Source organism: Panicum virgatum, chromosome 4N (genome assembly GCF_016808335.1).
Source record: "Panicum virgatum strain AP13 chromosome 4N, P.virgatum_v5, whole genome shotgun sequence".
Classification (NCBI taxonomy): Eukaryota; Viridiplantae; Streptophyta; class Magnoliopsida; order Poales; family Poaceae; genus Panicum; species Panicum virgatum.
This window is the reverse complement of record NC_053148.1, coordinates 29,883,997-29,956,085: the sequence shown is the minus strand read 5'-3', so window position 1 is coordinate 29,956,085 and position 72,089 is coordinate 29,883,997. Positions and strand designations below refer to the sequence as shown.

General features: G+C 44.9%; 1 protein-coding gene, 1 long non-coding RNA gene and 1 pseudogene across 11 annotated transcripts; 1 reads left to right on the top strand and 2 right to left on the bottom strand.

The window, feature by feature from the left end:
* Nucleotides 1-23,112: 23,112 nt before the first annotated feature.
* Nucleotides 23,113-25,675, top strand: LOC120669004 (annotated as a pseudogene).
* A 13,599-nt stretch (nt 25,676-39,274) lies between these two features.
* Nucleotides 39,275-42,210, bottom strand: LOC120671139. 3 transcript variants are annotated; one of them, XR_005673517.1, is made up of 4 exons: nt 41,840-42,207; nt 41,558-41,740; nt 41,073-41,314; nt 39,275-39,549 (listed from the first exon to the last, which is right to left on the bottom strand). It is a non-coding gene; the product is annotated as an uncharacterized LOC120671139 (long non-coding RNA). The 3 variants fall into 3 exon arrangements; XR_005673518.1 differs by lacking the exon at nt 39,275-39,549 and having other exon boundaries at nt 40,750-41,314; nt 41,893-42,210; XR_005673516.1 differs by lacking the exon at nt 39,275-39,549 and having other exon boundaries at nt 40,750-41,314; nt 41,840-42,209.
* A 715-nt stretch (nt 42,211-42,925) lies between these two features.
* Nucleotides 42,926-51,299, bottom strand: LOC120670108 (spermine synthase-like). Of its 8 annotated transcripts, none has more exons than XM_039950103.1 (12): nt 47,772-51,299; nt 46,820-47,037; nt 46,670-46,714; nt 46,262-46,338; nt 46,057-46,179; nt 45,780-45,884; nt 45,626-45,698; nt 45,408-45,479; nt 44,833-45,028; nt 44,110-44,239; nt 43,727-43,810; nt 42,926-43,304 (listed from the first exon to the last, which is right to left on the bottom strand). In XM_039950103.1, exons 1-12 carry the CDS (start codon nt 48,044-48,046, stop codon nt 43,227-43,229), a joined length of 1,476 nt encoding a protein of 491 aa, XP_039806037.1. In that variant the 5' UTR covers nt 48,047-51,299; the 3' UTR covers nt 42,926-43,226. The 8 variants fall into 8 exon arrangements, with proteins under 8 accessions (XP_039806037.1, XP_039806043.1, XP_039806038.1 ...); XM_039950109.1 differs by having other exon boundaries at nt 46,262-46,354; nt 50,488-50,628; XM_039950104.1 differs by having other exon boundaries at nt 50,488-50,628.
* Between the last annotated feature and the right edge of the window lie 20,790 nt (nt 51,300-72,089).

Below are 72,089 nucleotides of genomic sequence, written 5' to 3'. Positions count from 1 at the left end.
TGCACAAAATTTAGGGTTTGGGGGCCGGGGCGGCAATCGCCCACGGTCGGTGCCGTTTCACCTAATGCAGCTCGGGGCGAGGTCGGGACGGTGAGCTCGGGGCGGCGCACGGGCGAGGCGGAGGTCGAGGATGACGATGGCGCAAGCGGCGCGGCGGTGGACGACAGGCGCGAGCGGGGAGGAGGGACGACGTCGGCGCTCGGGGTGGGGGAGGCGGAGATCGGGGACGACGGCGCGGTGGGGCGGTGGAGCTCTGGGAGGCGCTCGGGGACAGCGGAGCTCAGGGCGGCGCTCGGGGATGGCGGACCTCGGGACTGGCGGGGCAGTACGGTGGCGGAGCTCGGTCGGCGCGTCCTCTGGTGGCGGGGGACGGCGGCGCTCCGGGACAACGACGGCAACGAGCAGGAGGCTATGGGCGTAGGGGACGGCGGCAGCACGAGCGAGGCGGAGATCAAGAACTGACCAAGTGCTGGAGGAAGGCAGAGGAATGGGAGATATATAGGGTGGGGGCCTTTTGTCCCGGGTGAAGCCACCACCCGGGACAAAAGGGCCTTTTGTCCCGGGTGGTGGCTTCACCCGGGACTAAAGATGATTTTGGGCGGGCCGGGAAAATTCCCAGCCCGCAGCCCACCTTTAGTCCCGGGTGGATCTACCACCCGGGACAAAAGGGGCCCGTTTTCCCTCGTTCCCGCCAAATCTTATGTTCTTTTTTGTTTCTTTTTACTTCTCTTTTAAAATTGTCTTTCATTTGTTAATTCAGTTAATAAAATTATGATTCCAAAAATTATGGAACAAATTTTTTATCTCTATATAAACTTGATACACGCAACAAAAATAATTAATTTTCATTCAAGTGATTGGGTCAACGAAATATCTAATTTTTTTGAAATCATATTTGTTATTTTGACCATGCAAAAATATATTAGGTGAACAAATTTTTTCGAACTGTTGCTTTTCGACAGAAAGTGGATTCTATCACGATATTAACATTTAAAAAGTGAATTTTAGATAAAATTAAGCAATTTCATGATATTAATGAGTAGTGTGTGAGTTTGAGAGATAGTGTGTGTTAGTGAGATTGTGTGTTAGTGAGAGAGTATAGTGTGTTAATGTGAATGTAATTTCATGAAATAAATAAAATTAGTTGAGTAATCCATTATTGAATGAAAATTATAATTGAGTCTGGTAATTAAGTGAAAATATAAAAAATAATATATATAACACATAAAGTATAATTGTACAGTACATATATAATAAAAGTATTCGAATTGCGATTACGTTTTTATACAATAATATAAAATGGTTCAAGTACATGAAGGATTAGCGGTAACAGACTTTCTCTTCACAAATGTCCATTGATTATGATCACGGCGCAAGTATGGAGCATCATCATTGGCTAGCAGCATGCATGGATCAGCATTTACTTCGAAAGGTGGAATGACAACAAAATTATTATATTCTTCTGACAAGTCTGTCTTGTCCTCCACTCCAACGATGTTTCTCTTTCCTGATAGAACTATGTGTCGCTTAGGCTCATCCTTTTGCTTGTTTATCCCCTTCTTTGGCTTGCTGGACATGTCCTTAATGTAGAAAACCTGTGCGACATCCTGGGCTAGGACAAATGGCTCGTCTCTATACCCAAGATTATTGAGATCAACTATTGTTATCTCATACTCATCTTTTGTTACCCCTCCACCAGATAGCTTAACCCATTGGCAACGAAATAGAGGCACCTTGAAATTGGGACCGTAATCCAGCCCCCATATCTCTTCAATGTAGCCGTAATATGTGTCCTTTTTTCCATTATTGTCCGTGGCATCCATACGAACACCGCTGTTTTGGTTGGTACTCTTTTTATCTTGGGCTATCGTATAAAATGTGTTTCCATTTATCTCGTACCCTTGGTATGTTAAAATATTCCAAGATGGTCCCCTAGCCAATAAGAACAGTTGTTCACTTATATCCATGTTATGCATTAGATGCTTCCACAACCAGCTGCAGAAAGGGTTCATGTGCTCACGTGTAATCCATGCCTCAGACTTTTCCGGGAAATTGGAGAGCAGAATTTTCTTATGTTCCTCGATATATGTGTCAACCAAGGATGATTGTTGAAGAACCGTATAATGTGCTTTCTTGAATGAGAAATCATCTGTGCAGACATAAGATTTCTTTCCTAATGTACCCTTTCCAGTTAGTCTCCCCTCATATCGCGATTCAAGGACTCCAATCGGTTTAAGGTCATCAATAAAGTCAACACAAAAGTCAATGACCTCCTCAGTTCCGTAGGCACTGGCGATGCTTCCTTCTGGACGAGCTCGATTACGAACACATTTCTTGAGTACCCCCATGAACCTTTCGAATGGGAACATGTTGACAAGGTGCACTAGAAGATGTGTCATGATGTTGAAGAAAGATGGTAGAAATATCAGCTCAAAGCCAACAAGACATTGCACCACATTGTTTTGCAGCTTTATCAAATTCTCTGGGTCAATTATCTTCTGAGAAACTGCGTTGAGGAAGGCACATATCTTCACGATGGTTAACCGGACATTATCAGGAAGAATCCCCCGCAGCACAACCGGAAGAAGTTTGGTCATAAGCACATGGCAGTCATGGGACTTGAGATTTGTAAATTTCTTCTCTGCCAAATTTAAGATTCCTTTTATATTGTATGAGTATCCAGATGGAACCTTTATACTGCTCAAGCAGTCAAACATGGTTTCTTTCTCTTCCTTGCTAAGAGTATAGCTGGCAGGACTTAAGTATTGTCGTCCATTATCTCGTTGTTGTGGATGTAAGACATCTCGTTCTTCCATACGTTGCAATTCTTGACGTGCTTCTACTGTATCTTTTGTCTTTCCGTACACTCCCAAGAATGCTATCAGGTTGACGCAAAAATTCTTCATGAGGTGCATCACATCAATTGCATGACGAACATCTAAGACTTCCCAATATGGTAGATCCCAAAATATAGATTTCTTCTTCCACATGGGCGCCATTCCGTTTTCGTTCGGAGCAGGTTGGCTACCAGATCCCTTTCCAAAAATAACTTCTAGATCTTTTACCATGTTGAAGACGTCTTTACCACTACGGTGCATCGGTTTTGTTCGATGGTCCGCTTGGCCTTTGAAATGCTTGCCCTTCTTTCGTACCGCATGCCTGATGGGAAGAAACCGACGATGACCCATGTATACAACCTTCTTACAGTGAGTCAACCATATATTATCGGTATCATCTAAATAGTCTGTGCATGCTTTGTATCCCTTGTTCGAATGTCCTGACAAGTTACTAAGAGCAGGCCAGTCATTGATCGTTACGAACAGCAATGCTCGTAGGTTGAAGTTTTCCTGTTTGTATTCATCCCACATCCGTACACCTTCATCGCCCCAGAGCAATAAAAGTTCTTCGACCAATGGTCTTAGGTACACATCAATGTCATTTCCGAGATGCTTTGGACCCAGGATAAGCACTGGCATCATGATGAACTTTCGTTTCATGCAGAGCCATGGTGGAAGATTGTACATACAAAGAGTCACAGGCCAAGTGCTATGACCACTGCTCATCTCACCAAAAGGATTCATGCCATCCGTACTCAAACCGAACCTTATGTTTCTCGCATCCAAATCAAATTCAGGGTACATTCTATCTATTTTTCTCCACTGCGACCCATCAGCGGGGTGTCTCAACATCGAGTCTTTCTTGCGTTCCTCTTTGTGCCATCGCATCAACTTAGCATTATCTTTATTTCTAAACAGACGCTTCAAACGTGGTATTATAGGCGAATACCACATGACCTTCGCAGGAACTCTCTTCCGGGGAGGCTCCCCCTCGACATCTCCAGGATCATCTTTTCTAATCTTGTAACGCAATGCACTGCATACGGGACATGCATCCAAATTCTTGTACTCGCCTCGGTAGAGGATGCAGTCATTGGGGCATGCATGTATCTTTTGCACTTCCAATCCTAAAGGGCAAACAAGTTATTTGGCTTCATACGTTGTGGCAGGCAATTCGTTGTCCTTAGGAAGCATTTTTTTAACAAGTTTGAGTAATTCACCAAATCCCTTGTCGGATACACCATTTGTCTTCTTCCATTGCAGCAAATCCAAGGTGGTGCCAAGTTTCTTCAATCCATTTTGATAATCTGGGTACAACAACTTCTGGAACTTCAACCTCTCCGTTTCATTCTCACAGTCTGCCTGCACATTGTGCAATGCCTGCCCCAGATCATTGCTGGGATCATTTTCTGCTACATCTACTTCGGGCTCTTCCATGGGAATATCGTCATCGAATGCACCGATACCAGCATTCCCGGGAAAGTGGTCGTCAAAATCTTCTTCTTCATTGTCTTCCATGGTAACCCCCTGTTCTCCGTGCTTCGTCCAACAAACATACGTCTCCATGAAACCATTTGCGAAAATGTGGCTGTGTAGGATTGTTGAAGATGAGTAATCCTTGTTATTGTTGCAATGAACACACAGGCAGCACATAAAACCATTCTGCTTGTTTGCCTCAGCCACAGACAAAAAATAATGCCGGTCATCAATGAATTCTTTCGAACGTCGGTCAGCATTGTACATCCATTGCCGGTCCATCTATATTTTAAATAAATCGATTTGAATTCTTTACACGTATCGAATAAATAAAATATATCAAACCTAAATTAAACTAAATGTAACATAACATGAATAATTAAAAGATATGCAATATCCATCATACATCTTGATTAATTAAAAGGAGTACTTAATCCATTACAGAACTTAACAAAGGAGTATTATACATGAAACTTAAAAATTCGGACAACAACACATAGGTTTTCAACTGTCCTTGCGTTGGAACGCAGAATGCTCTAACGGATTTCTTGCTGGCGCAGAAGAAGATGGCGGAGCTGAAACCTCCTAGTTTGGTGGTGACGAACCGTAACGCCGCAATAAATCCTCAAGATCAAACGGAGGTTCCTCGCCCCTTGCCATGCACTCTCTATATTTTTTTTCCAAATAACGGAGCGCTGCCCTATGAAAAGCACTAGGTTTTTTGGACCGACGACCTATTCGAGTTGTGCCCTTCTCTCCAGAAGGACAACGATCACCCCCACCGGCGCCACTCCCTCCAGCTGCTGAAGCCATATTTTACTGAAAAATACCTTTATTTTCCACAAAATTATAAATTCTTACCATTACAATGCAAAAATTATTTACTATTACAATTACAATGATCAGATTAATAGCTCTTGCAAATAACAATGAAATCATATAAAAAGACGAAATGTATCATTAATCCTCAAGAAATCTCTAATTAATTAAAAGAAATCTCTATAACTTCTAATTACTTTGACACCCTTCAGTTCCAGGAGTACACTCTTTTCAATTTCCAGAAACCCTCTAGAAGAAAAATAAACATTTATTTCTGAAAATGTATATGTCAGTAACCTCAACCCTGCGGTGATGACACTGCCTTTCGGGGGGACACGGTGCGGTACAAGGATGTCACCAAACGGCCAGTCGCAGCACCAACATTTACGATTAATAGGCACAACACTTGGCACAGGCAGCGTGCTCGTTGATATGCTCTCAGTACAACAACGGTCATGCTGACTGCGTCAAATGCTGTCTTCTTATCAATCGGAAGTGCTGGTGATGCGACCAACCGATTCGCGACGTCCTTATAGCGCATCATGTATCCCCGAAAGGTAGTGCTATCACCGTTGGATGGAGATTAACGACGTATACTTGTTTCGAAATAAAGATTTTTTTAGCTTCTAGATGATTTCAATGTGACCCTAAATAAATACATCACTAGAGTGTCAAAATAATCCATTCATAATACAAAAAATTCTAATATACTCTTTTCATTAATTCATTCATGAATACAAAAATCAACTATCCACAATATGGTCATATATACAAGTACATCACATGAAGTGTCTACACTCATTCTAAAAAATTCTACTATCCACATACTCATCTAAATCTAAAAGGAAATCACACCTACATATGCAATCTAGCTAAATGTCCAAGAAATGAGGTAGCTACACATTTTCTCTATTTCTAAAGCATGAAATGAGCTATACAAGCCAAGGAAGAAGAGAAAAACAAGCCCCAAACCTTTAGCGCCGATGGATGGACGGGGAATCAAAGATCTTCACAAATGTGGTGAAGAAATGAGCAAGAACTCCTCTCTCCCGAGCCAAGAACAGTAAGAAACAAGTGAGCTGAATGGTTCGGGCGGGGGAGATGGAAGGGGATAAGGGGGCTAAGGCCTTTTGTCTCCAACCGGGACAAAAGGCCCCTGTCCCCCCGCTGGCCCGGCTAGCCGTTGGACCCGGGACAAAAGCCACCTATTGTCCCAGACCCAAAGGCTGCCGGGACAAATGACCTGCAATAAAGGACTATTCTGTAGTAGTGAATGGTGTGACCTGGAGGAGAACAAGACAAGGATTGATCACATCAAAAAGGTGCATGCTTTACTACACTACTATTGACCCTTGTCTGCTCTTATTTGCACTGACTAGCTAGTTCATTTTTCATCTTTAGTGGATTCAATTAATTTCTGTTAATGTCGGTGTGCGTCCACGCATTGCTCACCAGTATACGTACACCATTTGCCAATGAATTAGATACAATATGAAGTATTCTTGATATGAACGGAAAATTATGCCAATTGTCATAGATAAAATTCCTTTGTATACAGAAATGTGGTCATTCATATGAGCTACAGCTTTTTGCTCTCGTAGAAGTTTTCTCTCTTATGAGAAAAAAGCAGCTAATAGAAGTGTTGTCTTTGTTTGTTTTACAGAAGTACGACATAATTGTATCCGACGAACCGGACAGCATGACGCTTTGCTATCGTCGTCGTTTTTTTCTTTGAAACGGACTATCGTCGTCGTTGAATATGCACACGGAGATAGCTAGTTTGATCTTGCCTTGCAGAAGAATGCAAAAGTGAAGGCTGAGTGCATTTTTTAGGTTGTCACACACTTGAGGTTCTTTTGTTAATTAGGATGGCATTGAAATTTTATTTTGCAATGGGTGTTGGTACATTGTGTCCTAGGTGCTCGTTTTTCTCCGCGTTAAGTGCTTTGCTGAAGGCTGACTCGATCAGTTATTAGCTGTTTCTCGTTACGGTAGAGAAGAAGCTGCTGATGTTTCTTTTTGGGAACATCCTCTGTTTCGTCACTGGTTTTATCGTGGCTGTGCTTGTCTACGCGTCGTTTCCCGTTACGCCACCATCAGCTAGCACGAGCAAGACCGTGGCCAGAAACCGAGCCCGCCATCCGCTGCGCGCCAGTCTCATCGACCATGAGCGCTGGGCTGGGCCGCTGGCAAGATGCACAGGACCACTGGTCAAGGCGTTAGCGCGGATTTGCTGTTGAGATCGAGATCACCTGCAGGTGCACGACGACGATGGCGGCGGATCGGAGACGGCCGCCTGCACGAAGAAAACAGCGCCAACTTAATTTTTATCAAGATCTTGCAGAGCAGAGCAGAGCAATTTGCAGGTGCAGACACGACGACTGGAATGGAACGTCGTGAGACGTTCAGTCATCAGTTACGACGAAGGAGATGGCCGCCTGCACGAGGGATTGTGAGCGGTAAGTAACGGATTGTGAGGGAACAGCATTGCTATTTCGTTCCCCGAATTGGGTCCTTTGAGCGGTCTCTCTGGCCTGGGCCAATCTTCTGAGACGGCCTTTTTGTTTGAGAATGGGTTGACGACGTCGGCGAACATGAGTCTTGCGTGGCCCACGCACTTTGGCGCCCGCCGCGCCGGCTGCTCCTGCACCGCCAGCGGCAGCATCTTGACAACCGCGGGACCGACGGCGGTTCCGCGTCCTTCATGAAGGCTGATGAGTAGGATGTATTTTCCGACTGTATTCGAATTCGATCGGTCTGGAAAAGTTTTTATCCGTCCGTATCCGATTTCGAATATTCAATATCTGTGATTTGTATCCGAATACTCAAAAATTATATTTTTATGATGTCGGCATCTATTACAATTTTATCCAGTAAAAACTAGCATTATCCGTATAAGAACAAAAATATGAAAACAATACGATATCAGTAATATCGTCCGTATCCAATCCGTTTATATCCATACTGATAACCAAATCTCATTTTTTTTCATTACATACTTTTAAGCTCTACGCTAGCTGTTTCTTCGATGAAAGCGGTATCAATTTGTTAAATAATATGTGCTCTCCTACATTTGACTTAGTATACCCTAATAGTCAGGTTCTCACCTAATACAGCCGTATGTTATTGGCTAGAGACATACATACTTCATTCCTTTGCGATCAGTCATCAGTGTTTGATTACAAAGTTCCAACCGTACGTGTCTTATTAGCTGGAGGTATGCAGTATATATTTCGAATATATATATATGCTACGCGTGTGAACAGCTGGCATGCAGCAGCATTATTTTGTGCGACTTGGACCATCGATTGCTTGGTCTTTAATCTCATCCTTACTGAAAGACCGCAAACTGATCATAGATCAGTTGGTTAGGTCTCTTGTGGTGGAACATATCCACCCGGGTTCAAGTTCTCGACTTGACACGGGTGATCGCACTTTCTTGAATTTATTCTAGGATTTTCCGGTGTTATGCGTTAAGTGGTCAGCGATGTTCCCGTCGACAACGAGGCGCCAATAGTGACTTCGAGAATCTCCAGATCTGCCGGTCCAGTCATTCGAAAGTACTCATAGAGTAGGGTTTGCATACGTGTATTCATAGAGGTGAGTGTGCGTGCGTGCTGTGAGCATTTGCGTTGTACTGTACTAAAAAAAAACTAAAAGACCGCATTGTTTTTGGTCAAGCTAGCAATTGCTTAGAAGGAAAGTAATACCATGTTGCTTGTCTCGGTTGGTGGAACTTTAGGTACGTGTACAAGACAAAGAGAGAAGCATATTCTCTTGCGTTTGTCAGTACACACCTATACGCTACAGGTTAGATGAAGGCAAACATGGTCATTTCACACGCCCATATTAGTTCTTTTCTTTTTGAATGACCATGTTCATTGTTTCTTGCTCTCACACTGTAAAACGACCTCTTATTTTTTTAAAAAAAATAGATCTAGTAGAACAAGCGTAAAACTTGAAAGAGAAGACAAACTTTCACAACAAATCCTTTTCTTTTTTGAAGATCATGCGTTGCACGATTCGTATTAAGACAGAAGTAGAAGTTGCAACCAGTACAAAAAAAAAAAACTTTGACCTGCGGGGTAAAGACCGCCCGCACGGCATTGTATTAAGAAGACGTTCTCACATAGGTCAAGAAAACCCTCGAACCCATGCCCCCACCCACACATTGCTTTGGACAAAGGGACAGACGATGAGATTTTTTACCCCTACACTAATACCGAAAAGTCCGCCCCCTGCACTACCCACCGGAAAGTCCGCCCCCGAAGGGGATCGAACCCGACCGGCAGGTAGGGGGTGCTACTGAGCCGGCTAGCCAGTCGGGCTTAGCAGCCGTTCGCGAAGTTGCAACCGATAAGCCACCAAAAGAAAGAAAGAGAAGAAAAGAGGAAGGTAAGGAGGAGGGAGGGAATATACACATCTCAAGAAGAAGGAATTCTTTTCAGCAGAATCTAGAAAATTTGGTCGACTCCAAAGGTCAGCAGCTTCCCAGATCGTGAATATACGGTAGAATGAGCGGCAGAAGCTTGGCCTTTGAAAACACGACGATTCCGTTCAAGCCATAAACACCAAGTGACCAGAATGAACAAAGTATCAAAGGCGCGTCTCCGGGCTTTGCAGTGAAGGAGCGAGGTGCTGCCAGCCACATCTTCGAAGGACCTTGAACCACACTTCGCGACAATAAACGCAGGAGATTAACAATAATGCAATGTGTAAAGATAATCAATACCACCGCGGTTTGCATCACGGGGCCCACGAGCAAATGGTTCTGGTCAAAAGTAGGGAGGAGATAGAGCAAAACTGGCGAACGAATTCCCAGGCTGCAGTGATCAGCGACGATGATGCTCGGAAAGAGCCGAAGAGGAGTGTTCCTTGCATATATGCGTCAGGCCCTTGTATTTTACTCTCTTAATAATAATTAATCTGTGTTGTTGGCTTGTTGCAATGACAAGATTAACCTAAAGTGTCCACAAACATAAGCGTTTGTTGCCTTTCAAAAATCATGTTTAAACATTCATCTTATTTAAAATATTTCTGAAACATAAAACAAATTACATATGGTTAAGGTATATGATAAAATAAATTATAACAAAACAAATATTATTTTTACAACTTTTTAATAAAATGAATGAACAAATGTTATGTGTCAAAGGAGGGCTGGTGAGATGACGATGCAAAAAGGGAAAACTGAAAGGGCGGGCGGGCGTCATCGGCTGAAATTTTGTACTAATAATATTGGCCAACTACCGCAATAGCCGAACCGAGACAAAACGGCGGCGGCTAACCTCCAGCAAGCATCGCAAATTCACAATAAATTGCTTCTAACCATGGCCCATATAGGCCATAAGCATTCACACTCTCATCAACAATCACCTTGAAGGCGTGGAGCGCGACCTCGCCCAGCACCCATGGCGGAAATCGTTGGCATGCTTGCCAGCGCGGCCCTCGAACTGGCGGTTGGAGAGGTGGTCAAAGCTGCCGGAGATCGGTTCATGTTGCAGTGGAGGTTCAAAGATGACCTGGATGGCATGAGGGAGACGATGGAATCCATCGGGGCGGTGCTGGAGGACGCGGAGAGGCAGTCGCTGACGGACAAGACATGTACTGTTTGATGAGTTCCAAGTCAGTGCTACGAATTCACGAAAGGTAAGTAAACGCATCATCTTCCTGTTTTTAAGAGCTTTACAATATGCTGAACCGCCACGGTCCTCTTTTTTAAGAGCTTTATAATTATAATATCTTACTTATACCACCAGAAATTATTGGTAGTATTTGATTTGGACTATGTAATCTGAAAAATTAACCGTCTTCTTTTTCTCACCTTCTCAGCCGCCTTCCTCTTTTTCTCTCCATGGGAAGTCCAACCAAGTCCACTGTAATTTCAGTTTTTGAAGAAACTAAGTTTTTTGTTTTTTTGAGAGGGGATTCAGCACCCCAGAAACTAAATGTTTACATAAGAGTTACATATGCCATCAGGCGGAACACAAAACCAGACATGCCGGCCGGTAGAGCTGAGGAGCGTGCATCTTGCCAGAGTGTGGGCGTCAGAATTTGCCTCCCTCCGTTCATGGACGATCTCCATCATCTGAAAGTCCGCAGCACCATCCTTGATTTTCTTGACAATCTGGCCATACACACCGGATGTGCTGCCCGCCATACTCCGAACTGCATTAGCACAGTCGCTTGCCATCCGCACCCGACTAAGTGATAGGTCATTTGCTAGTGCCAGCCCTTCCCTGAGCTCCAGCACCTCCATGGTTTCCGGATCAGAGGTGCCTAGCATAACCACTGCTGATGCCCCAAGGAAAACTCCGCCCCCATCTCTGGCGACGGCCGCTACAGAGGCCATCCTTGAATTCTTGGAGAGAGCCGCATCAACAATAAGCTTTGACATCCCGCTTGGAGGACGAATCCACCTTGGTATCCTAGTTTATGTTGTTTGCCTCGCTGCTTGTTGAGGCTGTGAGAGATCCAGATCGGCAATATATCTTTCCACAAAACTATGTGTCGACAAAGGGCTCTGGAACGTGTTTTCATATACCGCCTTCCTTCTAGCATGCCACAACACTCAGAGTGTCACCATTGTTCTCCTTGACTCCTCACACGGCAGAGAGGAGATGACTGCTGCCAGCCACGCCTTGGGATTCTGCTCTTGGATGTTGCATATATGTGGCCTCGTTTGGTTCGTGCTAGGATTTTAGCGTGCTATGAATAGTGATATTTTGACCGCTAATTACGGTGTCAAACAAAGGCAGTTTACAAAACAAACTCCAGAACCCCCGCGCTAGTGACCTTGAAGAATCTAATAAGGCCTTTGAAAGCGCAATTAGAGGATGGTTACTGTAGTATTACTGTAGCCAATCATCGATTAATTTCCGTCATTAGATTCGTAGCGAAAAATTACACTCATTCCTAAAAAGGTTTTACAAATAGACTTCATTTAGTACTTCATACATGCAAGATTCTCTTTTCGGGAAACGTGCACGCTATTTTTGTAGAATGCCAAACATCTGGCCATATTGCACTCCAACAGAGAGTGTTTCCAAGAGTCTGGTTCACCACATATCAAACAGCTTGCCTGCTCTGCCATATGTCGCCGATGGAGTACATCTGTTGTTGGGATCGCGTGCCTTGCCAATCTCCACAAAACACCTTGATTTTGGAGGGAACTCTCAGTTTCCTGATGGCTGACCACTCCCGCTCATCGGCCTCAACGTCTGAGCAGCCCGGCTTATTCTGCAACCATACTGTAACATTCTCTTGCCTCTGAACTAGCATACAATACGCTGACCGTACCGAGAACACACCAGACTTCTCATAATGCCAAGCCCATAAATGACCATACCTTCTCGTCGGTAGGGGAATAGAGCTAGCTGCCTCTGCATCCATCGGTGTGAGGAACTGTTGCAGCTTAGCATGATCCCATCCTGGAGTAAGTGGTTCAATCAGCTCCTTGACCAGCTGCGGGGCGTCTGGCCGAGGACAACAAACCGGCCGGAGTTGGTCGTCACGGGGCAACCAGTTTGTTCTCCAAATGTTTGTTGTTTCTCCCTATCTGATTCTCCTGATAATGCCCTGTGCCAAAACCTCCTTGCCTTCGCTAATAGCTCGCCAAACTCATGATGGCGATGCACCTAACTCGGCCTCCAGGAAATCCCCATTGGAATAATAAACAACTTTAAGAACCCATGCACTAAGAGAGCTGGGCTCCTTCAAGATGCGTCATGCCAGTCTTGCCAGTAGAGCAAGATTGAACATCTCAATATCTCTGAAACCGAGTCCTCCCCCCTTTTGGGATTGATCATGTCATTCCAAGCGACCCAACAAGGTTTCCTCTTGCCATCTTTGCTCCTCGACCAGAAGCTCCTCACGATCCCATTGATGTGTTCACACAGGCCTCTGCACCCAAGCTAGCACCTTGTCTGGCATGGTTGCCGGGATGGCTGTGGATCCATCAAACTCCTCGAGCATCAAGGCACACCCACAAAAAATCCATGGTCCCTCCTCCATAATGCGCTTCAAGTCCCCCAGGCAGTGCGCCTGTATGACGAACAAATTCTTCTCTAATGGCCGGAACGAGACTTCTCGTGCCGTATTCCATGCGGCCCTCATCGTGGAGATTAGCGACTGCTCGCTAAACTACTTCACCGTCAAAACCTTTGCCGCCGCCATCCACTTCACCTCTGGTAACTTAGCACGATCCACCTCCGCTAACATAACTCCTTCCTATTCCACATTTCCCAAGCGCAGTTTCTTCAGCAGATCCTGCACATCCACAGCGCCTTGCATCTTCTTCGCTTCCATCTGTTCGCCGGTGACGAACTAGATCGCCCCTCCATCCCCCAAAAACCCTAGACTGTGCTCCGCCAAGGCCGGGCAGCTGAACAAAGTCAGCCCTTTGGTTAGCCCGAACAGAGAAACCAGCCAGGGGAGATGGAAGACGGTCACAGCACCTCCGTCGGCATCAGTCACCATCGGAGTCGCCAAACCCTAGAAACCTAGGTCACTACCAGCATCCCTCACGTATAGATGACCAAATAAGCGGCCTAGCCCAACACGACGGGCACTCGGTCGTGCCGTGCGACGGCACAATCGGCCCGAGCGAATCATGCCGCCCCATACCCATCACCCGCCGCCACGCGTTGTGCTGCTGGTCGCCGTCCGCGTGTCGCCGCTGCCAGATGCCATCCGTGCGTCGCCGTCACCAGCCCTAGCCCACGGCCGTGCGCCGATCACTGGCCGGCCGCAGCCCGCGGCCACGCGCACGCCGGGCGCCGGCCCTCCCTTGCCCGCCGTCCGCCGCCGCTCGCCGGCCTTCCCATGCAGACGTGCGTGAGGGGGGGGGAGAGAGAGAGAGAGAGAGAGAGAGAGAGAGGTGGTTGTGGCGGCTGGATGAGGGAAGAAGAGAAAGGGATTGGGGATTTAGGGTTGAGTGTGGAAGTATGGGCTATTAATGGGCCAAATTGTTCCAGACCCCAAATTAGTCGTGCCTGATCGGGTTAGGCCCGTTAGTCGTGTTGTGTCCGGGTCAGTACTATGTGTCGGAGTCCAGGCCCAGACACTACCCTATGCATCGTGTCGGGTCGACCCTGACCATATAGGTCTTGGGTTGGGCTGGGTTAGAGTAGGGTTTTTTTAGTGTCGTGCCTAGTGCGGCCCATCGTGGCGTGAACCTTAGACTTCATAGTCGTCCTAGGTCTTCAGAGTCTTCTCGTTGTCCGGAACGTCCTCCTAGGTCCTCTGGGCGTCCGGGGCGTCGATCAGCTCCTCCTCGCTAAGGGCCTATTCGTAATTAGGAGTTACTAAGGGGGCCAAAGTGCAAAAGTGCACAAAAGTATCCAAATAAGATCTAAATCACACCAAAACCTACTCTAACGGGTAGATCGTGATTTTAGAAAAATTATGAAACGGGTTTCATAATTTTCGGAGCTCCGGTTGATTTATTATCAATTTTTGAAGCCTAAATTTATTTCTGAAATTAACAAATGATTTTCGGAAAAAGAAAACACACAGGGCCGACACGTGGCAGGACGGGAGAATGCCACGTGTCCTGCTGACGTCACAATGACGTCAGCGCAGTTTCGGTTCCTGCTGACGTCAGCGGGGTCAAAGCTGACGTCAGCGTTGACTGGTCAACGTTGACTAGTCAACAGTCAATGTCCAGGTCAGCGGGGTCCACGTGTCAGTGGTCCCACCTGTCAGCCTCACCCTGAGGCTGACGTGTGGGACCCGCGTGTCAGCTGGGTAAAAAGGAAAAAGGGAGAAAGAAAAGGGTTTCTGGGCTCAAAGGACGATCAGGGCGGCTTGGCGGCCCACTAACTCGGCTTGGCCCACGGCTCAAAAGAATGGCCGGCTCGGTTCACGGCTAAGAAGGCCGGCTTCGGAACTCGGCTTAGCAGGCTGGAACGAAGACGGGCCGGCTCGGCTTGGCAGGCTCAGCTCGGGGTATGGCTCGCGGACTGGGCTGGCGAATTGGACCAAAATCGGCCCATCTCCTTTCTTCACTTCTTTCTTTTCTTCTCCCCCCTTCACCGGCTGACAGTCCGGTCCCACTCGTCAGCACCTTCTTCCACTCTCTTACAGCTGGGCTGCACATGTCAGCCTCCGCGGGATCTTCTGCGTCGGCTCGAGTGATCCAGAGTGGCCTTGTGCCTGTGTGGTCGTTCGTGTGCGTGCGGGCGTGCTCGAGCCCGTGCGGCGGCGTCGGCCCGACGGTGAGGTCCGGCGGCGAAGCGGGGTGGTGACGGGTTCCAACTCTGGTGAGGACAGGGCAGGTGCTCAGCTAGGTCAGGAAGACGGCGGTGGCACAACGTGTCCACGCGGCCAGCGCACAGGGCAGGGCAGCGGGGTCTCCAGGCGACGATGCCCGCGCCAGCAACTGCGTGCGCGTGCGTGGGATTATGCGGCACGGCTCGCCGGCGAAGCAAAGGGGGTCAAGGTGGATGGCGTGCCTAGCGCGGATCTGCGTCGCACACACGTAGGTGCGGGTCGTGCCAGACCACGACGGCGGCGAGGAAGGGCAGGGCAGGGGTGCGCGCGGGCAGTTGTGAAGCCAAGGCCCGGCGCGGTCGTTGCGCGCGCAGCACTCCGTGGCCGGAACTCGGCGGCGCGGGCTAGGCCAGACGGGGTTGGGCACGGTCTGGTGGTTGGCAGGCCGTGAGGTGCGGGGTGCGTCGTGTGCGCGCACGACGCACGCATGCAGAAACCATGTCGAGGCAGCGGCTGTGGCGAACAGCAACGGCGGCCGCTACAGAGCAGCACCGGCGTGGTTCAGGGCGTGGCTCGCCGCGGTGCGCGGAGGCAACACCTGGGCGTGGGTGGCGCTCGCATGCGCGTGGGCCCCTGGCATTCCTGGACCGCGACGTGGCCATGGCGAGCGTGCTCGACACGGCGGCGCAGGGGTAGAGCGGCGGCAGGCTGCGGGCTACGACAACGGCGATGGGTCCCTGCAACGCGCACACAAAAGGAACTGGGGTACTTCTAGGGGCTGGCTACGATGGTCTCTTCAGCGGCCAGAGGCAACGCCGGTAGCAGGAGAGGGCAGCGTGGGTAGGCGGCAGAGCTCACCGTTCAGGTTTGTGGGGGACAGAGGCAGTGCGGTGGCGAGTCGAGGCCGTGACGATTCGACGTTGTGCAGGCAGCGCGGAATCATCGGTGTAGTCGATCGGGTCGCCGGCTCGACGAAGCTCCGGGTGGCGGCGGTCCTCCTCCTCCTCCTCGCAGCTCCTCTTCCCCTTTCCTTCTTCTCTTCTCCTTCTTCTTGCTCCTCTCCCTCTCTGCTCTGTTCGTGGCAACGGCAAAAGGGGGAAAAGCAGGCCTAGGCTCTAGGCTTTGCGGGGCCGATTGGGTGTTTATATAGGAGCTCTGGAGCTAGGGCTTGTGCTCCATGGCGGCACGGACGCCGAGGGCTAGGATGTGATAGCCGCGGCGCGGGGGTACATGGCGCGCATCAAGGAGGTCCGCGATGGGGGCTTGGCGTGCAAGCAAGAGGGGGACAGGGCAGGTGAGGCCGGCTGACGACGCGGGTGAGGCGGTTTCGCTCGGTTGTCGCAGAGAGGGGGCGGCGTCCGCGCGGCGCAGCGGAGAAGGCGAAAGCAGAGCAGGGACGGGCGGCGTGAGGCATCGGGAGGAAGGGGAAAAGTGAATAGGGGCGCCTGACAGGGCGGCCCCAATCGTCGGTGGCACAAAGGAAAGGTGGGGGGTGGAGTGGTGCTGGGCCGATGGCTCATTCGGAGCAGGCCGAAAGGAAAGGGGCCGGTCGGGGTGCGGGGTTGCAGGCCGAAAGGCCAGCCAGTTCGGGTTGTGTGCAGGCCATATTTGGCCTTTGGTTTTTGTTTTGCAGCTGGGCTTTGACTAACTGGGTTTGGATTGCGGTCCGGGTCACGGGTTAGGGCCAGGTTAGGGTTGCAGGCTTCGGTCCGGGTTAGGGCAGGGGTAGGTTAACGGGCTAGGGTTAGAGTTTGGATTTAATTTGAATGGATTAATTCAAATTAAATCCCACACAGATGTTAGCTCTTGAAATTAAATTGAAGGGCACACCTCAATTTAATTTCCACACAACTTCACACAATAAAACAAATCCAAATCGAATTCGAATTAAACATGGTAGAGCCAAATAAAATCCAATAACTCCAAATATTCTCACACTAGCAATACATTATCCTTAATTATATTAGAAATTTTTAATTACTAGGATTTTTGAGGAGGTAGAAATCCTACTTAAGTTGATATTTACAGCATTGCTACGAAAATTTTTGAAATTCGCATTTTTCGACTTTATAACATTCCAGAAAAAATCCGGGATGTTACAGTCTCCCCCCCTCACGAGAATCTCGTCCCCGAGATTAAAAGCTTCCTAGGGTTTCGTAAGGGCAAAAGGTCACTGTTACTATCGGTTCCACAGATCTAGCAAGTTGATCATGGATCTCCTTCTTTTGTCCATATTTGTGTCTTGTATTTTCTTCAGAATTCCTGAGTTGAGTACTTGATTCTCCCACGAAACTTGGGGAGCGTACGATACGCTCCAGTTCTTTGTGGAATAGTCTTTCTCGAAGGTTCTCTTGTTGATTTGGGGTTAGGTCCTCACCCAGTGTAATAGTTGAATTTCTTATGTCCGAAGTTTAACTTTTGGCTTGATCATGGTTGGTTGGTTACCTTTCCGAGTGTTCACATACTTCTCGTCCATCCTTCGTGAGTGTACCATTTCTTTATATATGACACCAACTGGAGTCCTCTGCAATCACTTGCGACGATCCATCGTCCTAGGGCTTGGGTCTTGAACGTCGATCTCGTATTGGTCAATCAAGGGCATCTTTATTCTTTCGTCCTTGTCATCCAAAGCTTATGTCTTTTCCGTTTATTCATTCAGTCCAGAAGTTTCCAGGGAATAATCAGATTTCCTTACTCCAATAGTAATTATTTCGTGGAATCCCTTTCGCCATTGGGTTGGTTCCAACACATGGTCACTCCCGAATACCTTTGTTACACCCTGATCTTGTTCGGGTGACCGCTGGGTTTCTTCGATTCCTTACGTCTTCTGAACCAATACTTGGTAGGATGATCTTGCAGTCATGCTTGGTACGTTATTTTTGATCTTGCAGATCTTCATTTGGGTGGCGATTTAGGCAATCTTCCGGAATGCATTCCTTGTTATCCTCAATCTAGGGCACTTCTTTGAGTATTTTTCTGTCCGATTGTCCAATTTGTACCCGGTGTACATCCTTGGACTTCAAAGGTTTTTATTCCGATTCAGTTCGTCTCTCGGGGTACCCCAATGCCTTGTGTTGATCCGAAGGCTTGAGTTGTTGTTGCTTCTATCATGGTTGGCTCTTAAGGTAGTGGTGCTTCTTGTTGACGATCGGTCTTGCCTCTGCACCTTGATAGCAGGGTGTTAGAGTTATCGTTGATCTTCTCATCGACTTCTTCTTTCTCGACTCTTTCTTCTTCAACTTCTTCTTCGTCGGTTCCATATCCAGTCGGCTTCTTCTTTTGCTTCATCTTCTACTTTGCCCATCTGTCTTCTTTGTCTTCTCCTTAAACCACCTGTCCAATTGGATCATGGGGAGCTCCAGCAGTCAGGGTTGCGCCTCTGCCTTGCTCTGTAGGTGGGTTAGATGCCTGAGCATGACCTTGATTCGCAGTGGTAGCTTCCTCTCGAGCGGTTTCCTCGAAACGTGCCATCAAGCGGCTGATTCTTTGATCTGACATCTTCTTCGAAGGATTGACAAAAGGATGTACTATTTAATGTACGTCACTCACTGGAAAGAGTACATATTCTAAAACCTACACTCAGTAGTAAGAACCATAGAAACAGACAAAATCCAATCAAGAATCAGGCACTCAAGCAATCAAACATCCTATGAAGACTATTTTGCACAGCTATTAGTCCACGGACTTCTTTGAAAGGGTAGTCTCTACTTTAAGGAACTCAGGGTCACTTGTTTGTCGACGAGATCATCTCATTCTCATCCTAAGGGCTTCGTGAGAAGTTCAATAAGTGCAGGTAAGAGAATGAGTCAGAAGTGAGGAAAAGAATCAAAAAGATAAGACTTATAGTTCAAGTGGGGTATATAAAGTAGACGGAAGCGTTTAGAGAGTCCTAAATCTAATGGCCATTGCTATGGCTCGTGCTACGGTCAAGTATGGCTCTGATACCATTCTATAACATCCCGCCTCCCCGAGGCCGGGCCCGCTTACATCTGGCTGCTTTCTAGGACATAGACTGTCCTCACAGACCAACACAATTCTTTTCTGCACACTTTGTCCTCACTCGTGCGCACCCGGGAAGAACTTCCCGGTCGGTCACCCATCCCCAAATTTCTCCGGGCCAAGCACGCTTAACCTCGGAGTTATTTGGAGACCGGCTTCCGAAAAAGAAGTTGCAACTTATTGGTATGAGTATCTTATTAATCCTATTAAGCCCTGGGCCGGGGTGTCACATGCCCACCCCCATAAGAGACCGATGTCCTCGTCGATCAATCCCAAGCCAGGAACGTCCTCTCTTGGCCACGTCCCGTACGTCCAGTGCCAGCAGCCCATGTGCCACGTCCGTGCGTCTAGTGCCAACGGTCCTTGTGCCACGTCCGTGTGTCCAGTGCCAACGGCGCATCCCAGATGCCCGCGCACTGACCCGCCACGCGCCCATGCACATGCCGGTGGCATCTGCGCCCCCACGCGTCCGTGCTCATGCCTCCGCACTTACGCCCGTACGTGCCCATGAAACCACGAGAGTCGGCTCTGATACCAACTGAAACGAACCGGGTTGTCGAACGGACAACCCGACTCACTGTATCGTCGTGATAGTCCCTGGATCAGTAGCTATCACATATAGAACTCATTTCAATTACATATCACAGTCATACTTCGCGATAAAACACAACAAAGATTTAATTATTACATAATCCAGCGGATTGTGGTACGAAATCATCTGGTACAAACCCATTGGGCTAAAAGGGAACAACCAGACAACGGAAGCGGTAGCTAGACTTCTGGGGCATCCTTCATCTTGACTTCTTCTTTCATCCACAGGCAAACTTGAGAGAAGCACGAGTCGTCCTTAGTCCTTCCTTCAAAGTCATCGTCGATATTCGAGTCGGATCCTGCATCTACCAAACTATCCCCGAGGACGGGATAGGTTCACGTCACCATCCGTATGCAAGCTTTAAGTGGATGCATTATGGTAAAAGAAATAGTCAACGGATAAGGCTAGGTTTTCCTATGCGTAGCATCAACAAAGTATAGCATCCGCCAAGACACCTGACGCGGGCCATTCCGGCATCCCGGACTCCATTCCGGCATCCCGGTCTCCCGGTCAACTCACACCTCCGAGACTCACCCAAGTCCCTGACAACCAAGTCGGTGCGAGAACTCCCTCTCCTCGCACCTCAGCTGCTATCCAAGCAGGAAAGTTGGCTAGAGGGAGGTAGAAAAGTATCAAGTCACACTAACTAATGGAAGTAACAGAAGAGTAGGAATGTACATGACCGAGTACGCGGCTATACGTATAGTTTTCCCCCTGCAGGGGTTGTACACCTGTACCCACTCACCCCATCGCCAGCCAGCAGACAACTCCGACTGACTCCGAGGCACTGGTCTACTGAGAACAAGAACTAGCAGCCATGGCACCATCCAGCTTTCCCGGGTTTGGGCGCGTTCTCTCGCAAGAGGTCGCCCCGGGACTGTGAAGCCATCTAGAATAGGATTCCCATGAATCCCGCGAATCGGGGAACGTTAGGTCCACACCTGCTCCCCCTGCACTGATACTACATCCGCCTACAGGCTTGGCACACGCTTACTAGCCTCGGACCGGATCCACCCGCATAATGGATAAGTGGTGTGCACGCTCACAAAGTCCCACTAATCATAGTTACACCAACCGGTTCCTTATATGCCGGGGTGAGCATCTCCGTCCTCATGCGTATCCGCCACAGCGGTCCGCGACTGGCACCCATTACAGGTAAGGCCCACAAAACACCTCAAAAGTCCAACCGTGTCCAACGACACCTACATGCACCCACAACAGGTGCTCGCAGGGTGTGCCCAACACACACCCCCAGCAAAATCAACTTGCTCGCCCCCCGCTAAAAGCCCTAGTCACCAACTCCTGGTATGGTGGATCTCCACACACGCCAAGACTATCATATCACGAGGAAATCCCACACATACACATGCAAGCATATCAACCATTCAAACATGGTTTATATTAGGAGCTCAAGGAATAAGGGCACACAATTGGCTATGCAGGTTTATCTCATAACAGTAATAAAGCGATAGCAGTTCTAGCAAGCAATGTCTAATAGGTAATCAAATCATAGATGGGCGTGAACCTGAGAATTCTCGTAGTCGTCCTAGGTCTTCAGAGTCTTCTCTTTGTCCGGGACGTCCTCCTGGGTCCTCTGGGCGTCCGGGGTATCGATCAGCTCCTCCTCGCTAAGGGCCTATTCGTAATTACGAGTTACTAAGGGGGCCAAAGTGCAAAAGTGCACAAAAGTATCCAAATAAGATCTAAATCACACCAAAACCTACTCTAATGGGTAGATCATGATTTTAGAAAAATTATGAAACTGGTTTCATAATTTTCGGAGCTCCGGTTGAATTATTATCAATTTTTGAAGCCTAAATCTATTTCTGAAATTAACAAATTATTTTCGGAAAAAGAAAACACACAGGGCCGACACGTGGCCGGACGGGAGAATGCCACATGTCCTGCTGATGTCACCATGACGTCAGCGCAGTGTCGGTTCCTGCTGACGTCAGCGGGGTCAAAGCTGACGTCAGCGTTGACTGGTCAACGTTGACGAGTCAACGGTCAACGTCCAGGTCAGCAGGGTCCACGTGTCAATGGTCCCACCTGCCAGCCTCAACCGGAGGCTGACGCGTGGGACCCACGTGTCAGCTGGGTAAAAAGGAAAAAGGGAGAAAGAAAAGGGTTTCTGGGCTCAAAGGACGATCAGGCCGGCTTGGCGGCCTACGGCTCAAAAGAATGGCCGGTTCGGTTCACAGCTAAGAAGGCTGGCTTCATAACTCGGCTCAGCAGGCTAGAACGAAGACGGGCCGGCACGGCTTGGCAGGCTCATCTCGGGGTATGGCTCGCGGACTGGGCTGGCGAATTGGGCCAAAATCGGCCCATCTCCTTTCTTCACTTCTTTCTTTTCTTCTCCCCCCTTCACCGGCTGACAGTCCGGTCCCACTCGTTAGCGCCTTCTTCCACTCTCTTGTAGCTGGGCTCCACATGTCAGCCTCCGCGGGATCTTCTGCGTCAGCTCGAGTGATCCAGAGTGGCCTTATGCCCGTGTGGTCATTCGTGTGCGTGCGGGCGTGCTCGAGCCCGTGCGCCGGCGACGGCCCGACGGCGAGGTCCGGCGGTGGAGCGGGGTGGTGACGGGTTCCAACTCCGGTGAGGACAGGGCAGGTACTCGGCTAGGTCTGAACACGGTGGCGGCACGGCGTGTCCACACGGCCAGCGCACAGGGCAGGGCAGCGGGGTCTCCAGGCGACGATGGCGGCGCCAGCAACTGCGGGCGCGTGCGTGGGATTATGCGGCACGGCTCGCCGGCGAAGCCAAGGGGGTCAAGGTGGATGGCGTGCCCGGCGGCGAGGCGGAGCAGGACAGGGCAAGGCTTAGCGGCGGCCTGGCGCGGATTTGCGTCGCACACACGTAGGTGCGGGTCGTGCCAGACCACGACGGCGGTGAGGAAGGGCAGGGCAGGGGTGCGCGCGGGCACTTGGGAAGCCAAGCCAAGCCAACCTCCCCTCTCTCTATCTCCCACGCGCGGCGGCCGGCCGACCTCCCCTTCTCCTCCCCGCCCTCTCTCTACCATGCGCCGGCGGCCGAGCGGATCCAGGGCGGCCCCACTCGTCGGTGGCACAAAGGAAAGGTGGGGGGTGGAGTGGTGCAGGGCCGATGGCTCGTTCGGAGCAGACCGAAAGGAAAGGGGCCGGTCGGGGTGCGGGGTTGCAGGCCGAAAGGCCAGCTGGTTCGGGTTGTGTGCAGGCCATATTTGGCCTTTGGTTTTTGTTTTGCAGCTGGGCTTGGACTAACTGGGTTTGGATTGCGGTCCGGGTCACAGGTTTGGGCCAGGTTAGGGTTGCGGGCTTCGGTCCGGGTTAGGGCAGGGGTAGGTTAACGGGTTAGGGTTAGAGTTTGGATTTAATTTGAATGGCTTAATTCAAATTAAATCCCACACAGATGTTGGCTCTTGAAATTAAATTGAGGGGCACACCTCAATTTAATTTCCACACAACTTCACACAATAAAACAAATCCAAATCGAATTCGAATTAAACATGGTAGAGCCAAATAAAATCCAATAACTCCAAATATTCTCACACTAGCAATACATTATCCTTAATTATATTAGAAATTTTTAATTACTAGGATTTTTGAGGAGGTAGAAATCCTACTTAAGTTGATATTTACAGCATTGCCACGAAAATTTTTGAAATTCGCATTTTTCGACTTTATAACATTCCGGAAAAAATCCGGGATGTTATATTATCTTTCGCAGCTCAAAGTTCTGAGCCCCTTACTCACACTTGCTTCGGAGGTTCCCATGGCTAGTAAGATGAGCAAGATCAGGGCGACATTGGAGAATATTGAAAAAGAACGTCAAAATTACAGTTTCAGAACAAGCAGCAGATCCAATGATCAACAAGTTATTAATGACCGTGCAACATCGCCAAAGGTGATAAAAGCAGACATCCTAGGGAGGGATCGAGAGAAACAGAAAATAATAGCTCTTTTAAATATTGTGAGTACCTCATCAGAGTTCATTATCCTTCCAATATGTGGCATTGGAGGCATTGGCAAGACAACGATTGCACAACTGCTTTTAATGACAGCTATTTCAAGGACTATGAAAAAGCATGGGTATACGTCTCCCAAACATTTGACTTGAAAAAAATTGAAGCGACTGTAATATCACAACTTCAGCTAAAGCAGGGCCAGCTAGTCAACACACAGGAGCAGGATGTTGGTCCATCTGCTCGTAAGAGCATTTTGATTGTTTTGGATGATCTATGAGAGGAACATGACTTCAAGTTGGATGACCTGAAGAAGTCCCTGAAAATAGTTGGGAATGGACACAAAGTGCATATAATTGTAACCACACGTGATGCTCAGATTGCTCGGAAAATTCAAACAATTGAAGCACACAAGCTAAATGCACTGTCTGTTGAGGTGTGCTGGACTATGATTAAGCAGATAGTTGAATTTGAAGAAAGATCTGACAAAGAGATGTTGAAGGATGTAGGTAAGGAGATTGCAGGAAAGTGTGGAGGTGTGGCCTTGGCAGCTCGTGCTATTGGGTTCATGTTGAGATTCAGGGATGCCGACGGATGGATTTCAGTTCAAAACAGTGCTATCTGGAATGTTTCTACACCAGGAACATCTTCACCATATGCTAATGTGATTGCATGTTTGAAATTGAGCTACAGCAGTATGCCTTCATATCTGAGGCTATGCTTTGCTTATTGTGCAATCTTTCCAAAAGGCCACAAGATGGCTAAAGATAATCTGATTTACCAATGGGCATCTCTAGGTTTTATTAAGCATTCTGATCAATTCTCCATTTGGCAACTTGGTGAGGTCTGCATTAAGCAACTATTGGATATGTCCTTCTTTCAACACTCAGAGTCACCTTTGGTGAGTTTGTTACTTACTGCATGCTTCTATCATGGCAAAGGTTTTCCTTTATTTGATATAATCATTGAACATGTGGTAGCGCACTAATAAAATGCAGAACCTACACCATTTGTAGCAATAACGTTGTTACTTCAACTGATCGACATATGATCTGTGAAAAGGACAAGTACATCGGTCTAGTTAGAGACCATTTATATATTTCAGAAAGTGCTGATAGTAGTTAAAGTTTCTGAAGTTCGATTGAGAGCTTGTCCAAAATGTCAGTTTTTTTTTCAACTCCAATAAATGCACTGTAGATATTTTTGAGAAATGTGGATAGGTTGTAACTTGTCCTAGTACATACATAAAGTGGGGAACATTGGTAGAGGAATTTCAGTTGCTTTTATGTTGTTTTTTATTTTATTTTCTTGTTATTTTTTGGATTTGGAAGAAATAATTAGGAAAATTTGTCCATAGGACAGTGAAAAATGATGAATTTATCTATTGGACATTTAAAGCAAAAAAAAACTTTATCTATAGGACATGGAAAATGAACTGGAGGCGGTGTCCTACTGACAAATTATTTGTTTAACATCCCACAAACTAAATCACCACCTTTCAGTGTCATGTAGACAAAATGTCCCAAATAATTAATGACATGTGCTTTTTCACTTTCGATGTATATATACCAACTATCACACGCAACGTCTTATTAGTTATTACATGGGACAAATTTTTCAAACGGATCGTTATGAAGCATAAAAGATAAAACCTCCCACAGTTTCAATTTTGAACTTTCAACATATATTGAACCATGAGATTTAACTAATCTCTCTCTTACAATTCATGGCTGAAAACGTGAGAGATGTTGCTATATCCCAGGGTTCTAAATCAGGAGCCAATAAATGCACAATTTTTATTTCATATCTAATAAATCTTTAACTAATTAAAGGGTCAACATAACTTGTGACTTTTGACTTTTCTATTCTATTATTTTTTTTTCTTGTTTGTTGAAATAGTTAATAAAAATTGCAGAACATTCTGTTGATGCAAAATCCGGTCACGCATCAAAAGCATTGGATCATGCGGGTTCCGAATGTGAATCTGGCAAAACCAATGTGGCCAATTTCGTTGTGAAGGATGGTTAGGTTTATGAGAAAACAACAAAGAGATAATCAATACACTTACATAGCAAAGAACAACTAGTTTACGAGAAACTAGCAAAGGTCTTGAAGCTCTCGTTTGGGAGGGACTTTGTTGGGTCATGAACACCATTGGCGTGCCCTAGGTCGACCAGCTTGTCTTAGGATGTCATCTTTGATTGTGGAGATTAGTAGACCAACAACAAGATGGAACTCGAAAAGTATCACGATTAAATACGTTAGGTTTGCTAGCAAACCCAGTAGAGAGATAACTAACGCATTTGGATAGAGCCGAACGACTAGTTTATAAGCAAACTAGCAAAAAGGTGTCGATGCTCTCGCCCAGGAGGGCCTCCGTCAGGGCGTGAATAGGTCATCGCCTCGTCGGTATGCCTTAGGTTGACCATTGAGCCTTAAATGTTATATCTGGTCGTGAAGATAATTTCAAGAAAGGGTTTGAAAAATAAGGGCATAAGATTAAAAAAACATGATTGGTAGATTCAATTTGATTATTTCTAAATTAGCTGTGACCATTTATATATAAAGGGTGGGAAGGTCTTGCCCCATGGGAAGCCCAAACAAGTCATGAACCGACATAAAATCCCTACAATGTAACAAAAGATTGTTTAGAAATGGTAAGAGTTCCTTCACCCATTAATTCTACAATCTAGGTAAGATTTTGATAGCACTTTGCTCAATTTAGAAATTCAGTTTAATGAAAATCAAAATACTATCTTTCAGTGAGTATACATTTTTTCTAGTAAAGTATATGATAAAATAAAATTGATTGATATTTGCAATTACAAAAGTTTAGTATCAAACAAAGCAAATCTGTTCTTCTTTTCTTGGGTAACCTACTAGAATGCCTCCTCGGAATTGTCCTGTAACCCAGCAAATTAGCACCCAAAAGCATATTAGTTGTCGAAGGGTGTCAGCATGTATATAGACAAAAAAGTGGTGTAATCTGCTAAAGGTAATTATGCATAAATGATCCAGAATTCTAGCATGTAAGAAAAGACAAAGGGCTCAGCTGCAGGCATTTGCAAAGGCTCACTGATACCAAGGCAATTCCACTTCACGAAGTTGGTTTCACGGCCGACCGCGAGCAGTGGTTGCCAGCGGTCGATGCGTGATGGGAGCAGGGTTCACCAAACTGGTGGGAATCGGTCCGGTTTGACCGGTTACCGGTCAAATCGGTTCGCCCCGGTTCCAGTTTGGACAGATACCAAACTAGTCCAAATTCAAAATTCAAATTCAAATTCAAAAAATAAAAAATTCTCAAAAAATTCCTAAAAATACTTCAAGGTGCGACGAATCTAATGGTGTCAAATTTTCTCAAAAATTCGTTCATTTAGTATAGTTTGCGGGGATTTAAAGCTAAACAAAAAAATATGCATACAAAAGTATACAAATACAAATGTAAAAGAAGTACAAAAAAATATTGGAGGGTTCATTTAGACTAAAACATGTTATACAAACATTCATTTAGTATATTTTGCGGGTATTTGAATTTAAACCAAAAAAGAAAAAAATTTGAATTTGACCGGTTACTAGTCAAACCGACCGGTATACCGGTCCGAACCGATTGCATGGCGGCTTTTGAATTCAAATTTGAATTTGACCGGTTCTGACCGGTAACCGGCCAAACCAGACCGGTATACCGGAACCGGACTCCTCCGGTTTGGCCGGACCGGTCGGGAAGGTAAACAACCAGAGTCTATGATTGAACCAATGATTGAACCTTTAGAAAGTTATGTAGACGAAGAAAATAATGCCCAACAATATAGAGACTTTATAGACTCTCTAGATGATGAAAGTTTATATAATCTGGATAATGCTATGGATGCATTAGAAATAAATAGTGAAAGAATTAATACCTTAGAGGAGGTTAAAACTGAATTAATGGATCAAGGAAATTGCGATCATGATTGGATACAAGGAAGAGGTGACTATAATATTAAATGTGCTTCATGCATTTATTATCCTAGTCAAGAAAATAGATTTACTTGTAGTATATGCTTAAAGTAAGCATGTGCTTCATGCTTAAAACCTGGAAATCAAAGATGGAGACAGGAAGTAGAATTAGAAGAAGAAGATAAATTATTAACAAGAAGAGTTAGAAATTTAGAAAATAGAATAAATAGTTTAGAAGAGACCTTAAGGATTGGAATATCTCTAAAGAGATAGCTTTGGATAGGAGCGCTTGGAGACTAGCTATCAATGTGCCTTGAACCTTGAACTTATTTCTTTCGGGTTTCATCTCTAGCCTACCCCAACTTGCTTGGGAAAAAAGGCTATGTTATTGTTGTTGTTGTTGTTGTTGTAGTTTAGAAGTGGAACTAGAAGAACTAAAAAGTAAGATATAACTCAGTGAGGTACAAAAGGCTGAAGAAAAGGCTGGTAAGAATATTGAGTTAAAGGATCAGACGATAATAAGCAACAAGGATAATAGTGCAATACAGTCAAACAACAAAGATAATAGTACCATACAGTTCAAGGATGCTATAATAAATTTTGGTAGCAAATATATAGTCAAATTGCCATTTAAAGAAATTGTAGGAATAAGAATACCTGTGAAAGTAAAATTAACACCTACTATCACTTACAAAATATTAGCATTAGTTGATACTGGCTGTACTAAAAATATTATGCATGATAAATATTTTGCGAGATGCCCAGAAATAGTTCGTACAATAGACCAAGAAAAGGCAGATATATCCACTGATATGTCTGGAATAAAGAAGCTTCATAATCAGTTAGCCTACAATATTGAGGTACAAATAAATAATACTAAATATATTATGGATGAGATTACAATAAGAGATCTATCTATGATACATGATGATATGATCTTTGGACTAAGGTTTTTACAATTCTCGTTGCAAACAACGATCATACATGAGCAAGGAATTACATCTATTCCTTATCAAGATAATATCCCATACATAACAGAAGTGCGTAAAACTATAAGTTCCAATACCGGAAAGTCCAATTTAGAACTCCAAGGAGCTGATGATAATGACCTTGATGATAATACAGACGAGGAGTTAGGTGAAAATATAGAAGAGTTTCATATGGCAAACTCATGTATAGAATGTATTAGTTTACAATCCTTTGCACCCAATTGGTATAGAGATATAAAATCTAAAAGAGATATAGATAAAATTGTGCAAAGATTAGAAGATATTCAAATAATTGGAGAAATACCAATGAAATATTGGGATAAGAATGGTATTGTGTGTAAAATCAATATAATAAATCCTAACTACATAATTAAGATAAGTCCTATCGAAGCTACACCTAAAGACATAGAAGAATTCAAGATGCATATTGAAGAGCTACTAAAATTAGGAGCCATAAGAGAAAGTAGAAGTCCTCATAGGTCAGCCGCATTTATAGTAAGAAATCATGCAGAAATAGTTAGAGGAAAATCAAGAATGGTCATTAACTATAAAAGATTAAATGATAACACTATAGATGATGGTTATAACATCCCTAATAAGAAAGAATGGATCAATAGAATACAAGGAAGTAAATATTTCTCAAAGCTTGATTTAAAAGCTGGGTTTTGGCAAGTAAAGATGGCTGAAGAATCAATAGAGTGGACAGCTTTTACGTGTCCTCAAGGCCATTTTGAGTGGTTAGTTATGCCTTTAGGATTAAAGAATGCCCCTGCTTTATTTCAAAGAAAGATGCAGAATATCTTTAATGAAAACCAAGAATTTATATTGGTCTACATTGATGATTTGTTAATCTTTTCAAAATCCTATAAAGAACATATAGCTCATTTAGAAACATTTTTTTTAGAAAGGTAGAGAAGCATGGATTAATATTTTCTAAAAAGAAAATGGAAATATGCAAAGAAAAGATAAATTTTTTAGGTCATGAAATTGGGGAAGGAAAAATTTATTTACAAGATCATATTGCAAAGAAAATTTTACAGTTTCCTGATGTTATGAATGACAAGAAGACATTACAACAGTTTTTAGGAATAGTAAATTATGCTAAATATTATATTGAAAACTTAGCCAAGTTGGCTGGACCATTGCATGCAAAGTTAAGAAAAAATGGGCAGAAGCATTTTAATTCTGAAGATATAAGGTTAGTAAGAATTATAAAAGAAAATGTCAAAGAACTAAAACCTTTAGAATTACCTTTAGATGATTATTATTTTATTATAGAGACAGATGCATCTGAAATAGGATGGGGAGCTATATTAAAACAAAAGCCGAACAAGTACTCTCCAAAAACAGAAGAAAAAATATGTAGGTACGCTTCAGGGAAATGTAAGTTAAAGGCTATAAATAACACTGATAGAGAAATATTAGCTGTAACAAATGCAATAAATGCTTTTAGATTATATTTAGGATTCAAAGAGTTCACAGTAAGGACAGACTGTGAAGCTATATGTAAATATTATAATAAAGTCAATAGTAAGAAAAGTTCAACTAGGAGATGGGTTTTATTTGAAGATATCATTACAGGAAATGGTTATAAAGTAATCTTCGAGCATATAAAAGGTAAAGATAATACCTTGCCTGATATATTTTCACGATCATCTATTTTGCAGGAATGAAAAGAGGAATGAGTCCTACTGGTGGTGAAAGTTTCAGCTTTGGAACTGAAAACAGATTGAGAATCTTTCCACCAAATACTTATAAATTTAAGCCTAAAGACCATATTGTCTTAGATGAAATACAAGAATGTGTTTTAGATAATTTTTGGTTCCAATATAATAATAAGAGAGATGATAGAGGTTATATGCTTGCAATATTAAATAGTTTAGCTGAATATTTTCATATGATCAATGGGAAGATACAGCCAAAAGATCTATCGAGCAATATAGAAAAGAAACTCATATATGTCATATATAGGGGAAAGACACCAGGAATATATGTAACATTTGAAGAAGTTATAGCCCAGCAAATAGAAAGAGAAAAAGATGGAGGAATATCATGGAAAAAATATCTAGATATTGATCAAGCCCTATCATATGCAAGAAATATTTTAGGAATAAATTATTTCCTAGAGCCTGCAGCAAAAGAATATATTCAAAAATACAGAAAGACAAATGAGGTAAAGACAAACTTGCCTGGAATAAATATAAGAGAAGATGGACCTTCAAGAATACCCACATATAAGGATGCTGTAAAAAAAGAAGCATCAAATGAAGAATATGTTGAAAAGAAGATCAAAGAAAGGCTAGATTCAATAATTCCTCAATTGAAGAAAGATATAAAAGAAGAAATATGGAAAGAAGTGAAGCATGAAATAAAGGAAAATTTTGATGCCATAAAGAAGGACTATGAAGAAAATATAAAAAAGGATTATGAATCAAAAATGAATATGCCAATATCTGATGATGATATGCTGGATATTCGTGGTCATGGGCAGCAACAAGAGTATTAAGAATTATATATTATGAAAATTAAATATGTGTTAATATTTAAATACCTGCCAGTGTTGATAAGGAGTTATCAACAAATCCGCTGTGGGATAAACATGCCAGAGTGTTTGTTTGATGTCTGTGACATCAATCATTCGGGCGTGGAAGACTATACACACCAAATATAGTACTCGAATATATCCAGAGAATATCACGTGAAGGAAGTGGACAAGGCAAAAGGAATAAACAGTAATTTCAATAGTGAGTACTACTGTAGGCAGGACAATAATTGAAGCCAGCATTATCGTCCAGCTGTTCAGGCAATAGTAAAGGAGGACAATTGAAGACGCCGGGTGTCCAGCGCTTCCTTAAGCCTGAAGGCTCCTCCCGTCTATAAAAGGAGAAGCCAGACGCATGCATTCGACACCACCAGACGGACGAAGAAGAGGAGAGAAGACACCGAGCCTAATACTCAGAGCGCATCCACCACCACTCCACCTAATTAGTAGCCATCTCACTCCCATTGTAATATAGAAATAAGGGAGAAGCTGTAATCGCCCTTCGCCTGTAAGGTAATCCAAGGTTGTGTAAGTGCTTGGGGTTTCCCGAAAGGGAAAGCCGTATGTAAGTTTGCTCTGTGGAAATGGATTAAGCTTTCCTGTGAATTTCCCTGCTTTCCTTTGAGCTCGTGTATACGGGGTGATGTCTTTACGCTAGGGACCCTAGAGGAGAAACCTCTGCGTTGAGTTGCTCTCGTTTAGCCCATGGAGAGGCGTTTGAGAGAGCCTGTGTCCGCAGAGAAGTGTTCCCTTCGGGTGGAACTGCCTGGGGAGACGGTAGAGCCTGAGTCCTGTGTACGCGTGGCCGGGGTTAGTTCGGGAGAAGACCGGGTAGGCCTGATTCTGAAGCAAGCTAGCGATGCATGCGGTGAGTACCGATAGGATTTACACAAGCATAAGACACCCCACTGGCTGAAATTTTGGTTTCGCCAACCTGCCAAGATCCTGAGAAGCACACATTACCCATACTCTGCATAATCACTAATCACGCGCAAATAATAACGCACTCGTTCACCATCCACAAGAGGTCGCTATCGTTCAATAGTTAGTGCCTGAATATTAGCTGTGAAATATTACTCTGCTAATTACCCGCATAACAATCACGCACTCATATCCACTACCCACGCAAGTCGCTTTCATTCAATAGTTAGTGCCTTGAATAGTAGGAAGTTTGGGTGCCTGAGCCACTCTCTGGTGAGTGCTCGTGCGATATTCATATCCCGAATTTCAATAGTACCTGATATTTTGAATAGTGCCACGAATTTGAATAGTAACTGCTGAATTTGAATAGTGTCATGAATAGTAACTCGTGATTTTGAATTTGAATTTCGAAAATTCGATTCCCTGCTTGTATTCCCTTGTACTGGTATCAGAGCCGAGGTTATTAAAATTTGAATTTAAGGGAATTACAATACTCTGTCAAAATTGAAAAAGCTACATTATTTGAATTTAGAAATCAATACCGGAAAGACTGTTAGTACTAAAGAAAATATAAATATTAGGTGCAGAATAAATAGTTCTGAAGAGCATACTTGGCATACCTCTCACGGTCAGATAAATTTAATAGTTGATTTCATTCATAACTTTTACAACACTTGGGGTAAAAGACAAGACGATTTAGAATTAAAACTTGAAAGATTACAGAAAGAACATAAGCATCTAGAAGAGCAATATTTAGTAGCAAATAAAAAATTAGAATTAGCTTCGCAAGCATTGGAAGAAAGCAAAATATTTCTGGGAAAGATTAGTCAAAATAGTGATTATATTAAAAAGGATATATCTTATTTATTCAATAAACTAAAAAGTACTAATATTGCTGAGCATAGTAAAGAAATTGTGTTGTCATCATCTGGAATACTAGAGGTTACTAGATCATTAAATTCGGATAAATGGAAGTATCTGACAACCTGACTAGAAGAGACCAGATACTAGGCCTTTAAGCCTAATGGATAAATTAAAAGGAGGGTGTGATGAAATTGAAACCTTAGAAGAAATGATAGATGTAGAAAGTGACCTTGAAAGATATCAGAAGGACACTTTAAGGAAAATAATACCTCAACAATTATATCAAATGGGTTGGTTTGATTATAAAAGTGGATTATACAGAATATCTAGAGAAGTTGAATCAAGTGTTTTAACAGAACCTGTTCAGTTAAGAATTGTTAGTAAGCAAATTGAGAAAAAATTGAAATATTCTGGATATAAATACATACATCAAGGAATGTATATTATAGGAATTAAAGGAATGACAAGGAAGAAATTAGGTACAAAAGTTTTAATCACCCTATTAGATAAAAGATGGGAATCAGTACACAAAGCATAATTAGGATTCTTAGAAGGAGACATGAATGAAAATATGCTAATAACATATATAGCTCCAGATTTAATAATGCCAATAAAAGAATTTATAGACAAAATGGTATTTGCTTTTCAGACCAAAGGTTATGAAGACTTTAAAGGTACCAATTTATTAGTAAGCATAGAATTCATTGGAAGATTAACCAATAGAAGTGGAACTCGATATAAAGTAAATGTGAATAATGTAATAGAAAGTATGCAATCCAAAGGAATAAATTTTAGGAGTCCTCTTAAAATCAGCTCTGAAGAAAGAGCAGGAGAAGAATGGAATATTGCTGCTTTAATAGAACCAAATATTTTAAAACAGCCTGAAGATTACATAAGCTATGAAAATAGAAAGGGGCAAACTTGTATTAGGTTTGTAGATTATAAAGAAAAAGCCTGGATGATTTAGAAGCATCTAGTTCTGAATCAAATGTAGAAGAAAATAGAAGACATAGTGTATGTGAATTTATGGAAAAATTAGACATTGATAATGAAATAAAACATTATGAGCAAAAACTAAGTAAGATTCCTGATGAATATAATACTTCTATGCTATGTGAATGGTCAGCTATAAGAGAAAAGGAAATTTACTTTAGACGAGAAATTTATAGGCTTAACAAAATTAAAAAGGAAAGAGAATTAAATAGTAGAATGGCTTATACACCAATAAAACAAAATAAAAATGAGTTGAAACTACAAGATAATTTAGATAATAAAGAATTAAAGTTGCAAAAGAAAAATGAAGTAAAGATAGAGAATATAGAAGAAGATGTTATTAGTGAAGAGGAACAGTGGGAAATTAATAATAAGTATTTACTAGAAAGTTATGAGGAAAATGATGAAGATATAAATGAGTCATATAACAAAGATTTAGACATACATATGTATTTACAAGACAAAGATAATGCTATAGAAGCAATGGACCTTGACTCTAGTTCATCTAAAAGAAGAAGAGGTCCAGAAATAAAAACTGAAGAAGAAAAAGAAAGACCTTCTAGAATGTCAGGAACTTAGCCACCAGAAAAGGAAGAACCTGCATATAGCTATATACCTGGAAAATATAAATATATGGGCTCAAAAGAAAGACAATTTGAAAAGACAGTTCAATTTCAAAACTATAGAAGTGATGGTGCTATATTAAACTTAGTAGCACATGATCCTATAGATTGGCCGAATATAATCAGTGTATGGAAAGGATTGATAGTGCAAAAATACATACAAAATCAGCATAATATTGGAAATAGAGTAGAAGATATGCTTACATATTTAGAAACATTTTTAGGAGAATCAGCTAAGGTTTTATGTGAACAATGGATAGAAGCCTTTCCTAATTACTATGAAGAGTTAAAAAGAGCTGGTAGTAATCCATATAATTTTGCAAATATTATTTCAAGCATTGTTGTAGGAGAAGATCCTGAATTAGGATATACTACCTTGCAGAATGAAAGATTAAAAGAAATATAAAAGTTAATTTTAACAAACTAGAAAGGAATAAAAGAATTCTCTCAGCACTATTTGTATAATGCTACAACTGCTAAGCAAGGATATAATAAAGGAATCGTCGAAAGATACTTATTTAATAAGTTGCCAGACCCTTTAGGGTCCATGATATTCGAAGAATATAAAAAGGAATGCAAAGAATATAACATTTCTCAAGCTATAACATTTGTTTTTAAGCAGCTTAGAAAGATATGCACAAATATACAAGCCCAAAGGTCAATGAAACAATCAGATTATAATTTTTGTAACAAGATAGTTCAAATACCATTGATATATGGAGAAGAGAGATCTAGAAATAAAAGATATCCAAAGAATTACAAGAAGGGAAATGTAAAAACAAAGAAGAGATATTTTCTGAGGAGATCAGATAATAGAGCTCCTTTCCTTCATAAAAGAAATGTACGAAGATATAATCCTAGAAAGAATTATGATAGCACATGTAGGTGTTTTATATGTAACTCACCAGATCATTTAAGTAAAACTTGCCCTAATAAAGATAAGAAAAGGCATTCTAGTAAGCAAGAAGAACAAGAAAAGGTGTTAATAATAGATAGTGTGAATGAGAATATTTTAGTTTGTGATGATGATATAATGGACGATGAGTCAATATATTCTATAATAGAGACAGATGAAGTAGAATATGATGAAGAAAATAAATCAAGTGAGGAAGAATTAGATTTAATTGATGAATTAGCTGGTCTAAAAATAAAAATGATGGATCAAGTAATTTGCAATCATGAATGTGATTATAAAGAAGGTAAGTCTAGCATAAAATGTGTATATTGCATATATTATCAAGACCCAGGAGAAAGAGCAACATGTAGTCTTTGTTTAAGACAAGCCTGTATGGCATGTCTAGAACAGAAAAATAATGAGAAAGTGGAAAATAAATTAGAATTAGTAGAAGAAGTTAGTTTAGAGAAAGATAAGAAGGAAAATAAATATTTAGGCAATACTCCACAAGAGTTTTTAGTTCCTAGAATAAGTTTTAAGACTGAGCAAGTCCTGTCATGTTTCACGCAGGATATTATAGATCTAATATGGAGCAAATATGCTGAAAGACAATACAAAACCTTTCTTGATATACAAAATTATTTTATAAAATTATATCAAGGAAAAGAATGGCAATTAGGAATAATTGCCAAAGCAAATATCTTTCCTTTACTCCATATTGATGATAAATTAATTGTCAAGCCTCGTCATAAATTTATAATATTCAAGGCTGATATAAATTTAAAATACTTCAGAAGTATACAAAGAAATACTGGTAATGATATCTCTTTACAAACTATTATAGACCATGGTTTAGCTCATGATATATATGGAACACTTGGAGAAATATGTCAATCAGATCTTGGAATTGCTATTAAAGAAGCATCTAAAAAATTAGCTTGTGTCAAAAAGGAAGATATAGAATTAGATTCTGCTCTAATCCACCAAAATTTACACAACCTATAAGACCAGCAAGCCATGATATTTATATTACAAAAGGATCATATAAATTTCCTACTACTTGGTCTTCTGATATATGGCAGAATTATGAAGAGTTATTCGCCAATAATGCAAATCATGACAAGTGGAGGATATTTACTGAAGCAAGAGAAATAGAAGGAAATACAAAATTTGATATTGAATATTATATGATGTATCAAAATAAGATAATAAAAATATTCCTACGAGAATATTATGGCAAAAATAGTATCATACAAAGGGAAGTGGGAAGACTGATAAAGCCTAATTATGGTACAGAATGTGAACTAAGAAAAGAATATCGAGAATTGTTGGCATGGTATGAAATATGGCGGCCAGAAGATGCTGATACTGAAGTGGAAGAAATATTACAAGATGAATATCAGCAAGATTAATATTAATGTGTCTAGAATGTTGATAAGGTGTTATCAACAATTTCGCCGTGGGATAAACATGCCAGAGTGTTTGCTTGATGACTGCGACATCAATCATTCGGGCGTGGAAGACTATACACACCGAATATATTCTCGAATATATCTAGAGAATATCACGTGAAGGAAGTGGACAAGGCAAAAGGAATAAACAATAATTTCAATAGTAAGTCCTACTGTAGGCAGGACAATTATTGAAGCCAGCGTTATCGTCCAGCTGTCCAGGCAACAGTAAAGGAGGATAATTGAAGACGCCGGGTGTCCAGCGCTTCTTTAGGCCTGAAGGCTCCTCCCGTCTATAAAAGGAGAAGCCAGACGCATGCATTCGACACCACCAGACGGACGAAGAAGAGGAGAGAAGACACCGAGCCTAATACTCAAAGCGCATCCACCACCACTCCACCTAATTAGTAGCCATCTCACTCCCATTGTAATATAGAAATAAGGGAGAAGCTGTAATCGCCCTTCGCCTGTAAGGTAATCCAAGGTTGTGTAAGTGCTTGGGGTTTCCCGAAAGGGAAAGCCGTATGTAAGTTTGCTCTGTGGAAATGGATTAAACTTTCCTGTGAATTTCCCTGCTTTTCTTTGAGCTCGTGCATACGGGGTGATGTCTCTACGCTAGGGACCTTAGAGGAGAAACCTCTGCGTTGAGTTGCTCTCGTTTAGCCCATGGAGAGGCGTTTGAGAGAGCCTGTGTCCGCAGAGAAGTGTTCCCTTCGGGTGGAACTGCCTGGGGAGACGGTAGAGCCTGAGTCCTGTGTACGCGTGGCCGAGGTTAGTTCCGGAGAAGACCGGGTAGGCCTGGTTCTGAAGCAAGCTAGCGATGCATGCGGTGAGTACCGAGTAGGATTTATACAAACATAAGACACCCCACCGGCTGAAATTTTGGTTTCGCCAACCTGCCAAGATCCTGAGAAGCACGCATTACCCATACTCTACATAATCACTAATCACGCGCAAATAATAACGCACTCGTCCACCATCCACGAAGGTCGCTATCGTTGAATAGTATCGCACACCCATACTGCATCAACTCATCATAATCAAGTACCATATAATTTGCTCCCGCTGCCTGACCGAAAATATAGAAGAGTTTCATTTGGCAAACTCATGTATAGAATGTATTAGTTTACAATCCTTTGCACCCAATTGGTATATAGGGGACCTCCTGTGGATGGTGGACGAGTGCGTGATTATTTGCGTGTGATTAGTGATTATTAATGCGTGCTTCTCAGGATCTTGTGAGGCAAGGAGATGGGTTTTATTTGATTATGAAGCCATATGTAAGAATATAGCTCTAGCTTCATAATCAGTTAGCCTACAATATTGAGGTAATATATAAATAACATGATCATACATGAGCAAGGAATTACATTTATTCCTTATCAAGATATTGGAGAACGCAACTCAAATATTTCTCAAAGTTCTTCAAATTCCTCACGTGATCAATGGGAAGATACAGCCAAAAGATCTATTGAGCAATATAGAAAAGAAACCCATATATGTCATATATAGGGGAAAGACACCAGGAATATATGTAACATTTGAAGAAGTTATAGCCCAGCAAATAGAAAGAGAAAAGGATGGAGGAATATCATGGAAAAAATATCTAGATATTGATCAAGCCCTATCATATGCAAGAAATATTTTAGGAATAAATTATTTCCTAGAGCCTGCAGCAAATATATGGGGGACCAGATCGGTGCCTTCATATAGCTCATCAGGAATTTTACTTAGTTTAAATTCTTACTGCTTAATTTCATTTTCTAAAGCTTCCATTTTAGAAATAAATTATTTCCTAGAGCCTGCAGCAAATATATGGGGGACAGTTCGAATATATATATATATATATATATATATATATATATATATATATATATATATATATATATATATATATATATATATATATATATATATATATATATGAAAGGAAAATTTGCTCTCGTAGAAGTTTTCTCTCTTATTAAAGAATGGGCTAATAGAAGTGTTGTCTATGTTTATTTTACAGAGATATTCCCTCCATACCCAAAAAACCTGATGTTTATGACAAGATTTGAGTCAAACTTTGATAATATAAATCATGAATAATTCTTAAGTTGTTGAGTTTGAAAATGTAAAAATTATATGAATAGATTTGTCTTGAAAAATACTTTTATAAAAGTATACATATATCACTTTTTGATAAATACTTTTAGAGAAATAAGAAGTCAAAGTTGTATTTTGGAGACCGTGTCGCTGTCCTAAACGTCATGTTTTTTGGGTACGGAGGGAGTACAGACTTACACATGTCGGACCGGACAGTATGAACCTTCACTATCTTATTCGTGATTAACTCGATCGGTGATTAGCTGTGTCTCGTTACGGTAGGGAAGAAGCTTCTCCACTATTTTACAGAGAACGAGATCACCTGGAGGTGCACGACGACGATGGCGGCGGGACTCGGTCGTCGGAGTCGGCTGCCTGCACGAAGAAAACCGCACCAGCTTAATTAGTACTGTGCCGCCGTCGAGCATATGAGCCCTGCCGCATATGGTCGAACAAGCAGGCGTTTGAGCGATCCCCATACAGAGCAGAGCAATCTGGAGGTGCAGACACTGGAACGGAATGCCACGGGACGCTCAGTCATCAGTTACGACGACGATGGAGCTGGCCGCCTGCACGAAGGGAGGAAAATAGCGCATAACACAAGCTTTTGAGCGCTCTGTGGCCTGGGCCAATCTTCTGAGATGGACGGCCTTTTGTTTGCAAAGGTTAGCCCAGAAGACTGCTTGTTGGCTCATCATCTGAGCATGGTTAGACCGACATCTTTGGCAAGTACGACCATGCACCTAATTAAATGAAACAGTCTTCCTTTGTTTACAAAAGACTTGAATTTTGCAATGACATCGATCCTCCAGGAACAATTAGAACTCCAGTTTAAACTTGAGGCCTGGTGCCATACGCTTTATTCTCTCCCTGCAACTTATGTTTTGCTATATTATGTTCCATCAACGGGGAATAACAGAGATGAAACGGCCGGCCAGACGAGTGTTAGTGCTCTTGCTTTGCTTCTACAGTAGCGTAGATTGTGTAGGAACAGCACAGAGTTTGTCCATCTTTTCCTCTACCACGTTTGCAGTAAAGTAGGTATATAGGTCGATTGGTGTTTGGGATGAGGGGCCGGCCATAGCACCACTGTGTGTACGTGGCTTCTTGTAGTTGAAGAAAGCAGCAGTAAACACTACTAGCAGTAACTACTAACTCACTGACACTTAACGACCAGCAGACACATGTTTATTCTATCATCGACGGTGCAGAACAGAGACGAGACGTGAGTGCTTAGCTTATCTATTGTAGCTGTAGGTGGTAGCTTTGTGTAGGAACACTGGAACAGTTAATGGACTAGCTACAATGACAAAGGAGTGCAGCTCCCCGTTCGATTCCTCCTAATCAACCGATGAAAAAACAAAAAGAAAAGCAGATGCAAATGAATGCCACAATGTTACTAGGATACACAGTAAATCAACTCGATCGACATATTTATTTAATTAATCGGAGTTCAACACCTTGTCCATGCAGTTAAGCACGCCTAAAAGTCAACCAGACCTTATAGTCTACTGATAATAGCAGCAGCAGTCATTGTAAGACCATCATGAGGTAAAGCGACAAGATTGAAACTAATTAAATTTGCACACTTCCAAGTGCCTACGACAGGCGCTTCTACCATTCTCTCGATTAGCAGCAAATATATCCAAGCAGTGAATGCATTTAGCTTGTACAATTAAGTTTCCTTCATAAATTGGCTCAAACTCTTTCCAAACAGCAGATCTAAGTTTGCGTTTTCTAGTTGATCTAGCTGCATCTACACCAAAAGTATGCAGGTACTAATTAGGACAACATGAAGCTAACATACTCAGAAAAGTAACACATCTGAAATTATAGATCAAGCTAACATATTAACTTGAAACAATGCAGCTGGTAGAGATGGTGAAGTCAAATCTAACCTTGTTTAACAACAATACTCGGTGACATTAGCCGCCTGTTCAGTAATGGGGACCTCACAATCTAATTCCTTCCTGGGGACTTCCGTCTCAACAATGATTGTATTCTTGACATGCTCTTTGCTGCTGCAGTTGAAGGATCCTGTAGTCCTGTTTGCATACCTGCTTGCTGCTCTCTTGCTTGACTAACCCGCTCTCTTGGCACAGCCTCATATTGTAGAGTTGACATCTGATTTCCTACATAACTAGATATAGACAACATTGGGTCAAAATTTATTCATTAAATAAGTACAACTAACCAATCAGCGCTAGAAAATCAAGGGCAAACTGTATGAGGAAACACTCCTATTCATACTAGCATCCTACTCCTATGCATAATGCTCACTTTTGAAGATTAAACCCGCAGAGACCGGTGATGAAACAATCAATCAATTTATTAATCATGGATGGATCGGGAAAGACAACAATTATAGGAAATGACTGCTTACACTGTTGAGTGAGATCGAATTTGGGATCCCTGTCGCTGATCAAATCCTGTGCAGCCCGATCCACCTGCGGTGTCCTCCTCTCCGTCCTCCTCCCCATCCTCCTCCCTATGGGAGGAATGCCAGCCGAACAGATCGCATCCCTCTGCCGCATCCATCAGCTCGCTTTAGCAGCCGCAATCACCTCTGCACAAAGGATACGCTAGAGTAAATCACGTCAACCGGGTTCTTCTATCGAGAATTTACACTTGGTGATGGAATGCGTGAGCTCGGAATTATTAGTACATGGAATCAATCAACTAAGCTTGGTGATTTGATTGATGCAGGCGGAGGATTACTCGGGCGAGGAAGCCATCGGAGCTGAGGAAGCCGAGGCGTTGCGACCGAAGATGGCGAATCGACGAGCGGCCACGACAAATCCCAGTGGAAACCCTATCCTAAGGTTTTGTGGCAGAGCACGACATTGCGGAGGAATTGGAGCCGGTGAAGTAGTGCTTGCGGTGGCCGGGCAGCGCTGGTGGCATGGTGGAGTTGTGCAGCGCGTGGTGGGCGGGGGTCGGTAGGCGGCGGCGCGTGGCGTCGGTAGGCGGCAGAGCACGGGGATTGCGTCGGAAGGAGCAGGAGCTGCTACTGGTATTGCGGGTCTTGCGGCCTTGTGGGCTTTTCCCTCTTGGCCACGGGCTTTGGTTGGCTGTCGAATGTTGGGCCACTAAAATTTGCAGTTGCCGCGTAGATCGCCACATCTGTTTTAGCGGGGCGGGTAAGCGGGTTCGTTTAAAAACTCGTCCCGCCTGCAATCCGAATGAAATGTGAATGCTCAAAGCCTGTGATGCTTATTGTTGGAGGGAGCGCAAACTCCAACCATTTCTATTATAAAACGATCGGATTCGGTTCAAATTTTTAAAACCAGAAGTCCAATTGTCCAAAAGCGAAAAGTAGTAGTAGAAATCGTAATCCTTCTCAAGTTTTTGAGCTCCTACCGAAACAATAGGACGATATCCTAGTTTGAAGTATACATACATGAGAGAACTAAATTTTAAATAATCAACTTCAGTGAGTCCTTGTACATGTGTAGTTGTGTACTCTAGGCTTAGCTCGAAGTACATATATAGAAGTATATTTGTAGGGAGTAATCAACAATTTTAGAGGAAAAAAACAATCCCTCATACGTGTCCTGGTCTTGTGATTGCTTAGGGAGAGAGACAACACAACATTAAGGACGTGTTTCACAACAATTGTGACACCTCCATATCTCCAAGATCTGCTCGGTCTTCTGGAAATATATCATGCACATCAGTTACCAAGTTTTCAGAACTCTAGTCTGAAAAAAAAAGGGGGGGACACCAAACGACAGTCATGAAGTAGATGATGTATCAGGACAGATGCAAACAAGGACTATATTACATCAACAGGTCTTACAAGTTCCAAGTTGGGAAATTATGCACACCAAACAACAGAAACAGAGGGGAACACATTATTCCAGTAGGCATCACAGCAATTCAATTCCCCCATTATTCAATCAGTCATCACTCACAAACCCAGTATATACTTATGCTCCTGGCGCCACGTCACTAACATCTCAGCAACTGGTTTTTCTCTGTAAGAATACAACTATACACGACTCCGGCTTGGATACATCAGAACTCAGAGGTAGATCGAGTATGATTCAAGCCTAGGAAGCTGTAAGAATGGCATTGTTCGGCAAAATCTTTATCTTCTGCGATTTTGAAACTGATTCTTTTGGTTTCTCCTGTCATGAGATGAAAATGGAAGTAAATGAGTATTCAAGTGGTACCAATCATAAAAAAATTGTGCTACTAAGATTGTGGAACATTGCTGTGCAGAATTCGCATATCTGCCCTATCATTGTTGTAGTGATAAGTCAACAATATAATTCATTATGACGCCTGAACATTTCAATTCAAAAAAAAATCAAGGGCTGCCATGTTACTACTCAATCATAACCCAGTAATCACCATGATCATAGATGGAAAGCTTTGTGCAACCACTGAATTAAATCAAGCTATGGTAGACTGGGCTCTCCCTTCTCGTGAAATTCAAATGCACAAAGGAAAGAGAAAGCATTGCAATCAAAAAAGCTTTTCAAGATACGAATTCACTATACACAAAGAGTCAAAGACTAAATGCAAACCATTTAAAAGAGCAGCTCACCTTTTCAGTAGAAGTCTTAGTAGCAGTATATGATTCCAGTTCTCTTCTTACAAATGTTGGCAGAACAAAAGCAGCCCTATGAATCTGTCAAACAAGCAAATTCATTTCATAATATTTCACAGGGAAAAGTGTATCAAAAATCTCACACTGGTTTGATACTAAATATCAAGTGAAAAAAAAGGGAAGTGGAACATTATGATCACAAGAACTTCAACATGGACAGTGCCTTTGTGGCAGAGAAATGATGAATCAATTAAGTCATTTTGGCCCTGAGAGGAAAGGCATGTAACATTTAAAGATACTATGATTGGTAGGTCATTTTACCAGATTCTAAGACATTGAAAAGGAAAGGTAGCCAGCACAACAAAATACGCTGCACAAACCTCTGAATTGTAAAATCTGAGCTCCTTTCCAGCTTTTGTAGCTCCTTGTATTTTCTCAATTGGGTTCACAGGAGCTAAGAAGTTCACTGGTCGACCTTCTTTAGCACATAGCAAAAATCCAATGACACCACTGCAAATCCAAATAGTTCCGCTTAGCTGCTGAAGATAGATACAGAAGATAGATACTGAAGAAGTAGCTGCTAATTGATATTTTGTCTGTCATAACCTGCTCCAGCAAATCTCATAAAGTAGGACATTGCAAACTTGTTTCAATATTTTGGGCCAATTCATTCAAAAGTCTAGAACATTCATCTTATTCAACCACATACTTGCTAATTCGTCCACTCTTAGAACAATTCATGCAAAATTCAAGAATGTTGTGCCTACTCTTAGTATTGTATAACTGGTCAACTGCCTCCCTAACTAGGCAGAAACTCTTATGAAAAAGAAACCTCGGCAGAAACACAGCTGTTGATGAGGAAAACTATTTCCTTTCACAAGTTTATGAGGATGGTATTATCCTAAACATGAATGGTACTTCTATTCTGACCAGTGAGCAGTGCTTCAGCAGTGATCTGACAGAAATGCTATGTTGTGATTTCAATCCCAATATGCCCAAAAGTTATGCACTTTTTAATTACGATTTTAGCCTTTATATGACAAACCCACTAAAGACAAACAAATGAACATGTGCAGAATTCGAAAAATAGCAGTACATAATACCTGGGGTATGTTGGAACGCTTGTCCAGGCATAGTGCACACCACCCTTGAATGTCTGACAACATATAGAGAGCATATCCTGGATTAGATGTGTGTGCAGCCACATGCTCTCAGCAAGATTACAAAGAACACCACCAGGCTTTAAAGCTCTAGCAATTGTCTGAATAAATGGTTTCTCCACAAGTGCCTGAGCTGGCCCTGTAACAATTAATATGAAACGGAATTTAATACCAACAAAGTAAATGTTAGCAAATCATATCAGCTTGTTCTAAAAAAAGTAAAGAAGAAAACAGACACATATATAAATCAGTATTGTATGGATGCTGTGTCTAGAACGAACACAGAAATCAGAAATGTTCCCAAAATTCCTATAAACTTGAACTATGCCGTATGAAATTGTGTGTTTTGAAACACTGAAACAGGCCCGTAGATACTAAACCAGCAAATGGTGATAAGGGACTCAAAAACTGTAAAAGAAATGGACAAGAAGAACTCTATCAAGCATGCATAGACCGGGAAACAATAATAGTTGCAAGAGAGCTGTCTTATATATGATGTAGCACTACCAAGAACTCACCAATTGGATCTGATGAATCAACAATAATAGCATCATATTTCCCTTCAGGAGAATCCCTCAAGAAATCAACAGCTGCAAAACAAAAACAAGACAACTATGACCTATATGAAATCATGACGAGAAGAAATGCAAGGTTTGAGGCTAGAAACAATGGCAGTATATCCTACAGCCTATCATAATCATATAAAATACCACCAGGTACCAGATTTTCAACATACCATCACCGACATGAAGTCGGACACGGGGATCTTTAAACCCCATGGATAAGTTTGGAAAGAATTCTTTGCAAACCTACAAATTAGAGACAAATCAGAAAAATACTATTGACACTAAACATTGAACTTCAAGTCTAGATAAAGTGATCATTCTTACATCAATAACAAGCTGATCAATCTCACATATATCAATAGTCTCCACTGAATCATGTCTGGCTATTTCCCGCAGTACACCACCATCACCACCTCCAACAACCAAAACCTGCACAAATTAGTAAGTCTATATCGTAAGGCTAGCCTTACATGAAGCTACTGATTAAAAGACAACATAAGGTGGGAAGGGCATCCTCCAATTCGATTTAATCACTATATATAGCGAGCTTGCAGTGTTTTCATAGTTTTCAGAAGAAAAAGGTTAAGGTCAAGAAACATACATTTTTCGGTGATGGAATTGAGCACAGTGGAAGGTGAGTAACCATTTCCTGGTATGCGCATTCATCCTTGTCAGTCAACTGAACTATACCATCAAGCACAAGAACGTTTCCATAGGTTGAAGACTGAAAACAGAAATTAACACGTTTCTCAGTACAACGTTCAGCAGCGCAGTTTTTCAAGTACAAATTTAGCAGGAAGAATTACCTCGAAAACTAAAATCTCTTGGTAAGGCGATTTCCCTTGGTACAAAATCTTCTCCACTTTCAGTGAATGAGCCTCTCCTGCATTGAAAAAAAAAAGGTTTGGTTAAAATCCTAACTAACTAGGACATATAAACCCCTAAGAGCCTTGTAGGGTCAAACATTTTTGCAGGTACCACATGCACAGCTAGACCGGTATTTAAAGTCTGCACCAGGTTAGGCAGTTTTATATCTAAAAATGCCAAAGTTATCAGATTGATAAATTAGCCAGGTAAGAGTGAGCAAGTCTATATCATTATATCATAATCAATATTTAACATATTGTTGTAATGAGATTGAGTGTGAACACAAACATGTTTGAAGAAAAAAATCATAGTAAGTCCATTAGTAGGACAGAACAGAGAGAAAATACCAGGCCACATAGGGTTGTTGTAGTACTGCACTTTGCTTGTTTTACCTGCACATACATCAGTTTGGACTATATATCAGAACTTCACAAAGAACATACATTGTTCATATGAATAGTTCCCAAATAGCCACCGATTCTGAATTTTGAGCGTACCAAAGCGTGACCGGGGTTCGGTGAACCAGCCAGAAACCACGGTATCATGGCACTTGGCCTCAGATTCAGGCACGCCTGCCTTGGCCTTGACGCAGCAAGGAGGCAGCGGTTTGCAGGAGGCATCATCCCCACTTCCCTTTATCTGTGCCACTGCTGCAGAACCGTTTCCTGCGTCTCCAGCCTCCATGAGTCCTATTGCTCTTTGAAGGTCCCAGCCTCTGGCTCAATTCAGAAAATAGGACATCAATTATTCAGATAATAACACATGAAGCAAAAAAAAAGGGTAGTAGTATCATGGGCTAGTAAGTGCTCTCGCTTTGCATTCATGTTCAACCGAACAAGTGACGATTCTAGCCACTTATATGATGGACATCTGGAAAGACTCAGATAAAGCAGCACCAATAAGTGCATCAGCGTGTAACAGGTGGCTAAAACTGACAAATAAAATAAAGTAAGCGCAGCACCAAACAGAATCCCGTTTTTAAAGAGAAAGAAACGTGGACGGGAACAAAATATTTTATTTGGACTAGAAAAAAAAATAAAGAACCCTGCACTTCGCGCACCGCTTTTTTTAGATGCCAACAGCATTTTTTTCTCAAAAAAGTACTTAAAAAAAATGAACGAACCACATAAGATAGTACGCGTTTCATTGATATAGCAGAAAAGTACAAGGCTACGGCCCTGGAAGGTCATAGCCAGGAAAAAGAAAAAGAAAACAGAAAACAAAACTCACCCGGTTGGATTGGGACGTCAACTCGGGAAACTCAACAACTCAACTCACCCGGTTGGAATGGGACATCAACACGGGGAACTCAACCACTCAAAGCGGAGGAACACGTGACATAATCAGAAAGAGACCAAGCCATTGCGACCAACCACCTATCTACACATGTTGCCAAGAAGACACCGACCCGCGCCGAAAGGGAGAAGAGGGAAGCAGACGACACCATACCGAGCAGCCACCGCCATGCGGGACCTGTCGCTGTAGCACCGCTGCAACGCCACACCATCCGATAGAGTAGAACCGCCGAATCCAGACCTTACGCCAGCTGCCTCGCGGTCGCCACCACGAAAACACAACGTGCGGGGGCCTCGCCACACCCGCCGTTGGACTCCTCCTCGCTCTCGTCGCCACGTCGAAGACACCGCACGCGGGGGCCTCGCCGCTTCCGCCTCAGTACTCCGTGTCTCGAATTCGTATATAAAATCGCCATTAGGATGATGCATCGTGTTGCCCTGTTTCCAAGATCTTCATCAAACAGCTGAGCCGCGCCCAACAAGCGACATCATCTCGTTGCCCCACTCGCACGAGTAGCCTCCGTCGCCACGCCAACAAGCCAGGTTGTCGCTTGCGCCATCTTCCGACGATGGACCGCACCGGAGTAGCCACAGCGTAGCTGGACCACCCACCACAATCCGCTGCAAGTCAAGTCGTCCCACCTTGTCGATGCTGCAAGCGCCGCCCTCCGACGCTGTCCCACGCCGCACTGACAACTGCAAAGCAGTGCCAGCCGCCGCAGTCCGCTGCAAGCAGCCCACCCGACAAACATGAGGCAACCCCCGGTCGCCAGCACGACGTTGGTCGCCGCCGCATGAGCTCGGCAACCCCCTTCAGCTCGCCACCTGCACCGAGCCGCCCCGCCACGCCAATGGCAGTCCTTCCGCCGCCTGGCCAAGAAGTATCTCCACCAACAACGCCTTCAACAAGGTAGCGACGCCAAAAGCGCCGCCGTTGCTCGTCCAACAAGTGGACAGGGTTTTCACAAGGAGAAACCCGCGCAGAAGAGATGGGCTCCAAGATGACACCCCCAACAGGGAGAACGACGCCCTCAGGCTCCGTTGTCATCACCACCAGCAAAAGCCGGCAAGGCTTTCGCCCGGAGAATCCCGTCCAAACTGCACGTCCACGACTCGGCAAAGCAAGAAGTCCCCCGCGGCCGGCGGCGCAGCCGTGCCTGCCATCCCATCTCGCCGCGCCGGAACGAAGCTCCACGCCGACCCCAGTGCAAGACGTACGCCTCCTCGACGGCTGCGCGCAGTCTCCGCGGAGCCCGCACCTCCATCTCGGTGCCTGCATGCGGCCTCCACCGAGCCCGGCCAACACCGTCGCCGCAACCATGCCAGCGCGACGCTGCCTCCGCCGCCTCAGGTCCGGCCTGGACTCGGCCTGCTCCCTCTCCACAGATGTAGTCCGCGTGCCCTGTGCCGGGCCACGCCCTATAGCCGTCGCCGCACCTCCGCGCGCGGCCGGCCCCAAAGCCCGCCGAGCCGCAGCCAGCCGCCAGCAACGCGACTGAAACGCCGCCTACGGCCGGCCGTCGTCGCAGCCCGAGCGAGCCCGCAAGCGCACGCCATAGCCGCCCCACAGGAGCGCAAGCATGCGTCGGACCCACGTGCCCCGCGCACCGCCTGCACAAGCCACCGCACTCGCACTCGCCGCAGGGAGCGCCATAGACGACCCTGAGCGCCGAGCACCACCCAGCCCGGATCCGCAGGCTCCGTCCCTGCGCCACCGACAGCCCTGGCATCTTGTGGCAGCCTGCTGCCACAGCGCGCCGCCGCCGAGCGCCGACCTCCGGGCAGAGCACTTGAGCGCGCACCGCCAGAAGCTACTGCGCGCCACTGCCGTTCGTCGCTGGGTCTGCGATGCCCCCAGCCACCATGGGCACGCGCACAATCACCAGATCTGGCGAGCAGCATGCCGGATCCGTCGCTTCTCGGGCCCCAACGCCGCGGAGCTCTGCTCCCGCCGGCGAGCCACCTCCGAAGGCCCCGACGGCCGCGCCCGCCTGGATCCGCCGAAGGAAGGGGAAGAGCCCCGCCGCCGCCCTCCTCGCAGGCCGCACGGGCTTCCGGCGGCCTGCTCGGGCGGCGGCGTGGCGGGAGGGCGCTACGGTGAGGGGCGGCGGCGAGAGAGCCGCAGTCGCCCGCGCGGGGGCGACTCGAGCGTGTGTCGCTGTTTACTAATCACCAACTACTAAAAAAGTCACAAGCTCGCATCAACTACCGATCGAGGAAACGCGCGAATGCCGCTAAGTCAATCGGAGTGCGAGGAAGGCAACAAGCACTAGAAAGAAATCGAATAGACAAGTCAGGGCTAGATCCTAGAGGTACCGTCGATCAGCAAGAAACCGCCGATGGATGCAGGAACCAGGCAATCGGGGGTTCTCCCGGAACTCCGCCTCTAACCTCGTGGGGATTCGAACGGGGGAACAGCCCACGATGGCACGAGCAGAGGCGGTTTCTTTTCTTCCCCTACCGCCCGCGGGGAGGAAGACGAAGAGTCAAGAGAGGACACGAAATAGTTTTAGAAAACCCCTTTGCACAACAACAGAACACAAATAGATCCTCCTATCAGTCCAGCCAGGTCTCCAGAACCAGCAGCTCCACCGACGGCGAGCGAAAGAAATTTTAGTTGATATCTGGGTTTTTTTGCAACAAAAAGGGCAGCGGCGAAGCGGCGAGCCGCAGGTGCGACAGCGAGCTCCCGTTTATCAGCCCGCGCAAAACGGAAATCGCAACGACGTCACAGAAAGATTGGCGAAAGGACAACTGAATTTCGAGACAGAGATGCTAGCTAGGCGGGAGCATAAGAAAACAGAAACAATGGCCGTGGTCAGCTGAGACTTCTCGAAGCTACCAGAAGCCCGGGGAAGCTCGCCTCTCACCGGGGCATGACGGCGTGGAGGGCAACGACGACCTGCGCAGTGGATCGGAAAGAGCGGGATGGGAGAGCTCCCAGCAGAGTACGAGTCCTTAAATAGGTGAATGGCAGGAACCTTTGCTCCGTGCTGCTGCTTGGTGTAGTGCTCTCTGCATTGGGGACGGTACCCCATCCGCCATCGCAACCTGCAGTGCCGCTTTACCGTTTTTTCCCCGCAGCGGGGTACGCTGAGAGCTACGGAACAATAGCGTTCGGGCGACCGAGGCTGTGTTTAGATTCCTGGAAAATGGGTAGAAAAAGTCACATCGGACACTGTAGTCTCAAAAGATTCGTCTCGCAACGTACATCAAAACTATGCAATTAGTTTTTTTATTTACCTATATTTAGTACTCCATGCATGGGTTATTTGCTATATTTAATGTTTCGATGTGATTTCGATGTGATGGAAAATTTGAAAAGTTTGGAGTAGTTTGGGATCTAAACACACCCCGAACGGGGAATCCAGAGGAGGTAGCGCAAGCGCGCTATGGGCCACGTCAGACTGCTCCCGCCGCGGCTCCCAACTGCCCCGCCTTCGCGCTCGGCCTCGGAACGGGAGGAGCTGCCGCCGGGAGAGCCCCTGCTCGCCGCAAAGGGGAGGGAGGGGGGCAGGCCACTGCAGTAGCTTGCCGTCGAGGCCGCCGGAGGAGGGAGGCCGTTGAAGGAAGGAGGCGCGAGGAGGAAGAGCTCGTGCGGGGAGAGAGTCGCCAGAGAGGGAGAGGAAGAGGGCCTCGTCGCCGGAGAGGGAGGGGAAGAGGGCCTCGACGCCGCGACGCCGCGACGCCGCGCGCGGGCCTCCGGGGGGGGAGCGAGGAGGGATGATCGCCGGTCGCCGCCGAGGCACCCCTGCTCCGGCCGCACCGGCTTCCGCGCCCGAGCTCGGCTGTGGTCGCGCCGCCCGCCCGCGTCGGCCTCCGCGCCCGCGCCGCGCAGGCCACCGGCCAAGGGAGCAGGGGAGGCGCGGCGCCGAGATCCCCGCGGCTTGCCTCGCCGCGCCTCGTCCCCGGTCGCGGCCCGCCTTGCGGCGCCTCGTCCCCCGCCGCCACAGCCCTCGCTTGCCGCCGGCGTTGCACGCGCTCGCCCGCGCCGCCGCGGCCGCTCGCACGCCCAAGCCGTGCGCGCACGCCGCCGCCGCGGTCGCTTGCCGCCCGCGTCGCGCGCGCTCCGCCACCACGTCGGACGCGTCCGACGCACCCGAGCCAGGTATGTGTTTTTTATGAGTATGGGGCCAACTATGCTAATTTATATAAAAATTTAATCAAAATTCAAATGTTCAATGTAAATTTAGGAACCATAGGGGGGCCAGGCCCCTGCCTGCCCCCCCTTCTCCGCCCCTGCCGACGCCGCCCCACGGCTCGGCGCACGCGCCGCTGCTTCCGTTGGCCTACGCATGCGCCCGAGCAGAGAGGCCAGCCGCCGCGCAGTCTCAACGCGCAGGCCTGCCGGGCAGGCTCGCCGCGCTTGGACGCCACGCCGCCACGACCCACCCACGCCGGCGAACGGACGCAGTCGCGCGAGGAGGGGCCGGCCGGGAGGGAAGAGGCGACGTCGAGGAGGGCCGGAGGGGCGCACCGGCGACGAAGGTCTGTGGAGAGCCGGAGGGTCCCGCCGCGGGCCGAGGAGGCGAGGCCGGCGGAGCGGCTGCAGGTCGGGGAGCTCGGCCGCGCCGCGTCGTGGCCCGCCCGCCTGCGGTGGCGTTCGGGATGCAGAGGAGAGAGAGGGAGGAGGCGGAGGGAACGAGGCGATGGAGAGAGAGAGGGCCGGAGGGAGCGCGGGGGTTAAAAAATATTCTGACATGTGGGCTCTACGCTTGGGTAGTTGGAATAGAGAATGGATATAGAGTATGAACGGGTGCGGAAAAACTGAATATAGAGGAGTAAATTTTGATAAACAGGACAAAATATTCTTTTTAGAGGATGGAAATAGAGTATGACGAATGCAGAAAAAGATGGGCACCTCGATTCTCTTCTTTTTGTTGTTTTTCTTTTTTTTCTTTTTGTCCTGCCTCGTATTGGAGGTGCAGCTGAGTACTCTCTATATTTTAGAAATATGATATATATTATATATTTAAATAATTTGATTGGTTTAAGATAGTACTAGTATTCAGAAGAGAGGGTGGGCCCTTATTCTAAGGAAGAAACTCAGCCATTCTAACCTAGCATACTAATGATAATATTTTAAATATAGTCGAGAAGATGTTTAGAGCAACTCCAACGTGTGTTTTCTCGTAGTGCTACGATGAGAGAGTAAGCTGAGGACAGCACCAGTAAAATTATTCACCATACTAGTAGTGCTACGATAAGAGTAAACTGAGAACATCACCAGTAAAATTATTCACCATACTTGGGCACCCAAGCTAAGGACAACATGTGTCAGTACTCAGATTTCAACAGGAATTGGCCGCATGTCCACCTGATCCTCTGCAAGAGAGACGGTGGAGATTATTTTAACTAGTTGTGGGACCTATTGACAGCTAAAATTGGCAATATTTATAGACCGGTCTGGACAGATATGTGATTTAGAATTTTTTTAACCCAATCGAATCAATCAATCTACTATTTTCTTCAAACCCTAACTTTTTCAAACTGGTGCTGTTTTTTGCTCTCCCCTATGGCGTTCAATTGGGCGGCCTGCTGACTCCAAGAAACCCTAGATCTGCAAGCTCCGACGGCATCCCTCCCGAGCTCGCGGGTTTAGGTCTTCGTGAAGCTCTTTGTGCCCGACCGGTCGCCGGAGTTCTTCGCTGGTGAAGTGATCGCTGCGATTCGCGCGTTCTAGCGCTTGTGTGTTGACCAGATTTACGTCAACAGGACCCACTTTAGGCCAAATGAAGGTGCAATGCGCTGGAGAGGTTTTAAAATTTAGCATTTTCTTGTCGTGGCAGTTTGGAGCATCCTCTGAAAATTTATATGCTGAAGCTGCTCTTATATACATGCACTTGCACTCACTCTTATGAATTCAGGTAGGCAATCCTACCCTTATAAGTATATTTAAGAGACTGAGTCGGCATATCTCGAGATTGATGAAACCATTATCAGGATCTCGTTGTCGATAAGCACGTCACCTACTACAAAGAATAGCACCAATTAAATTCTAAAACAAATTTATAAAAATATATAATCATTTGATGCCAAGTCGAGAACTCGATCTAGTAGTTTGAACAGGTTCCACTACAATAAATATTACCAACTGAGCTATGCTTAGTTCATCTAGCAATAATATTCTTATATCAAGCTTTGAGATATGAGAGACAACAAAAGAAAATGGGTAAATTACATTGAAAGTCCTTAGCTGTGTTTCGTTTTAGGCTCTAGTGTGCCAAGCTAAGAATTGACTTCGCCAAGTAATTTTGGCTACTACTTGGTTCGAGGGCAAAGCTTGGCAATGTCAAACTAAAATTTGGCCGGCCAAAGCTGTCTAGTGCAATTAATAGGCAAAGATGCCCACCACCAAATTGATGAGGCTCCTTGGTTTGCATGTGACGTCGAGTCACTGACATGCTGAATCAAAACGTTAACTCAGGCTAATGGCTCTGTTTGCTTGAACTAATCCAAATGCACACATTTGGTTCATACACAATTGTTATGGTAAGAAGAGACGTTTTTTTTTCCAGAGAGAGGCTATCTAAATCCTAAAGTAAAGACTCACGGTTGAAGTATCAACCACCCACTGCCATTAATTTTCACGTTTGATTTGACAAGGTTGAATTAGCCCCCTTCTAAATAGCTACCCCTTAACAAAGGGTAGCGCTAGCTTCTAGGCACTTTTGAGATCTTCGAAAGTCAATTGATCTCAAAATCATGTCATGTCCTTTTCAGCTTCAAACTTTTGGAGGCATTTAAGTTTTCAGACATCCTGAAAGCTAGTAGTCCATAAACTTCCAAGCTCAAACAAATAGGATCTTAGAGTTAAGACTTAAGAGGCTCGTGTCGTCCAAATGTGGCATTATTGATCTTTCACCGGAAGAAGCATTAATTGTTGAGTCTTTTACGTGTATACCACTATAAAAGTTGTTGGTGACTTACATACCACTAAAAAGTTTGGAGACACTTGTATATCATCGATCGAACTTTCTTTTACTTTTTTACCATTTTGAACGGAACAGAGCTTAACGGTGGCTAACGGAGGTCTAAAAAGACCATTTTACCCGTATGCTAAACAGGGAGCAAAACAAGTAGCTCATCCTGTGCGCAGCGCATGCAAGACCTGCGCAAGCTGTCTCAAACTCCGACGAAGGAACCTGGCGGACTCTTCTCTCGTCTCCTTCGCCCCCACCAGGCCAGCCAGCCGAGAGAGAAAAAAGCAGGCGGGGAAGGGGGTGATTGGATTGGGTTAGGCAAGCAATTTCGCACTGCAAATTAGCCCACACTACTACAAAAACGTTGATTTGTTCCGGTTGGGAAACCGCTGTTGTCTCGGTTTCCCAACCGAGAACGCCAGTCCGGGACAAAAGGGGGTGCCCTTTTGTCCCGGGTCTGGCAACCGGGACAGAAGAGGACCTTTTGTCCCGGTTGGTAACACCAACCGGGACAAAAGGTGCAGCCAGCGCCCACGTGGCTGGCGCACCCTTTTGTCCCGGTTGGTGTTACCAACCGGGACAAAAGGTCTCTTTTTTTTCTTCATATTTTTCTTTTCTCAATTCTTTTTCTATTTCAATTATACTTTTGCATTTCAATTAAACTTATGTATTGGAATTCAGTGTGTATGATCTCCACTAATATATACATATATATATAGTTACTTATATAATATTTTTCCTAGATAGTTTTCATATATAAATTAATTCACTTATATATATGTATACACATATCTATATATGTGAATTCCTTTACATATGAAAATGTCTAGGACCAATATTATATAAATATATATATACACATATATATTATTGGAGTGCTTATATATATAATACATACATACTCCATCATATTTGCATAGGTATATTCGTTCTTAATTACATAGTAGAATTCGCCTTTTGGAAATTTAATACATACATACATACTCATAAATAGAAATTTAATACATAGACACACATATATAATTACATAGTTATATTCGTTCTTAATTACATATATACGCGTATATTGTCATATTTGCTGTGATTGTCAATATTAGATATTCCATCGTAGTAGAATTCGGCCTTTTGGATCGAGGACTTGCTCAACAATAAATCCAGGAGAATTGTTCTTGAATCGCCATAATCTTTTCCTCCGGTATGAGTTTATCGCGCATCTCCCCGACCTATGGAAAAAGGGGATAATTAATTTCGACTAATTAAAATACGAGTTCAAATATTAACAAATTTTTTACTTACTTCCTCCTCCCAATCTGTCCAGCCCTTTGGAGGACCTACCAGACCATGGATGTTCTCGCATACATAGTATGCGCACAATACAGTGCCTGGTTTCTGCCTCATACACTTTAAGAGAGAAGAAATTATCAGGTATTTACATGAATATATAATAAAACTAATGAATCGTGCAATGAATCATCCAAGTGCGTACCGGAAAATCTGTCTTGATCTTCAATTCCTTGTCAAATTTGCCTGGATGATTTTTAGCGAATTCTTTCCAAACCCTATGCATGATTAGAACAATTATAGTCAAGTAACAAAGTGATTCAAATTATCGGTCACCGACGGAGTAGTGGTAGAATTACTTTTTCATCATGTTAAGAAGATTTTCGTATTGTTCTAGAGGTCTCCTCAATGAGTCCATAACCACGAGTAGGCTCTTCTCGGGAATTATGACAATTAGGACCCAGTGTTCACTGCAAGATTATACGGAGGCAGTTCTTGGTAGTTAAGGTTTAAACAATTCGATTACAGAATAGAAAGAGTTAGACGGAAGGAATCACTCACGCAAAGTTGTAAGGAAACAATATCATTTGCTTGTTGTGATAAACGCTTATGTACTTGAACAACATTTGGAATATCTCATCGGTATTGTCGCGTAGAAGCCTCCAATTACAAGTAATTGGGTCGATGAAGCCGAGGTGAGAGTATCCCTTTCTTCTGCAAGTATGTATCTCCATTCTATATGATACCGAATAAATCAAGAGATCAGTATGTTGAGATCATGCAAAACAATACGTAAGGAGAGTAAAATACTTACAGAACCCACAAGGCGACCATAGAGATGTCGAGGGCCTCCTGATGGAATAGTTGGTAAATTTCTTCCCAGTTTATCCATAGAATGGCCTCCCCCCGTAAGAAATCGTCATCTTTAATCTTTGCGCCCTGCATGAAGATGCAATCGGCCATCGCACGCATGTAGTGCTGGTGCAGCTTATACATTTGCGTTGGAAGCACAGACACTACTTCGGGGGGTACAAGAGTTTTGCCGATCTCAAACGTCCATTTGACGACCACATCGGCCTTTGGAATATCTTCTCCCCCTGCAATCTGAGCGGCCGTCAGGTTTGATTCTTTCAAAAATGTAACAAAGTCTTGTTCTTGCGTCGTCTGTCCCACTACGAGAGGCTCTATTGATTGTTTCTTTTGGGCTCTGAGCTGTGGAACGTCGGACGACGACGACTTTGATTGTCTCTTCTTTTTCTCAGTAGTTTTGATAATTGTGTGTTCGTAGTCTGAAGGGGGGTCTCTCGGAATGAATTTTCTCTTATTTGCTTCGCACATTCCCTTAAAAAATTTCAAATCTATCGGTAGAGGATGCAGTCGTTGGGGCATGCATGTATCTTTTGCACTTCCAGTACCAAAGGGCAAACAAGTTGTTTGGCTTCATACGTTGTGGCAGGCAATTCATTGTCCTTAGGAAGCATTTTTTTAACAAGTTTGAGTAATTCACCAAATCCCTTGTCGGATACCCCATTTGTCGCCTTCCATTGCAGCAACTCCAAGGTGGTGCCAAGTTTCTTAAATCCATTTTGACAATCTGGGTACAACAACTTATGGTGGTCCTCTAACAACTTCTGGAACTTCAACCTCTCCATTTCACTCTCACAGTCTGCCTGCACATTGTGCAATGCCTGCCCAAGATCGTCGCTGGGATCATTTTCTGCTACATCTACTTCGGGCTCTTCCATGGAAATATCGTCATCGAATGCACCGATTCCAGCATTCCCGGGAAAGTGGTCGTCAAAATCTTCTTCTTCATTGTCTTCCATGTTAACCCCCTGTTCTCCGTGCTTTGTCCAACAAACATACTTCTTCACGAAACCATTTGCGAAAATGTGGCTGTGTAGGATTCTTGAAGATGAGTAATCCTTGTTATTGTTGCAATGAACACACGGGCAGCACATAAAACCATTCTGCTTGTTTGCCTCAGCCACAGACAAAAAATAATGCAGGCCATCAATGAATTCTTTCGAACGTCGGTCAGCATTGTACATCCATTGCCGGTCCATCTGCATTTTAAATAAATCTATTTGAATTCTTTACACGTATCGAATAAATAAAATATATCAAATCTAAATTAAATTAAATGTAACATAACATGAATGATTAAAAGATATGCAATATCCATCATACATCTTGATTAATTAAAAGGAGTACTTAATCCATTACAGAACTTAACAAAGGAGTACTATACATGAAATTTAAAAATTCGGTCAACAACACATAGGTTTTCAACCGTCCTTGCGTTGGAACGCAGAATGCTCTAACGGATTTCTTGCTGGCGCAGAAGAAGATGGCGGAGCTGAAACCTCTGATTTTGGTGGTGACGAACCGTAACGCCGCAATAAATCCTCAAGATCAAACGGAGGTTCCTCGCCCCTTGCCATGCATTCTCTATATTCTTTTTCCAAATAACGGAGCGCTGCCCTATGAAAAGCACTAGGTTTTTTGGACCGACGACCTACTCGAGTTGTGCCCTTCTCTCCAGAAGGATAACGATCACCCCACCGGCGCCACTCTCTCCAGATTAATAACTCTTGCAAATAACAATGAAATCATATAAAAAAGACGAAATGTATCATTAATCCTCAAGAAATCTCTAATTAATTGAAAGAATTCTCCATAACTTCTAATTACTTTGACACCCTTCAGTTCCAGGAGTACACTAGAGTACTGAATAAATACATTCATGAATAATTCATTCATATTACAAAAATTCTAATATACTCATTTCATTAATTCATTCATGAATACAAAAATCAAATATCCACAATATGGTCATGTATACAAGTACATCACATGAAGTGTCTACACTCATTCTAAAATTTTCTACTATCCACATACTCATCTAAATCTAAAAGAAAATCACACCTACATATGCAATCTAGCTAAATGTCCAAGAAATGAGCTAGCTACACATTTTCTCTATTTCTAAAGCATGAAATGAGCTATAAAAGCCAAGGAAGAAGAGAAAAACAAGCCCCAAACCTTTAGCGCCGATGGATGGACGGGGAATCAAAGATCTTCACAAATGTGGTGAAGAAATGAGCAAGAACTCCTCCCTCCCGAGCCGAGAACAGCAAGAAACAAGTGAGCTGAATGGCTCGGGCGGGGGGAGAGGGAAGGGGATAAGGGGGCCAAGACCTTTTGTCCCGGTTGGAGACACCAACCGGGACAAAATGGGGGCATTTTGTCCCGGTTGGTGGATCCAACCGAGACAAAAGGCCTTGCCCCCCCCGCTTACCCGGCTAGCCGTTGGACCCGGGACAAAAGCCACCTATTGTCCCGGGCCCGAAGGCTGCCGGGACAAATGGCCTGGAACAAAGGTCTGTTCTGTAGTAGTGCCAGCAGCCGGTGCTTTCTTGGGCCATGGCGTGCGCGGCGGCGCACATGACGCCTACAACGCCACCCTCTGCGCCTGCGACTCCAGGTACTACCTCCGCGCCAACAGCAGCAGCTGCGTGGGGCGGCGGCAGCGGCAGGTTCAGCAACTGGCAGGTGGGGTCGGTGGGCGCGACGCGGAATCAGAGCTTATACTTCGGCCCCGTTTGTCAAGGCTCCGGGTGGAGCCCCGGAGCCTTGCCAAACGGTGGAAACGGCAGTAGCTTCATGTCCGGAGCCGCAGGTGAAGCCCCTCACGGCTTCCACGCTCGAGGCGGAGCCGGAAAAAGAAGCTCCGCGCAGCTCCTCCATCCGTTAGACAATCTTGTCCTCACGACGGGTCGCAGCAAATGGTGAGAGCAGGGACGACGGGGAGGCGCAGTGGGAGCTTCAGGCGTCCGAGGCTTGGCGGGAGCTCGCGGCGTTGGACCTCGAGGTGGCCGGTGGAGCTCGCAGCTGGAGACAGGATGGCTGGTGCCTGGTGGGAACTCGTGGCACCCACCCGGCCAGTGGGAGCTCGTATCTGGAGCCCCATGCAGCCGGCGGAAGCTTGTGGCCGCTTGGGGATGGACATCGCAGAGCCTGCAGCCGATCTACATGGGGAAGAAGAGGATAAGGAGGAGAGATTAGGAGTGAAGAAAAAATAAAAGGGAAAATAGAAACAATTGAGAAAAAATAGAGACAGTATGGTCATTTTCTTCTTTAGGTTACCAGAAGGAGCTGTTTTGCCAAACATTTTACAAAACGGCTTCAGGTCCACTACAGAAGCCGCTCCACCAAAAGAGCTGGAGTCGGAGCTGTTTTAGAAGAAGCCGGAGCCCTGCCAAACAGACTCTTCCTGACCCCCGTCGCCGCCTCATCCAGTCCCAGGCCGTCTTCCTCTAGGCCGCGCTCGCCGCGCTCCTCTCCTGGTTCGTCTTCTGCGCCGGCGCACCCCCCGACCGCACCCCGACCGCACCCTGGCCAGACGCCGCGCCCCCCGACCGCACCTTGGCGACGTGCCCCCTCGGCCACGCCCTAGACCCGCCTCGGACGCGCCGGCGACTGGAGGTGCTGGCTGGCCCTTCCGCGCGTGGTAGAGGGGCGAGAGAGGGGCAGAGGGAGGGAGTGTGACGGCGGCAGGACCGATGGGGGGAGGAGTTACTGTCGATCTCAGGGGAGTACACGGGGAAGAACAGGGAAGCCAATAGAATCAGGGGTATAGTGTACAATTCCAGAAGTGGGTTCTGCCTGTCAGAGCTGCAAATTTGTTAAGTTGTAACGGATGATGAATGGAATGGTACAGTTGTAAAAGAAAGTTTGAGCGATGGTATACATGTGTCTCTAAATTTTTTAGTGGTATGTAGATCACCAGCAACTTTTATACAGGGCCGGCTCAAGAGGGAGGGCAGCCGGGGCGATGGCCCGGGGCCCACGGAGGAGAGGGGCCCAACATCTAGTATGTCGCAGGTAGTATTGTTTAGTTCAACTCGGAGTATACGAGCAAACAGCTAGGCACGTAGCTAGGCACGCAGATTTTTCGGCAAATATTAGGAGTCACACGTGTGACTGGCAGTCAAACTATCACACATAACAAAATAATTTTTTATGCTGAAACAATTTGTTGTTCCAGTAATATAAAAATCGTTCAATGTTAAAAAAATATTTCAATTTTTTTATATTTATCATGAATTGATATATTAGACCAACTTAACTTCTTATTTTTGGCCCATCTTGCCTAACATCCACTTAGGGTCCGAGTAGCGCCCGGTCTTTCGAACTTCCGCCTTTTTGCATTGTGATCGCAACTCGAAGTTTGCCGTTTTGTTTTCATCTGCTTTTGCCTGGGGCCGGCACCGGGTGTTCTCCTTCTCCACCAGACACTGACACCGGAGACCGAAGCCCGACACACTCATGCACAGGTCGGCAGATGTTGCGGCACCGCGGCCCGCCGAGCATTTGCTGCCTTAGCGCTAGCACTAGCGCTCTAGCAGGTTGCAGGCATTTCTAATTTTATATTGGGAAAAGTCCAATTTTCACCCTCGAACTATTGCAAAAGTCTGATTTTCAACCTTCAACTACGAAACCGGACAACATAGGCCATCCAACAGGCAAAACCGGGCAAATTTGGCCCTTGAGGTGGTTTTGAAGGTGGTTTTCCATTTTCTAAAAAATTAAATAAATCTAGTTAGATTTAAAAAATCAAAACTAATTCACTTTAAATTAGAAAAATATGAAACTAGTACCAATTTTTTTCTAAAAATATAACATATCTATTATTGCTCTATTTGAATCTTAGTTATTAAAAATAATAGCCATAACTGCAAGTAGCCAAATATTATGAACATAAAAAAATTAGATCTGAATAGCTCACAAGTCATGTGACAATAGATAGATTATATTTTTAGAAAACTTTTGATACTCATTTCATAATTTTTTGACTTAAATGAATTACTTATAAATTTTTTATTATAAAATTGAATATTTTTAAGTATCACAAAATGCAGAACCACCTTCAAAACCACCCCAAGGGCTAAATTTGCCCGGTTTTAACAGTTGGATGGCCTATGTTGTCCGATTTCGTAGTTGAAGGTTGAAAATCAGACTTTTGCAATAGTTGGAGGGTGTTAACCGGACTTTTCCCTTTTATATTCTGCCATTTTAGTTTGTAATATTGATATTATTATTTATTATTTATTATTTTATTTTTAATTACCATCACAAATAAAAAATAGTTGGGCTAAGGGGCCTATAGTATCGGTCTCACCTGGGCCCTTGAAAACTATGAGCCCGCCCTGCATTATATAGTATCGGTCTCACCTGCGCCCTTGAAAACTATGAGCCCGCCCTGCTTTTATAATGGACACGTAAAAGACTCTTAATTGTTTTTTTCTCTGGTAATCGAGTTACAAATAGCTATTTCTCTTAAACCGTTATGTAATTTATGCACAGTTATATTCCTTGTAATTAAATTTTCAAATGTTAAGTATACTTACGGGTGGTAAAGGGTTTTAATTTTTTGCTTAGATAACCGAAGGGCCGGGCCTTAAAAGGACTGGACTCTAATCTTATACAATTTTGAGATAGAAACATTTAAGGACAAGTAGAATTATGAAGAGAGCATTAGTGCTATGACCCATTACCACCCCTACTATGAGGCTATAAATGTTTTTGGCATTTATGAGCCCACATGTCATTTTCACAAATAAGTGAACTAGGCATGATTGGCTTGGTAGCAATCCAAGCATGCCCCTTGCTTCTTTCGGTGGGGGCTGCCTATAGATGGATCGGAGACACAAAATTAACAAAAACCTCATGCAGATTGTGACAGTATAGCTAGGGTCATAGAATAAATTAAAAGAGTGGCGTATGATGCTGCGCCTGTCGATTAGGTAACCAACTTTACCTTCCGATTGGACACGTTCGGATCGATGGGCCGTGTCCACACATGGATTAGACGCATCTTTTCACGCGTGCATGATTCTCCATCCAGTAATCATGTATTAGAGAGCAACTCCAAGAGAATCTCTATATCCATCCTAACTATTAGGAATAGAGATTTTGATGGAAAAATAGCCTCCAAGAAATTCTCTAAGAGATAACCATCATCTATTCCGGATTTCTCGCTAGCCAAAAATAAATAGCGAAAATGGTTTTCTAGAATGTAAATAAGATATAGAAAAGCTGTTGTAGAGCGAAGATGTATAAAGAACTATTCTTATGTATATAACTCTCCAAATGATTATTTAGAAAGTGAAATTAAAAAAAATACTCTTGAAGATGCTCTTATATCCTTGAAAATAGACTAGATATGCATCCATGATGGTAGTGCATGCATGGGCACATGCAGCTCCGAGAAATCAAAAGGACCGACTATAGCATGGTGTTCAAGTGGTTTTGATTGATGGCCAAACACCTAAACGGATGGGTTGGGGATCATAAAAGGTAAAGACCCAAGACATAAAAAAAAAGCGAAATCTTTATCTTTGATCAAAGAGTCAAGCTAAGCTCGTCGAATTGGATCTTGTACTTTAAAGCATTCATGTTGACACACTTTAGCTAGTTAAAAATGAATAATCTTGCTACGTTCTTGTACTAATTAAATGCTTACTTGACATATATAGTATTGTTAATTACTTGGGTAGCAGAAAGAGAACGACAGCTGCCTAGCAGAGAGCATGCGAGCATCAAATTAAGTTTCTTAACCTTGGAATGTAGCAAAATGCCTACGCAAAGCTGTGGACTGGATATAAAAAGCCAACATATCTGCATATGTGCATGACACACACCAACGATCACGAGCATCACATTTCCTTATGACCCCACGAGCACTATGTCGGTGTTTACCGCCAAGCCTGCTCAGAGATACACTTACCAGTAAGATTTGTAGGTAGGGATCGACTGCTCTGGAACTCGATGGTGCAAGCAACAAAAACATTTAGACAGGTTCGGGCCGCGAGTTGCGTAATACCCTACGTCATGTGTGGTTGTTTGTATTGCCTTAGGTGTTGATTGTTTTGAGGGGGTCCCTGCCCACTTTTATATATTCGGGGGGACATGGATATATGGAAAGTCCTAACCGAATACAGTTGGAGTCCTACTACAATAAGATCGAGTAGTTTCCTTTGTACTGCAGCTAATTCTACGCCTATTCGGGTAGTTACAAGAGAGGTAAGGTACATCCATGAACTATAAGTTACTCTAGAGCATTCTATGCCTATAAGCAGTCCCGCTGCCCCGGGTCTGACAAGCCCCCGAGCTCTTCATAGCCGAGTCCTGCTGGCATCGAGTACTTGACTGGGCATCTTCGAGTACTTCAAGTAGTCAGAACATCCTTCTGGTTGCTTCTGGGCCTTCCTTCAGATATGTCGAGTAGTCCTCAAGTACTTCCGGTTGCTCCGAGGCTGTGAGGTGCTCAAGCCCCCGAAATCTTGATCATATATGGTGCGCGAAGTACTCGCGCTTCATATGGAGTAGCCCCCGAGCCTTATATTGAATCGCAGAATCAGGCTGAGGGTCACTTCAGTCTTTTTTCTTTATTATTTTCCAAAAAAATTGAAAATAAATCTCTGATGCACATATCCCGCAGCCCCTGAGTCTTGAATTTAAATCTCTCAATTTAGATTTAAGAATCAATAACTCGTGACAAAAATTTTTATGAAACTTTTCCGAGAAGGAAACAATCTGTTGATCTTCCAGGTATTCACAAAATTGCCATCAGAGACCATATAAACCCGTTCGGTAACTCCTAGGGTTTTTACCCTCTTGACTCCTGGCCGCCGTTGTTATCGCCATAAATTAACAGGTTAATTAATGGGCCGCGAGTGAGCTGAGCTTGATGAAGAAATTAAAGGAGGCTTACGAATCGGCTCCTGCGTGAGCGTTTGGGCCATGTGGGCCATGTATCTTTAGATTTGGTTCAGTTTGAGTTAGAGATAGAGTCCGATATGGACACGTTAGTTTAGATTATTGTCCAAGTCTCCGGACTATAAATATGTACTCTATGACATTTGTTAAGGGAGAACGTCATCACGTTTTGCAAACAACAACTCTCGGCGCACCGCCACCCCTAATTCTAGGGTTTCGTCCAAGTAAGCGTCATGCTGCCCTGATCGCTTCTTGCAATCAGGGCAGCATTGTTCTTGCTTTTACCTTGGTATTACTCGTACTGAAGTGTTTTTAATGGCGAGTAGTGCTAGTTATCCTGATTTTCGTAGCATGATTTTTAGTAGATCTATCGTGCTTTTGTTGTTTATCATCTACGAATATCATGTTATCTCTGCGTGATCATGTATTAATCTTACGCTAATTCTCGTTGCATAGGAATTAGTCGCGTAGAGATAACACCTTGCTTCTTTTTTATCTAGTAGATCTAATCTGTTATGGTTTGTTCTTATACTTAAGAATCGGCTTAATATCTGCTAGGTTAGGCCTTACAAACGGGTTGGATGATCCGGCGACGTATTAGATGCTTTGCTTTGATCTTAATAGGGATTGATCCGGGAATCGGCTTTCACTTATTCTTAGGCCTCTTTTCTGGTTAAAGTTTGATTATCTATTACGTTCGTTAGGCCTAATTACGTGTAGGATGTTCCGATATAGCAGTGAAGCTTTTATCGTCATGGATTAGATTAGCAAGGTTTAATTGAAGCAGTTTTTGCAGTTATTTGCTTTATCCATTACCATCTGGATATGCAGATCCAATCTGACACCGGGACTCGATCGGCTCTTTAAAGCCGATGCAAAAGTCGTCCCGGGGAGCCGACCACGGCTCGGACTAATGTTTACATGTGTCTGTGCTTGTAGGCAAATCGTCAAAGGCACGTTCGCACCCTCCTGATCGGGTATAGATCAGGTGGCACGCCCTGCATCTCTGGAAACAAAGGCGTGTGCCAGTTTGCGGGTTGTTGACTGAGGGAGCAGTGCCTGCCAGCGCCCCGGCGACCTCCCAGCTCTTCGTGTTGCCTGTCTCTACTCGCCGGTGGGTTTTGACCGACAACACATTCTGGCACGCCCAGTGGGACACTCATCAGCAACAACGTCCACTGCCAGAATGACTGGACCTCAGAGCCAAGGGCCAATCACCAGCCCTGTCACGTATGAAGAGCTGACCCCCGAGCACAAGCAGAAATACGATGAGGTCAAAGCTCAGTTCGAAGCCATTCTCATTGGCTCTTTCGAGAGGACCCGCAACCACGACATCAGGTGGAAGGGGTTCTCACCTAAAGGCGCTCTCGACAACGTTGACTTGTCCGTACCATTAGAGGAGCGCACCAGAGCCCTGCGTCAGGAGATGAACTACAAGGTGGCTCACTCGCTTCATCAGCTCTCAGAAAGCCTGGTGAACGAGCTCGAGCGTGTGGCACATCGCATCGTCCAGGAGGTGATCAAGAACTAGTACTCCCCATCGGGACCAATCCTGGGGAGTCACAGGGGAGAGGCCCCACTTCAGTCTAGGCCTCCATTGCCATACTCGCTCACAAATCCAGGTCCGCAGGCCTCGCCAATCTACGTCGTCTACAAGATCTGCGGTGATCCCGGGGAGGGCCAGTTCCTGAACGAGCCGCCTAAGGAGATCCCACACGGCTACACGTGCATGTACATACCTGACAGCATCAGTCCAACACGCACGGGACATCTGGTGGGTACAGGAGCTTCAGGGGCAGATGCGGAGAAACAGGCATGGCTAGCGAAGTACGTTACCGGGCCAAGTGCTAAGCCCTCGACCCCAGGAGTCCTTAGTGTGGATCAGATCTGCGCAATATTAAGGGATCAGTTCGGCATTCTGCCCAAGAGAAAGGCGATCGGCTATTCCAAGCCGTACCCAAGCGAATATGACTTGATCCCGTTACCACCCAAGTATCGGTTCCCGGAGTTCACCAAGTTCAGCGGGTCAGAAGGGGCCAGCTCCATCGAGCATGTGAGCCGATACCTAACTCAGCTCGGGATGATTTCGGTATCGGATCCTCTGAGGGTCCGGTTCTTCTGTCAGTCTCTCACGGGCCTAGCCTTTGGATGGTACACATCATTGGCCCCAGATTCGATCCACACTTGGAGGCAGCTGGAAGATCAGTTCCACACCCAGTATCACTCAGAGGCTGCTGAAGCCGGGATTACCGACCTCGCCCAAGTCAAGCAGAAGCGAGGGGAAAGGGTGTCAGAATACGTGCGGCGCTTCAGAGAGGTTAAGAATCGATGCTACTCATCGCTCATCACATAAAAGGAGGCAGTCGATTTGGCAGTTCTGGGGCTCGCTAAGCCGATCAAGGATCTGGCTTTTCAGTTGGAATTCACCTCTCTGGCGCACATGGTACAGAAGCTCACGGCATATGAACACTATCACCCTGTGCTGTACCAGGAAAAATTCAAGCGCCATGTGAATATGGCCCAAGCAGATGATTCTGATGATTCTAGCGGGGAACAAGAAGTGGCTGTGACCGAGTGGACCCTGGGGGCAAACCCCGTCCTGTGCAAGTGGGTCAAACAGAAGGGGCTTGTGAAGGGCTTTGATTTTGACGTGGCCAAGGCAGAGCAGATATTCGACTTACTACTCAAGGAAAAGCAGTTGAAGCTCCCAGAGAATCACAAGCTGCCAACGACGCAAGAGCTGCAGGGGAGGCTGTACTGCAAGTGGCACCACTCGTTCACCCATGCCACGAATGACTGCAACAAGCTGTGTCGGCAGATCTAATCGGCTATCGAGCAAGGCCGATTAATTCTGCCCCAACACACGATGAAGGTGGACAGTCAACCATTCCCACAAGCTAACATGGTGGAGCTGTTGGATTTCAGACCTGAGGGCCAGGACTTGGCGTTCCAGATTAACATGGCGGGACCCATGCGCCGCCGTGACGAGCAGAGGAAAGAGGCCGCTTCTGGCAAACGGCCCCAGGATGAAGACGAGCCGGAGCAGCAGCATGTTACTGAAGAACAAGTGCGTCACATCCGCAATCAACTCCTAGCTTCTAATCGGCTTCTGGAAAAATACCAGTATCAGTACAAGTTGCGCCGCCGATATGAATCGGAAGAGGAGGAGTATGAGCACCGCACAGGGAGGACGCTGGGGAGGCGCCAAGCTATACGCGACCACTGGCATTGCCCGTTCTTCAGGTACTGTTGGAATTCCGGCATGAGCCAATTGCCTACTATCGATGATTGCTTGGAGTGCAGGCCTCGGGGACGCCAGCCAGGCGAGACATCGGTGTTCCAGCACTTGGGGCCCAAAGCACGTCACGACGACCATATTGAGCGGCCATCCAGGGATGATCTTGAGCTAGAAGGGGAAGATAAGTATCATCGTCCACGATTGTGTCCTGACGGGCTCAGCCGCTCACAGAAGCGCAGAGTGCAGCGCTTACGCAATCTCGAGAAGGCAGAAGCAAGGTACCTCGACGTGCTGGGGAAAGCGCGTCCGGATCTCGCGGAGCAAGTCAGGCACCCGCGAAGGGTAGAAAGGCGCCCTCCAAGGAGGGAGTGGCGCACCAAACAGCCAAGAGCCGATGAAAAGCCATCGGCTGATGTGAATATGGTGTTCGTGCTCCCGTCGGAGTTTCGGGCGCCCCGACCGGAGGAATTGGTCGTCGCGCAGCTGGATCTTGGCCCACAGCCAATCATCTTCGAGAAGCCCAAGGAGAAAAGCTACAAGCATCTGAAGGGATTATATCTCAAGGGCCTCATCGACGGCAAGCCTGTGAACAGGATGTTGGTCGACACTGGCGCCACGGTCAATCTAATGCCGTAATCAGTACTGCGCCGATTGGGTCGTTCTGCTGCTGATCTTATCAAGACCAACGTGATGCTCAATGATTTCAACGGCTAGCCGTCGGAGGCACAGGGCGTCCTCAATGTAGAGTTGACAGTTGGCCGCAAGACCGTCCCAACCTCGTTCTTCATCGTCAACAGTAAGAGTACGTACACAGTGCTGCTTGGGAGGGATTGGATTCACACCAATTGTTGTGCTCCTTCCACGATGCACCAGCGTTTGGTCCAATGGGATGGCGATGAAGTGGAGGTGGTCCGTGCAGATGACTCCAGCGAGGTTTCGCTCACAGACATGAACGCCTGGGACGCGGAAGGGCAAGAGCCGATCTCAGGGATCACGCTGGAAGACTGTGATCGGATCGAAGCGACAAAAAATGGATTGAGGCTGGTCTTATCCACCGGCCTCACAGAATAAATACATCCTGGCACGCTACGGAGCCTAGCAGATTTAGAGAGGCCGGTCCCTGCGACCGGCCCCAAAAGATAGACAATTCTTGTTTAGAGTTGAAACTGTTACATTACGGACAGACTTTGGCCTGCTCTGGCATTTGGTTAGTTAATGAGCATTCAGTTTTGAGGGGTAATATAGAGACGGCCGGCCCATGTGGTCGGCCAAAATTTTTCTTTTGTCAGCTCCCTGTGTTTGCTGTCGACATGGCAGATGATGACGAGTCGCCTGCGTCTACAGTCGGTTTTACAGGCGACGACAAGTTGGGGTACGGGTTTACATCAGCTGACGATTTGGAGGAAGTTGATATCGGTCCCGGGGATAAGCCGCGACCAACATTTATCAGCAAGAAGCTAGACCCGAGCCTGCGTGAGCCAATGATAGCACTGTTGAGGGAATACTGGGATTGTTTCGCGTGGGATTATTCTGAAATGCCTGGTCTGGATAGAAGCATCATCGAACATCGGTTCCCGCTTAAGAAAGGATTTCGGCCGTTTCAACAACGAGCAAGGCAGATGAAGGCTGAAGTCCTGGAGGAGGTCAAGAAAGAGGTGCAAAAGATGTTGGACGCAGGGTTCATCAGGCCATGTAGGTATGCAGAATGGATCTCCAGTGTGGTCCCTGTACAGAAGAAGGATGGCCGATGGAGAGTCTGCGTGGATTTCAAAGACCTCAACAGAGCGACGCCAAAGGACGAATATCCGATTCCCGTGGCAGAAACGTTGATCAACGCTGCTGCCAGTCACAAAATGCTGAGCTTTATGGATGATAACGCCGGCTACAACCAGATCTTCATGGCCATAGAGGATATAAGCGAGACCGCGTTCAGAGTACCAAGCGCGGTCGGCTTGTTCGAGTACTTGGTTATGACCTTTGGATTGAAAAATGCCGGTGCAACGTATCAGCGCACCATGAATTACATTTTTCATGATCTCATCGGCAAGCTGGTAGAAATCTACATTGATGATGTCGTGGTCAAGTCCACATCGGCTGGGGGCATTTGGAAGATTTGCGTAAGGTTTTGGAGCGGACTCGGAAGTTTGGGCTCAAAATGGACCCGAAGAAATGTGCCTTTGGCGCATCGACCGGTCAGTTCTTAGGATTCCTGGTACATGAGCGAGGAATCAAGATCGGCTTGAAGAGTCAAGAAGCGGTAAAGGCAATGAAGCCGCCTACTACGAAGAAGGAGTTACAGAATCTCATCGTAAAAATCAACTTTGTCAGACGATTTGTCTCCAATCTGTCTGGGCATATCGAGCCGTTCATGGGTCTGGTGAAGATCAAGTCCGAGGATGAGTTTCACTGGGGGGCAGAACAGCAGCAGGCTCTTGATGAAATTAAGGAATATTTGTCGAAGCCTCCAGTATTGGTTCCGCCTCAACAGGACATGCCTTTCTACGTGTACCTATCCGTGGGTGACACTTCCATCGCCTCGGTTCTGATTCAGAAACATGACGATCAGGAGAGGGTTGTCTTCTACCTCAGCAGGCGCATGTTGGACGCCGAGACCAGGTATCCTGAGATTGAAAAGCTTTGCCTTTGTTTATTCTTTACATGTACAAAGCTTCGACATATTTTGCTCTCGGCGGAAACGATCGTCATATGTAAATCGGATGTCATCAAGCATATGCAGTCGACTCCTATTCTAAAAGGCCGACTAGGAAAATGGATGTTTGCGTTGTCAGAATTCAATATCCGATATCAACCTGCAAAGGCAGTCAAGGGACAGGCACCGGCGGATCTCATTGCTGACAGGGTCAACACTGATGTCTCTGCACTTTTTGTACGTGCCTGGGCCATGTTTTTCGACGGATCAGCTTGTGATGATGGGTGCGGCATAGGAATTCTTTTGGTATCGCCTCGTGGGGCGACTTATTCTGTTTCCATCAGGATGGCTACTCCATGCACCAATAATTTAGTAGAGTATGAGGCCGTTCGCAAGGGGATGGAATTACTCCTGGAAGCTGGTGCAGAAGCAGTGGAAATATTTGGGGATTCAAAACTGGTGATTTCTCAGCTCACGGAAGAATATAAATGTGAGAGCGAGCTTGTTTTTCCTATATGGATGCAGTGCCGTGAGTTGATGTCACAGTTCTGGTAGATTAATTTCCACTGGGTACAAAGGACTTTGAACAGTGAAGCCAATGACTTGGCACAGATGGCTTCCAGATACAAGGAAACAGCCGATGGGGTCGATGTAGAGGTTCGGTTTTTAGAACCTGGAGACTGGAGAGCCGATATCTTCAATTATTTGAAGGATTCGGCTCGGGGGGCACCCAGAAGGATAAGACTCAAAGCTATGAAGTATGTTCTGATAGGGGACGATATGTTCTACAAGACTTTGGAAGGTCTGCTGCTCAAATGTTTGGGGCCTTCGGAGTTGAATCGACTCTTGCATGAGGTTCATGAAGGAGCCGGCGGTACTCATCAATCGGCTCATAAGATGAAATGACTGATTAGACGATCGGGATATTACTGGCCTACCATGCTTGAGGATTGCTTTAAATATTACAAGGGATGTCAGGCATGTCAGAGATTCGGCAAGATTCAGCTGGTGCCGGCATCAGTAATGAATCCTATCATTAAGCCATAGCCGTTCAGGGGTTGGGCCATGGATATGATTGGCTAGATTAACCCTCCATCTAGCAAAGGTCACCAATGGGTGTTAGCTGTCATGGATTCTTTCACAAAATGGGTGGAGGTGGTACCCATGAGGTCGGTGGCATCGAAAGATGTGATCAGTTTCGTTAAAGAGCACATCATTCATAGGTTTGGGATTCCTCAGACCATTACGACCGATGGAGGATCGGTCTTTATATTGGAGGAATTTAGAAAGTTTGCCGATGACACGGGGTTCAAGCTGATAAGATCATCCCCATATTATGCCCAAGCTAATGGACAGGCTGAAGCATCCAACCAGAGCCTTATCAAGCTGATCAAAAGGAAGATCGATGAATATACTAGGCGCTGGCATGAGGTGTTGTCAGAGGCTTTGTGGGCATATCGTATTTCTTATCACGGATCCATCAAGACGTCACCATACCATCTGGTCTACGGTCAAGACGCTTTGTTGCCATGGGAGATCACGGCCGGATCAAGGCGTGTTGAGTTTCAGAATGATCTATCGGCTGAAGAGTATGCA

What these genes read in the sequence shown, in the direction of transcription:
- LOC120670108 (XM_039950103.1), bottom strand. Translation starts at nt 48,046, where the DNA reads ATGCATCATCCTAATGGCGATTTTATATACGAATTCGAGACACGGAGT. An exon ending in CGCATGGCGGTGGCTGCTCG is followed by an intron (nt 47,038 to 47,771) that starts GTATGGTGTCGT and finishes GAATTGAGCCAG; the next exon opens with AGGCTGGGACCTTCAAAGAG. An exon ending in AGCGTTCCAACATACCCCAG is followed by an intron (nt 44,240 to 44,832) that starts GTATTATGTACT and finishes TTGGATTTGCAG; the next exon opens with TGGTGTCATTGGATTTTTGC.